General features: G+C 40.9%; 2 protein-coding genes across 2 annotated transcripts; one reads left to right on the top strand and one right to left on the bottom strand.

Annotated features, from left to right (window-relative positions):
• Nucleotides 1–6,691: 6,691 nt before the first annotated feature.
• rnf214 (ring finger protein 214) lies at nt 6,692–15,973 on the bottom strand. Its single transcript, XM_078251520.1, has 6 exons — nt 15,551–15,973; nt 13,235–13,464; nt 13,011–13,144; nt 10,876–11,104; nt 10,070–10,279; nt 6,692–9,570 (listed from the first exon to the last, which is right to left on the bottom strand). The coding sequence occupies exons 1-6, from the start codon at nt 15,726–15,728 to the stop codon at nt 8,812–8,814; spliced, it is 1,740 nt and encodes a 579-aa protein (XP_078107646.1). The 5' UTR covers nt 15,729–15,973; the 3' UTR covers nt 6,692–8,811.
• Nucleotides 15,974–17,150: 1,177 nt separating this feature from the next.
• snx2 (sorting nexin 2) lies at nt 17,151–52,558 on the top strand. The gene is made up of 15 exons (XM_078251519.1): nt 17,151–17,402; nt 27,746–27,845; nt 29,998–30,155; nt 31,923–31,989; nt 32,805–32,848; nt 33,741–33,882; nt 36,636–36,714; nt 37,866–37,941; nt 41,793–41,906; nt 42,700–42,793; nt 42,883–43,088; nt 44,788–44,931; nt 49,306–49,386; nt 49,552–49,623; nt 50,413–52,558. The coding sequence occupies exons 1-15, from the start codon at nt 17,304–17,306 to the stop codon at nt 50,461–50,463; spliced, it is 1,527 nt and encodes a 508-aa protein (XP_078107645.1). The 5' UTR covers nt 17,151–17,303; the 3' UTR covers nt 50,464–52,558.
• Nucleotides 52,559–56,808: the final 4,250 nt, after the last annotated feature.

The raw sequence follows: 56,808 nt of genomic DNA, 5'->3' as shown, positions 1-56,808 counted from the left end.
AAAGCCCAAGGTAACGGACATCCGGCCTAAGTGAGGGACTTTCAGCGGAATTTCCGGCAGCACCTGAGCCATCCCGGAAGTATAACGTTGTGTATATAGACTAGCAAAACCATTTCTGCGGCCATCTCATGACTACGAGTAATTCATCAGGATAGGGAAATCAACTCACCAGTCTCCCGCTGACTCTGCTAGCCTGGCAGTACAAAGTTTTTAAACATAAACAGTAAGGCTGCACCGAATGTTTTATTTATTTATTTATTTTTTACATTCGGAGCTTCTTTTGAGGTTTTTCGAATGAAGCTTTGAATGTCTGTCGACATGTAATACTCATTTCAGCCACCAGAGGCTGAAGTGCACCGCTACCCCATGTTCTGTTCTAAACAGCACTAAAAGCATTCATGTTTTATTCCAGGTGAGTTTTAATTTATCTTGAAAACTCACCTGAAAGAAAACATATATACTTTTAGTCATATTTAAAGGTTAAAGGGTGGTGGTGCACTTCAGCCTCTTGTGGCTGAAATGAGTATTGCAACAACAAACACTTCCACCTGCCAAACTGACAAAACCTTTTTTAACTGTTCTTAAGTCATACACACAGGCGAGACAACTATTCCGAAAAAAAAAAGATTCACCAGAATACTTTTTTCTCACTTGCCTCTCACAGCTTCCATATCAAAGAAAATAACACTAATGTATTCCATTAACAGGTTTTATTAGAGCTATTGTTTATCCTATAATGCGACAGTTCTGCTTGTTAGTGAAGTCCAGTGTTTATATTATGAAAACAGTATTATATAATTCAGCAGTAATATTGGCAGATTGTTTATCTTCAACGTGAAGGAAAAGTCCATTTATTTTCTTTCCAGAGCTTTCGGATTTCATCCTCTGCATTCATTTATAAAACATTACAACCACTCTTTATTTCAACCTCCAGCTTTCTGTTTCTGAATTTCTGTAAGTGAATCAAACAAGAACCACGTCCACTTCTCACGAAGCTTTGCTCTTTATGAATCTAAAAAAACATAAGCATATTTTTTCTTGTGGATACCTAAAAAAGAAATCATACGTTTTAATTGTGTATACTGCATAGTAGCTCATCTATTGATAATTATACTGTGTTGTACAGAGAATGGAGAATTTTTTTTTAACTTACTGTTCATTTGTACTGACATCGATGTGTTTACTTGGAAAGAATATAGGGGATATGGCCCCCCTTAAAAAATAACCGTTCACGCGGGGATCAAATCTGTACGAAAAACAAGAACTGTGTCTTCTTTGTTACATCAGGGGGTTAAAGAACAGGAACATGAAAAATAAAGATTTATGTAGATTTAAACTTTGGAGCTTCTAGCTTTAACAAGGTCTCATTCTCTAACAGATTTGTTGTGTAGATGTACATGAATCCTAAAAAAACATCCTGAAACACGTGTGATGTTTTGAATATTCAGAAAGTTTTGAACAATACAGGAGAGACATTTGTACCATAAACTGATGAAGAAAAGGTAGAAATTGTTCATTCACTCACCAGGATGCAGGAAATGAAGTGTTTTCTGGGGCACGACACGCAGACAACCCCCCCTCCTCCCGGTTATAATGTGCCCCTTCTAATGTTGAAACATAACCTATGCCCTTGCGTTAGATGACATGTTTCCGGATGGAAGTTCAGATGTATGTCTGTAGTTCCCCTGCAGGGCCAGCAGGGGGCAGCATTGTAGTTGTTAACCTGCTCCAGCAGCAACAGCAGCAGTTTTGCTCTTCAGCAGCCGTTTGGCATTTAGCTCTTCTGTCACGCAGTCGATTTGTTGATTCTGAGCATGAAAACAACAGCGGTACCTTGTTAAAGTGTTTGTTTGGCCTTCAGACTATTTGTCCCCGGAGGACTGACTCACTGAGAGCACACATCATGAATAACCTGCAATAAACTGGTGTCTTATTTCAATTTGCCTCTGTAATTGACAGTGGGCTCAGTTTCCTTGTTTGTGACCCCGGAGACGGGGATAACCGTTGATAATTTTTTCTGGAAAATGTCAGAAACACACGAGCGTTAAACTCAAAGAGATGATTGATTTTTACTCTCCCAAATGTCTTAAAAGTTGTTGTTTGTGTGGAGGCAGGAGGTCTTTAGCAGAGATGTTTTTGATAAAGTGCTGCTTCTCTCTCTCAAACAGACCTGAAATAACATCTAGTTCACATTTCTGACCTGAGACACAGAAACACTTTGAGTATGTCAAACATTGGCTTTGTATTTCTGTCAAATGTCACAGCAAAATCAGACACAAACGCACACATTTCAAAACTGTCTGTAATCCCCCCTCAGATGGATGGATACTGACTGGTGTTCTAGTTTTAAAGCTAAAATGAGACACTAATGAAGAATAGTCTATTTCATTTTAAAGGTCCCATATTGTGCTCATTTCCAGGTTCTTACTTGTATTTTGGCTTTCTACTAGAACATGTTTACATGCTTTAATGTTTAAAAAAATCTTTATTTTTCTCATACTCTCTGTCTGAATATACCTGTATTCATCCTCTGTCTGAAAAGCTCCGTTATAGCGCCTGTCTCTTTAAGGCCCTTTTCTGAAAAAGCACAGTCTGCTCTGATTGGTCAGAATTTCCGGGTCTTCCGCATCTGTGTTATTAGCGTCTTTACACAAACATTGCAGACGGGGAATGACTTGAACCCGACAGTGTAGCGGCACTTTCTGCCTATATATCGTATAGCTGTGACATCACAGCCATACAGAAGTCATGACTGCTCGTTTAAAGGCACAGTTTCTGAATACGGGATGTGTGCATTTCTCTGTGGATTGCGCGTTTTGATACTTTTACAGTATTTATATAGCACCTTAACCTGCTTTATAATTAAAAAAAAAAGACATGGAAATCTCACTTTTTGGATGGGATGAGTATAGTTTGTTTTATTTGTTGCCACTATATTAACAGAATGAGGTGTAAATATGTTTTGTTGTTAACTAAGTATCATCTATATAATTACAATAATAAAAATGTAAGTTTGCATTTGCCTTTTTTGGCTGCCAGCTGCAGCTGAATTAAATATTCTAATTTGACTTAAAACCTTTTTTTAGTTTTGTGAAAAGGAATTGCTCTAATGTCAGACATTGCCAGAAAAATCTCTGTCTTATGAAATCATTTCTGCCAAGAATCAAAACATTATTTCCTAAAACACGTTAAAAAAAATCAACTTGTATTTCTAACTTGAAACAAGAAAGAATAATGCAGGTTTGCTGTACTTTTTGTGTAATGAACATGGAGCCAATATGCCAAATCACCACCAGCTGTTTTTTGAGGGTGTTTTTTTCCTTTAAATAGACAGTAAAGCTCACAGCACGTTGCCTAAATGTTTGGGAGCAGAGAGGATTTGGTCTGTTTTGAGACTCAAACCTCTGATCGCTCATTCTGTTATCTCGTCCTGAATGAAATAATAGTCAAATAAAACCCTCTCATTTCACTGAGGGGTCCCCCGAGAGCCTCTTGAGGGGCCCTCAGGGTCCCCAGACCCCACTTTGGGAGCAGTTGGTCAGGCCCACCTTTACAGGCTGCGGTAATGATGCTTGTTTGTCCAACGGTCTGTAAATCACACCGACATTAGAGCTGTCACAGGATCCACTGGAGACACAGCAGACCATCACTAATACCCCCAAACCCTGGAGACGCTCCTCTCCGGATTAATACCACCAGCCAAACAAACAAACAAGACATTCAGTGAGGCTGCAGAGGAGATAAAAGTAGTTTTAAACCAATACAGACCATCTTTAACGGGACACTCTGGAGGTACACAGCAGATCATTTAGGGTAAAAAATGTCCAAGGAGCCTTAAATGTAATGAAAAACATTTAATTTCATTTTAAATAATTGGATCTCTCTGGCCTCTGCTGTGGGACGGAAAGATTTCCATAGCTCACATCCTGAAACAAATGAAGATGCTTACTAACAGCGTTACTAATAAGTGTAATTAGCAGGCGTACTGGACTGATTTTAGATATGACGAGCAGTGTGGAATAAAAATGTAATTGTCAGGAAGACATTTTAGCCACATTAGCAGCATACCTCTAGGGCAGTCAGTCAGTCAACTAGTTTTTTTCCAAAGATTCTCTATAAGTAAAGACACATTACACGCACTAATGGTATGAAACGGTGCACACTTCCTGTTTCCTAAATGGGCGCAAACTCATTTGAAAGTTAAATGACTACAGAGGGTTGATAAACAACTTAACTTAATAACTTAATTACTGAAAACCCTAAACTTTGTCTGGATTTGTCATGCAGAATTCATTTTTTTGCTTACTTTATTTTCTGTTCTTTTTCAATTATCAATGTTTATTCCAGTATTTTTAGTTGAATTAGTTGGTTTCTTCAGAGAGGCAACACCTCCTCTCTCTCAGGACTGAATCCTCCTCTTCTCCTCGGCAGCGTTTTGTCTTTATTCTCTGCGGCGTTCTTCACTCATTACAGCAGCTTTACTGGGAGACGAGCAGCTTTTATTGGCACTGCTGCCTGTAAAATCGGTCCTTGCCGGCCGAGAGACTAACCTTTAAACTGAGAGAGAGGGAGAGAGGGTTTGTTAGAGGAAAGATGGACGTTCAGACAGTAAACAGGAAGCAGTTCACCAATACACACACTGTCATTATTTCACACACAGGACCACGGCAGATAGACACATTTTCAGCAGTGAGTGTGTGTTATGATATTTATTGGGAAGCGACGGCTCCTTTAACCTCACCCATCGACCGCCCAGCGCTCCCATTAAGGCTGACTGGGATGTCCATGGGGAGAGAGAATGTGAGAGAGAGTGTGTGTGCGTTTGTCTTCGAAGGGGAATCTTTAAAAGGCAATAGGTTGTTTCTTGGAGTGTTTATGGGCTGATACCTCCATCTGAGTGCTTGTATGTGTGCTTTCATAGTGTGTATTTACAGTGAAGTGTGTACTGTAAGCAGCCAGGGCCTTAATTTAGCTCATCACAAGAGAAAATAAGGTCTGTTATTATTACTACGTATAATTGGTCATATTTCAGTAAGAATCCTCCTGTTTACTGTTAATACAATTTTTACCCTTGTGCATCACTAGGGACATTTTAGCTTTTTAATTTTCCATATTTTTGATAACTTTGGCTGTGTTAAACATATGGCTTAACTTTTGGCAAGGGTGTCATTTTCGTTTTCCAACTTTAGCTCCTAATAAGTCTATAATAAACTGTGTAGCCAAAGTACAGACACTAAGATCCTTAAAGGGATAGTTCCCACCAAAAATCACCAAAATTTGGTGCGAGTTGCCCAATGTTGGAGATATCGGCTGTAGAGATGTCTGCCTTCTCTTCAATATAATGGAACTAGACATCACTCGGCTTAAAGCGCCAAAAGAATATGTTTGAAAAACTCAACAGCAATGTCCGTTTCTAGAAATCATGACCCAGTTACTTAAGATAATCCACACACCTGTTGTGGGCAGTTTCATGTAAGAACTATTTTCTTTCTACTGAACTACACCCGCAAACTGTATCACCATGCAGAAGGAAGCTTGTGGACATTAGTTTATTGCTAACTGATACCGCTAGCTCACCTGAGCTAGCTAACATTACAGCTCAGCCGAGGAGGACCCCATTAATGTTTACATCTTGCGCTGTCACGAGTACGCTTTCTTCTTCTTCTTCATCTTGAGTAACCAGGTCATGATTTCTGGCAAGAGACATTGCTGTTGAGGTTTTTCATCTATTTGATTGCCGCTTTGAGCACCACAAGCTGTGTGCCATCTAGTTTCATTATATTGGAGAGAAGGCAGACATCAGCAGCCGATATCTCCAACATTGGGCAACTCACACTAAAACAATCTGGACTGATGAATAGCATTACAGGTAAGTGTGTATTTTTGACTTTTGGGGAGGAACTATCCCTTTAAATGCCTGCTCAATTAACAACAAAGCACTTCTTATTTTGACATCATTACAGAAAAGAAAATAAGACTTTCTCTGCTTAACTGAAACCTGGCAAAATCAAGAGGATTACATGACACTAAACCAAGCCACCCCACCCGGCTATGTTTACATCCAGAAGCCCCGCTCAAAGGGCCGTGGTGGTGGGCTGGCTGTAATACACCGAAAGGACTTCCTGGTCAAAGCTTTCAGTACCCAATGTCACCTCTCTGGAATGCCTTGCGTTCAGTCTAACTGGGTCGGCTCCACTTCTTATTGTCTTTATATACCGTCCCACTAAAGCCTCCACCACCTTCATGTCTAAGCTATCTGAGGTACTCACCTCTATCTGCTCCAGGTCTCCTACGACGCTCCTCCTTGGAGACTTTAATATCCATGTGGACTCCACCAGCTGCACACTAGCCACCGAACTTCTATCTCTACTGGACTGCCTCAACTTCACACAGCATGCCCAAGGTCCCAGGCACACAAAAGGTCACACATTGTACCTTGTGTGCTCCACTGGCACTACACCCCTCCATCCAAGCTCTTTCCAAAGCCAAAACAAATTATTACACCATCCTCTTTGGAAACCAGCAAAACCACTCCAGACTCAAAGCACAATACCTCTACGACCTCCTCCATCCATACACCCCAAACCGAAACCTTCGCTCCTCAGACACTGGCCTGCTCTCCATTCCCCACATCAGGCTCTGTACCTTCGGAGACAGAGCCTTTAGTGTGGCAGTCCCATCAGAATCAGAATCGGAATCACAAAGGGTTTTATTGCCGTACGTTTTTAAACACATACAAGGAATTTGTTTTGGTGTTGTTGGTGCACGTCACACATTCTCTAAATGGAATATTAAACAATATAAGTATAGGTATAAGTATATCCCTCTGGAACACCCTCCCTACAGATATCCGAATGTTACATCCCTGGACATTTTAAAAAAAACTCCTGAAACACCACCTGTTTACCACAGCCTAAAACCTCCTTCAGCTTAGCCACAGTAATTCTGTGGCTAAAAGTGTACTTGGGTTTCATGAAAGGCGCTATATAAATAAATATTATTAAAGCTATAGTGCGTAGTTTCTGTCGCCCCCATGAAGAATTCTAAGTAATGACAACAACACTGTTGGCGCGTCCACATGATACAAGCCTTCCGTGATTGCGCACCACACACACACATATACACACACACACACACACACACACACACACACACAGTTGCTAGTAGCCAAGGAGGACACAGAGGATAAAAAAACATGATGGACTCTTCAGAAGAGGTAATTATCTTCACTTGAGCTTCTGCGCGGGAAAGTTACCGGACGCCACAATCTTCTGAACATAGTCATACTGAGAAATACAGAGAGAGTTGTGTGGAGCTGATAGTCTTAGTTAGCATTGTAGCAACTCATTTGGCAATGGCTTGAATGTAACGGACATTCATTAATATCAAAAAGTTACGCACTAGAGCTTTAATTGCAGTACTTTACTTGGTTACATTCACCACTGCACATGATACATGTTTAGCATGATAACATGTTATTAGCATGTCATAATCAGCATTAGGCCTGGATATAAAACCTCAACACTTCTCTCAAAAACGGTCAAGTAGTATGTTTTTATTAGGGCTGTCAAAATAACGCGTTAATTTCGATTAATTGATCTGAGAAAAAAATATTTTTTTTTATTTTATTTTAATAATAATTTAAAAAAAATAACGCAGATTAATCCATTCCATATTGACGTTTGACCCGGAGCCGTTCTAGCCACCATTGGACTGTAAAATGAAGGAGGGAGACGAGAATGTTCTGCCTGGATCATTCATTGGAACATTTACTTGTAAAAATCTTCTTCCTGCCAACCCTGGCTACCAAAATCTGGTGCCACTGATATGTCTGCGCTTCTCTCTGATGCTCTGAAACACAAACACCGCTGCACACAACGCTAGTTAACACTATACTCAACAGCAGCTAACGTTAGCCTACCGCTAGCTAGTAGCTGGATTAACGCTAAACGGTGTAAAGTGTGACTGTGTTTTACTGTAGAGGATTCAACACCGGGATGTAACAATCTGCAGCTGCTGTCGGAGAAACAACACAGACGGTGCGTTCAATGAAACTGGTAAACTACAGCCTCGTGGTGCATTTGAAGTTATTGTAAATGTCATTTTCCCATCTGATGGTTCAACAGCAATTTACTAGTGAAATAAGTTATTGTTGTGATTTAATAATAATGTTGTTATACATTATTATTAAATCATTTAATGTTGACCATATGGCCTTAGCAATAAACAAGCCATTCTTTAATTTCACCAACTGTTGTTTAGTACCCTTTTTTTTTCTTTTCTTTTTTTACTTTCTTAAAAAGTATCGGTTCAGGCACCGTTAATTATGTATGCGATTAATTTTGATTAATTAATCACAGAGTATGTAATTAGTTAGATTACATTTTTTAATCGATTGACAGCCCTAGTTTTTATAAAAAATTTTTTATCTCATATCTTTCCCAATTTTAAACAATTTTATTTTGGCAAACCTACTGTTTGGTTGCATGTGATAAGACAAGCAACAACAACAGATGAACTGAGAAGATTGATTTTGTTAAACAAAAAGCATCATAGAAAAACATATTTCTCAACTAATAGTATTGCCTATTGCCAAACTAAGTATTACTTACTTATTATTATAAATAAGTATCACTCAGGTTATTGTTTCCCAACGATGTTAACTGCTTCGTGTTGCTGGCATGACAAATAATTATCTTTACTGTAGGTTGTATTTTAAACCAAAACAAAAACATTGAATGAAAACCCACATCTGTTGAACATATCAAAGTGATTTTTGGCACTAATTAGAGTCTGGTTGAGTTTCCTGCGTCACTTCCCTGGGCAGAAGGGGCAGGAGTTGTTCTTGCTGGACTGCAGCCAGACTCTGATGCAGTCTTTGTGGATGGTGTGGGAGCAGCTCAGTGGGTGACGGCTGTCTGGATCCACGTGGTTCTGACACATCAGGCAGAGTTTACGAGCCCCGACAGTCTGACCTCCACCTGCCGCCGCCGCTCTCTGCGCGGGAGGCGTCGGCCTCTGGATAGGGCCCGGGTGCGTGGGCCGGCTGATGGGCCCCGGGGCCGACCTCTCGTTCTGGGCCAGCTTGAAGCCGACCTGCTCGATGACTTCTTCCATGGACATGCCAGCCAGCGTGCCGCGGGAGCTCTTCACCTGCTGGAGCAGAGACGTCAACTGAGCCCTGTTGCATTGTGGGAACCGAGTCCCGAGCTTCTCCAAGACTTTGTCAAGTTTGCCGGCGGGGGCAGAGGCGGCAGCGGCGGCGGGAGGCGGAGAGGGAACTACAGGAGGGGACGGGGAGAGATTGGGAGGGGGAGTCACCCTTATTGGAGGTCTGATGTGGGGCTGGAAATGAGGCGGAGGCAGGTGGAGAGGCTGGTGCTGGGGTGGGAAAGGGGGTTGGAATTGGTGTTGGGGTGGCGGGTGGTGGTAGCGAGGCCGGTACTGGGGATGGTGAGGGGGCTGGTACTGGTAATAGTGGGGGTGTCTCTGGGGAGGGATTGGAAGAGGTGGGGGCATGAACTGGGGATGGACCAGTGACTGCATCACCTGGTTGAATCTCAGGTCAGCCTGTGGGAGGAAAGAGAAAATAAGTTAAACCCCTTGAATGCTGATATTCCTCCACCTGAGATCCCCTCAAGTAGCTTCAACATTATAATACGCATATTTTGATCATTGTTTAAGTCATTTTTTAAACAAAAGATTCCAACGGCTTTTTAAATCGGTTGTAATTCAAGTATCTTTGGACTGTGCAACATTGTCCACAATGCTCCAACATGTCCTTGTAGTTCTAACAGATGTTGAAGGAACATATCGTGAGTCACTTTGAACTAAAGGCTCTGTCGAGTTAATGTTATGTAACAATCAGAGATGTTGAAGATAAAGCTACCACGGTTTAAAAGACATGACGGTTCACAAATGTATATTGTCTCAGGGTGTATGTCATCATATTCGCCAACTGTATGTACTATATAGTACCAGAATACATGTCTGCATCTGCTCACTCCAATGATTCAGTAACGTTACATCCTGTCTGCACGGAGTGAAATATTCAGATGCTGGTGCTTACCATGGGGATCTGCGGCAGAGACGGCACGTTGATCCTGGGGAGGGACTCTAACTCTCGACCCTGCTGGAGCTGCTGCAGAACCTCCCGGAAGCGGCTCTGGAGATCGGCCTGGTTCCTCCGGACCAGAGCTTCATTCTTCTCCCACTTCTGTCTCTCCTGAGGGTACTGGTGCGGGAACTCCCCCCTGAGCATGTTCAGGTACTGACCCACCTGGGACAGGTAACCACAAAAGGTCAACGTCCTCCAAGTCGGGACAGTTATGCATGTCTACCATTTGTTTTTATACCACAGGATTTAGATCAGGGTTTTTGCAGGTTCCACCAAGTCAAATGTAAGACATTTTAAGACCTTTATGAATTAAATGTAAGACCTATATCACAACATCAACTGAGCCAGAAATTCAGTTTTTTTTTCAAGCCAAGTATCACTTAACTTGCACTTCCCCACAGCTGAAGATTAAAATCTGTTTTACGCCTGTGGTACAATCTGAAAGAGACTCGCGCCAATAACACGGGAGCTGATTGGTTGCAATAAAAGTTACATGTTGGTCTCATTTGTCGTCGTAATACAGCAAAATTATATTTGGACTAGCGAAAGAAACTACAACACCACGGAATGAAAACAAAACGAGTATAATGAGGTAGCGTTACATGGACGTAGGAAAATTAAGACCTGGTTAAAATTATTTAAGACCTACAACACAATACTTGAATTTGAGGCTTTTTAAGTCCTAACATTTTGATTTTGAAATTTTAGACTTTTTAAGACCCTGCGGAAACCCTGCGGATGGAAGTGGACGTCTGTACCTCTCTCAGCCAGGCCTCGATGCGAGCCATGGCGACGTCCCTCTGCCTCTCCACGGCAGCGATCTCGTCTTGTAGGGCCAGCAGCTCGGCCTGCTGCGCCTCCTTCCGCACTCGCTCCATGTCCTGCCTCAGCTCGTCCAGCTCCTCCTGCCACCGCCGCTGCTCTTCGCTCTGCTCCTCCGTGAGAGCCGTTAGCTTTCTCTCGCTTTCCTCCAGCTCCTTGGACAGCCTGGAGAGGAGGGGGAGGAAGAGTGGGCGAGTGAGTTCTTACTATCCTGTTTGTTTGTTCGTAAAACTACAACAGCAGTGTGACTGAAGTGAAACTTCTTATATCTTCTGAGATCCAGAACTTAGATCATTCTTTACGCACACACAAAAAAAAGTATCCTACATTTCAAATTTAAGTTTTAATCATGCTACATAAAGATTATCCCAACAAGTCTTTCAAACTAAACAACAAAATTGGTCATTTGCTATTGCTAGCATTTGAAATACGATTTCGTTATTGAAAAATGTAATTAACGATTTTAAATGGCTCTTATAATAATCACAGTATTCGTTTTATAACCTTATAGATTACATCGTGTTAAATTTTGACTGGTTTCTTACTTTTAGACTAGCCCACGTTTAAAGTTCTGTTTAAACGTCACGGAAATTAGACGTTAGGAAACATCCGTAGTATTTAGTATCTCTAATGTATTTAAAGGTCCCATGGCATGAACATTTCACTTTGAGGTTTTTTAACATTAATATGAGTTCTCCCAGCCTGCCTATGGTCCCCCCCCAGTCGCTAGAAATGGTGATAGGTGTAAACCGAGCCCTGGGTATCCTGCTCTGCCTTTGAAAAAATGAAAGCTCAGATGGGCCGATCTGGAATCTGCCCCTTATGATGTCATAAGGAGGAAGGTTACCTCCCCTTTCTCTGCTTTGCCCGCCCAGAGAATTTGGCCCACCTATGAGAGAGAGACATCATGGCTTTCAAAGGAGCAAAGTGGCAGTTGGTCAAGGCCACACCCCCACCCTCCACCTTGCCCCCCCTCTCTCCTCCTCAATAGCATTTAAAGCTACAGACACAGAAATGTCACATCCTAAGGAAAGCTCATTGTGGGACTGGCTCTAGTGGCTGTAATTTTTACCAAGGCTGAATTTCGGGAAAGAGACTTCAGATACAGTATTAGGGGACCACTAAGGTCTATATAAAAGAGACTTCAGATACAGTATTAGGAGACCACTAAAGCCTATATAAAATAGACTTCAGATACAGTATTAGGGGACCACTAAGGTCTATATAAAAGAGACTTCAGATACAGTATTAGGAGACCACTAAAGCCTATATAAAATAGACTTCAGATACAGTATTAGGGGACCACTAAGGTCTATATAAAAGAGACTTCAGATACAGTATTAGGAGACCACTAAGGTCTATATAAAAGAGACTTCAGATACAATATTATGGGACCACTAAGGTCTATATAAAAGAGACTTCAGATACAATATTATGGGACCACTAAGGCCTATATAAAAGAGACTTCAGATACAATATTATGGGACCACTAAGGCCTATATAAAAGAGACTTCAGATACAATATTATGGGACCACTAAGGTCTATATAAAAGAGACTTCAGATACAGTATTAGGGGACCACTAAGGCCTATATAAAAGAGACTTCAGATACAGTATTAGGGGACCACTAAGGCCTATATAAAAGAGACTTCAGATACAGTATTAGGGGACCACTAAGGCCTATATAAAAGAGACTTCAGATACAGTATTAGGAGACCACTAAGGCCTATATAAAAGCATCCAAAACGCAGCATGTCATGGGACCTTTAAGGGGCACAATATTTATTGCCACTTCTGGAAGGCTTTTATTGTGAAGCAGGTGCAGGCACGCAAAGTACACAGAGGTGCTATTCGGTAGTACTCCCCTATGGTTAACTTGTTGCTTGATGTAATTTTTTAATATCAGATTTTTTATATTTGGTGTAAATAAAGGCTGGTTGCAGTTCACAGTTTAGGGTTGAGTGTAGAAAAGGGTTCGAAAAGTTACATAATGAAAAGATATTACTGGAATCAAACACCGCCTTCCTTTGCGTTTTCATTCATTGATTTCCACTGTGTTCTTGGTCTGTACCTGTTCCTCTCCTCCTCTGCTCTGTTCTTCTCTGACATCATTTCCTGTTTCTTGGCTAAGAAGTTCTTCCTGGTGGCTTTAGAGTTGTTGAGCTGCAGTTTAACTCGCAGAGACTCCAGTTTGTCCAGAAGAGCCTGAAAACACAGTCACAGTGGGATTGTGGAATACACTTCTGTTAAAGGGCCACAACAACAACTCTGCAGAGTACCGTCACACGGTCCCACCTGGTGCTGGCGCGTGGCCTCCTCCTTCCTTTTCTGCACTTGTTGTTTGTGTTTCTCGTGTGCCACCCCCTCCTCGTCCTGCTGCTTCATCAGAGCGTCGTACTGCTCCTTCAGGCTGGAGCTGTACTCCAACATGGCCGCCACCTGACTTTCCCAGTCCGCATCTGTGTTGACGCCGCAGTCTTCGGTCGCGCTGTCCGTCTGCACAGCCTGCATCTTCTGCAGCAGCTCTGGGACAGGAAACAGAACCAAGGAGACAAATGTCTCAGTCAGTAAACAAAGAGGGAAACATCAGAAAACATTACAACGATTTTAAGACTGACTGGATTCTTCACACCGGAACGGCCACTGAGGCTTTCGGTTTCGGCCGCTATTCGACATGTTCACCTATCGGTAGGATTGGGCATCGAGAACTGCTTTCGAACTTGGAATCGTTTCAAAAAAATTACGATTCCAATCATTTGGATCGTTTCGAATCCGATCGGTTTCAAATTTAACACACGCAGGTTTTGGTTTGCGTAGCGACTGCCGTACTTCCAGGCACTTGTTGTGTTGCATCCATGGACGGTCTAAAGTATGGCTTTATTTTACGTTGAAAAAAGCCTGGTAACACTGTAAATCACCACTGAATCAAAATAAGAAAAAAAAAAAACTGTTTCAACTCCACCCATCAAAGAATCGGAAACGAGAATCGATAAGAACCGGAATCGAAAGGAAGAATCAGAATTGGAATCAGAATTGTTCAAATCAAAACGATGCCCAACCCTACCTATCGGCAAATAAGACGACATTCACCGATGTCTAATGTTCAGCCGTTGTGTCGCATCAATATTGCTCCGACTAAATGTTGTGTTGGTTTTTTGCGGTTGGTTGAAGAAGTCACTGGCTGGACACGACTCTGGCATGACGATGGTTTGTTTACAGATAAAATTGTGGGAGTATGACCAAAGATACTCTATACTAAAGATAGCCTATTACAAGCTGCGCCACTGGTATGAAAGTGTACGCACTTCCTGTCTCCTATAAGTGCGTGCCCTCGTCAGAAAGTTTAGCAAACGTTGTGTGGATGGTTGAAAAGTTATAAATGCATGTACATTTTCTTTTGCTAAAATTAGATATTAACAGACAATTTTCTCCTGATTTGTCCATCTGAAAATTGTCACTTTAGTGTCAGGATGTATAGAAAATATGTGGCTTTTGAAAAATGGGTCCAATATTTAATTTGGTGACTATGGGGCGACAGAATCGGTCAGAATTTGTGTTTACATTCACTATCCCTGTTGGAGTCAATAGACCCAGGACTTGCCGCTAGTCTAACAAAGAGACGTGGCCGCGGTGAAACCCACGTGACACAGATACAAGAAATGATCAGATGATTTATTATCTGTATTTTGCATTCACCTCACAGTAGGAGTATCATGACCACAATCTGATACATGTGTGACTGACTTCCTGTTTGGTTTCCGGGGAAGATGTCTGATTTAATACACTTCTCAGGCGAGTTTGTGTCACTGCTATCATTTACCTTTAATAACAAGAAAGTAATTCAAACAGTATAAGATATGAACTACTTTTACTCAAGTACTTTACAAGTACAAATTTTAGGTACTTGTACTTAGGGCTGGGCGATATGGAGAAAATCAAATATCACGATATTTTTGACCAAATACCTCGATATCGATACCGCAATGATATTGTAGTGTTTATTTACACAATGAGATTTCTGATAAATAATCATCAGTAATGTGGATATAATGACTAAGTGGTTAAAGGCAAATAATAGAACAGTTACAACAGTCTGGTAAGTTCAGAAAATGACATCACTTTACTCTAATGCGGCCTTTAAAACCAGGAAAAGACAACACTTATGCCATATAACGATATGATATCCGAAATCTAAGACAATATCTAGTCTCATATCACGATATCGATATAATATCGACATATTGCCCAGCTCTACTTGTACTTTACTTGAGTGTTTTCTTTTCATGCTACTTCTTACTTCTACTCCACTACATTCATCTGACATATTTAGTTACTTTGCATGTTCGGGTTAATAATTCAAAATAAAATCAACAAATAATTGATGGGGTATTACCAGCAGCGTAAGAAATATTCAGATATTTTACTTCAGTACAAGTAAACTAACACCACTGTGATAATGCGTATATTTTGATACTAATGGTGATGCTTTTGTACTTTTACCTAAGTAAAATTTTGAGTGCAGGACTTTTACTTGTGACAAAGTATTTTTACAGTGTGGTATTAGTACTTTAACCACTGTTACTCCTTTTATAAACACCGACATGCTGTTACCTTCCACGGTCATGTTTGCTAACGCTAGCTCCAGGTCCTCCTCCTCCAGGTCGTCGTCGTCGTCCTCCTCCTCCTCCTCCTCCTCCTCCTCCTCCTCCTCCTCCACCTGGGTTATATTTCGGACTTCATGCTTTTCTTGTTCCGATGGCATGTTAGCCGTTTCCCCGCTAGCAGCCATGCTACCATAAAGTACACAAATGAAACAGCAAGTAATCGGCTGCCTATCAGAGCCGATATAAACACCACGTGTTAGCTAAACAGCTATCTGGTGACGGAAACGGTAACTCTCAGCATCTAAAACGTTATTTAACCTAACAGTTTTAGCGGTATTAGCTGTTGTTTAACTCTACTTTACAGCTGCTGCCGCCGCCGTTGATTTGCTAACTACGCGGAAACGTAAACGTGTGTGTCGGTGAATATGATCCGGCTGAAACCACACAAAGATCATCTATAGTTTTTTTGTTTTTTCTTTGCTTCAAAACAAACTTTATTAAACATTGCAGAACAGTGGATTAAAAAAAGGAGCACACCAATTAATATATACACCCCCAAAATAAGAAGGAGGTTCTCTATGTGCTCTGACTCTGTGAAGTGCTCTATGTTTAGAACCTACATCACACCCCTGTATACTGCTCAATTGTGGTCTAACTATAAGAAAAAGAGTATGCAGAGACTCAAGGTAGCATACAATGATGCAGTGAGGCTGCTGCTCCGTGTCCCTAGGTGGCATAGTGCTAGTCATTTGTTTGTGTCCACTAGAGTGCCAACTTGTGAGGCACTTTTAAGACAACTGATGTTTAGTTTTATGTGTCGCCTGGACAAGTCAGAGAACCACATAATTGAAGCTCTAGTCAGCCCTCTGAAAAGCTGTTATAGATACACTTCTAGGTTAAGACGACATTGGTGCAATAGCTTGTATATCCTATAGGCTAATATTCAATTGTTATGTATTATTGTATATCCTACAGGCTAAAATGCAATTGTTATGTATTTTTATATCTCTTTTTTATACTATGTATATTGTATTATGTGTTATATGGACCTGTGTCTGCAATAAAGCTTTATATGAATCCATTCATTCCAATATGACTGAAATCGGTTGAATGTATTCAATCTATTGATTCATGTAGACCTACTTTAGCGTGTTTTACTTCTTGGTATAGCCTAGGTATACCAAGTTAGAGTTTTTATAAGATAAATATGTAATTCGATCCCTTCCATCTGCTACTTTCCCCCTTGAGGCCATTTTCCCAAAATAATAGGCAATTTTGTGTTGTGAATGATGAATGTAAGACTAGTGAATATTGTAAACGTGGCTGTGTTTTTATAATATTACTACTGTTTTAATCAAATTGGCCTTAAATTAATCAAATCATTTAATTATTTATAACTAAATAGTTCAATTCACATTCATATTTATCGATTTATTTAATTATTTTTGTTATTTGCTTAAAGAGTGCCCGACTCTGTGCAGTACTCTGAGTCGTCGTCAAACTCGCGGTGCCTGGAAAGCGCGGCAGAGTGAGACCTCCTCTTTTTCCCCCTCCTCTCTGGCTCCCATCAGACAACCCATCAGACGCAGCAGAACTCCTGTGGTCATATGACAAAGCTGGGAAAACCTCCTGACTCCCCCCCCTCCTCGCTCTGTCAGTCGACTGTTTTCTGTCTGTCGCTGGATGTGTGTGTGTCTATATGTGTGTCCGTTAGCTAGCTGTTAGCTATCGTCACAATCAACCGCAGTAACTACGCGACCATGGCGGACACAGCCAGGGACCCTCCACCGCAGCACACCGACTTCCATGAGCTTGAGGACGGGGAGGACCTGTTCCCGGAGCCTACTGCCACACTAGAGGTGAGGAGGAAGAGGAGGAGGTGATGAAGGGAGGCCGAGGGGAGCTCTGGCAGGCAGGGCGTGATGCTTCCATCTGACAACAGATGGAAACTTAGAGGAGAGGGTGCAGGCACGGAGGAGACCTTTAAAACGGTTATTTTTTTGAATGGGGTTTGGTGTGTGTGCGGATGCTTCTGTTTTATTCATCAGTGCACTGTCATCATTCAGCAAACATCCGTTTAAACAGCACTGGAAATGCTGTGTGTAACAACACCAACTGTGGCCTTCAGAGCCACAGTTACAGGAGCCCAGTGGGGTCATATTTGCGCAGATAAAAACGCACAGTAGGTGTGTTTGATCGCCGTCAGGTGACAGTCACACACAGGTGTGGGGGTGATGCATTCAGGGCCGACTGAAAAAAACGGACAAACACCAATAGTGCAGTTCAGCAGATTAAAGTCCTTTCTTTGTTGTTTTTTTGAATTAATTAAAGACACCGGTTGAAGTTTTGAAGTTTAATTAATCCTAAATAATACTTTTATGGTGGAAGCCACAGAAAAATAAAGGGGGTAATCCAGCAGGTAGTTGTGACCTGACAGTGTTTTAACACAGTGTTAGGATGACTCTTAAACTACTAAGTTAAGAGTTAATTAAAAGGCTCAAAAGAACAAAAGGTGGCCAAATTTCAACTGCAACTTCTAGTAAAATGCAGTGATGCACACAACTGCATACAACTACTTTAAACTAAACACAGGCAGGGTAGTTGTACTGGATTGAATTTAGAGTGGGCTGGCATTCATAATATTTTGTCCATTTTGTTTTCAGAATATGGATAGAAAACCTCAGGGACATGTTTCAGCTTCTCAGAAACAATGATGACACATTGTATAAGGAAAATACATTGAATCAAAATCAACTTTATTGGCCAATCGTGTTGACGCAAGAAATGTTACCGATAATTCTCAACATATTTCCACAGAGTGCAGAGAACACATTTACAGCATGATACCAATGTTCCAAAAAAGCTGGTACAGGGGCAACAAAAGACTGGGAAAGTTGAGGAATGCTCAAAAAACACCTGTTTGTAACATTCCACAGGTGAACAGGTTAATTGTAAACCGGTGAGTGTCGTGATTGGGTATAAAAGGAGCATCCCCATAAGGCTCAGTCGTTCACAAGCAAGGATGGGGGCGAGGTTCACCACTTTGTGAACAATTGTGTTAGCAAATAGTCCAACAGTTTAAGAACAACATTTCTCAACATACAATTGCAAGGAATTTAGGGATTTCATAATCTACAGTCCATAATATCATCAAAAGATTCAGAGAATCTGGAGACATCTCTGCACGTAAGTGACAAGGCCGAAAACCAACATTGAATGCCCGTGACCTTCGATCCCTCAGGCTGCACTGCATTAAAAACAGGCATCATTATGTAAAGGATATTACCACGTGGGCTCAGGAACACTGCGGAAAACCATTGTCAGTTAACACAGTTCGTCGCTACATCTACAAGTGCAAGTTAAAACTCTACCATGCAAAGTGAAAGCCATATATCAACAACACCCAGAAACGGCGCCAGCTTCTCTGGGCCCGAGTTCATCTGAGATGGACTGACACACAGAGGAATAAGTGTGCTGTGGTCTGACCAGTCCATATTTCAAATAGTTTTTGGAAATCATGGACGCCATGTCCTCCGGGCCAAAGAGGAAAAGGACCATCCAGATTGTTATCAGCTCAAAGTTCAAAAGCCAGCATCTGTGATGGTATGGGGGGGTGTTAGTGCCCATGGCATGGGTAACTTGCACGTCTGTGAAGGCACCATTAATGCTCAAAGGTACAGGTTTTGGAGCAACATGTGCTGCCATCCAAGCAACGTCTTTTTCAGGGACGTCCCTGCTTATTTCAGCAAGACAATGCTAAGCCACATTCTGCACGTGTTACAACAGCGTGGCTTCGTAGTAAAAGAGTGCGGGTATTAGACTGGCCTGCCTGCAGTCCAGACCTGACTGCCATTGAAAATGTGTGGCCAGTATGAAGCGCAAAATACGACAACAGAGACCCCGGACTGTTGGGCAACTGAAGTCGCCGTACATCAAGCAAGAATGGGAAAGAATTCCACCTAGCTTTAACAATTAGTGTCCTCAGTTCCCAAATGCTTATTGAGTGTTGTTATAAGGAAAGGTGATGTAACAGTGGTAAACATGCCCCTGACCCAGCTTTTTTGGAATGTGTTGCATTCAAATATTTGAATGAACATTTGCCAAAAACAAAGTTTATCTGTTTTAACATTAAATATATTGTCTTTGTAGTGTATTCAATTGAATATAGGTTGAAATAAGATTTGCAAATCATTGTATTCTGTTTTGATTTACGTTTTACACAACGTCCCAAATTCATTGGAATTGGGGTTTGTACATGTAGATTGAAGATATATAATAATGTATATGGTGCAACTAACAGAAAGCAAGATACTGACCTGTTAGTTTGGCAGAATCTACTCTCACTATTATTATATGCAGATGATAAGAAAGTTGTGGATGAAAGCGAAATCCTATTGAAATCTAAAAGTTTTGTTGTAGATCAACACCCAAATAAGTAAAGCAGCACCTGGTTTAATGTAACACAGCATGACGATAACATAGGGCTGGGCGATATGGAGGAAATCAAATATCACGATATTTTTGACCAAATACCTCAATATCGATACTGCATCGATATTGTAATGTTGACTATTGGTGCTTTCACAAAATATTGACACAATGAGATTTTTGATAAATAATCATCAGTAATGTGGATATAATGACTAAGTTGGTAAAGGCAAATAATAGAACAGTTACAACAGTCTGGTAAGTTCAGAAAATGACATCACTTTACTGTGATGTAGCCTTTAAAACCAGGAAAAGACAACATTTATGCCATATTGCGATATTACATTATCTAAAATCTAAGCTGATGTATAGTCTCATATCACGATATCGATATAATATCGATATATTGCCCAGCTTTACGATAACATCAGAATTTCCCTTGAAGAGCATCATGTATATGTTTCTCCATGAATGCAACACATACATATATAACACCTGTTTTAACTGCAGTCGTTCATTCATACTAGTTAACCAGGCTTCTTGTAGGACTGTAGTAGGGGACGAGAGCACTGCTGCATTTCCTTCTTTATATCACAGCATCTGTTCTGAACGTCAAAGTTTTCGTCAAGTTTTATTGGTTTAGGCATTTCAAAGTAAACTTTTGTTTATTACTTCCACCAACATTAAAACAAGTTTGGTTCAGCTCACCACATTACAAGGAGAAAGATGTTGGCACCTAAAACCAGAACTACATACTGCTAGTGATAAATACAAAGGTGTTTTTGGGTGAACTGACCCTTTAAGATTTGAGCTGGCAGACAGAGTGGAAGAGGAATGAGACCTCTTTTCTGTGAACAACATCTCACATTATCAGTTTCTCAGTTAAAAAGTTGCTTCTTCAGCTGTGTCGTGACTTCAGCTCAGAAACACACACACACACACACACACACACACACACACACACACACACACACGGCTGTTTTTCTGCTTTTGTCATGTCAGCACTCGGGATTTCATTCCTGGTGATGAGTGTCACAACAGCACTCTTTAATGACGTGTGTGTGTGTGTGTGTGTGTGTGTGTGTGTGTGTGTGTGTGTGTGTGTGTGTGTGGGCGTTTAACTATATTCGTGGGGTCCAAAAACTGGGAGTCCAGTATACTTGTTGGGTCCCGACAGCTTTGTGGGGCCAAAATGCTGGACCCCACAACTTTAAAGGGCTGTTTGAGGGTTAAGACTTGGTTTTAGGGTTAGAATTAGGTTAGGGTTAGGGTAAGGGTTAAGGTTAGGCATTTAGTTGTGATGGTTAAGGTTAGGGTAAGGGGCTAGGGAATGGGTTATGTCAATGACGGGTCCCCACAAAGATAGTGCCCCAAACCTGTGTGTGTGGGCTTTACAAGGACTAATAAACATATGAAGGATTATAAACACAGTCACTGACACTTTTAAGATGGACTGGGGTCAAGTGGAGTGTTAAAATATCTTTGACTCCTCCCTTTTCCTTCTTTAGTGTCTCAGTTTGCAGAATCTCTTCTGATTTCAATGTACACTCAGTGTCCAGTTTATTATGTACACCTGGCTAAAACTAAAGCAGTCTAATAATACAGTCCTGCAATAAATCCTCCTTCAGGTTATAATGTTCAGTTTGTGTTGAAACGGTTTCAGAGACCTGTTGATTCGACTTGTAGTGCTGTTGTTTATGGGTGGGGAAGAAATATTTTCCGTGGCAATACTGTATCAATCGTCAATGTATGACAATTACATTGACAAGTTGTTACAAGTGAGATGAACAAACGGAGAAATGCATCTTTTTAGATTTTTTTGGGGACATAATTTGAACTTGGGAAAAATTTGAAGTTGGAAAAAAGGTCAAACTTTGCAATATATCGCAGAATATTGCAATATGTTTAAAATAGAAATAATATCGTTTCGTGACATAAGTATCGTGATATCGTATGATGAGGCCTCTGGTGATTCCCACCCCTACTGTTGCTGCATTTTACTCTGATTATGTGGTCAAATAAGGCACCAGGGCGCCACATGTTAGTTTTGTTAGTGTCAGCATCATTCAGCTCTGACATGAACTTCCTCTTTTGTGTCCTCATGTTCCCAAAGCTATTTCCTGCAGAGAACCATGCTAGCAGCTAGCAGTTTTTTTTTAACACATTAGGGCTACATTGTTTCCTTTTCCTTTTATATTTGCTAATTTCTCTTTTGTTTGTCTTTAATGAATTGCTGTAAGACCGGTTCATAATTCTGCACTTGGGCCCGTTTGATCGATTGAACTCTTGGTTAGACGTTTACTGGGTGTTTGCAATTGAGACTTTTGTGTTAATTGATCATTGCATTGTAAGTAAAGTTGGGTAAGTAAGAGATTCATAATGCCTGGACTCGTGTGTGTGTGTTTGTAGTGTTTCCTCTGACCCCTCTCTGTGTGTTTGCTGACTAAGGAGGGGGGAAGCTCTTCTCAATCATCACTCATTTCCTCTTCTCTCTCCCTGCATCCTCTCCTTTTCCTATCCGCTCAGCTAAAATCTCTCCATCTTCCTCTTCTCTTCCTCGACTCCAGCTGTGAACGGGTCAATGAGTTTGGCTCTTCAGATGTGTTTTTGAAGCAGCAGGTGAATGTTTCATTCAGTGTTTCCTCCCCCCTTGTCACGCAGAAGCTGACCAGAGAAAACAGAAAACTCGTGTGTGTGAGGTAGAAAACTCTCTGCATTGTTGGTGGATGTCGATGCAGTTGCATCATTAAGTTTTGCTTTTTTAATTACAAATCTGTCCATTTTAGTCTCACTCTGATTACCGAACGCTCATACATGCACTGTATAGTGGGGGGATGGAGTGGGGTCACCAAAGAGGCGTTTTCTTCTGAGAGACGTTGTGATTGGTGGATAGGATATGGAGCAGGGGACTGACAGCGACATAACCAATCACACTATGACAGATGCTCCACTTAGCACCAACTGCAATGTTTATTTGTGTGTGTGTGTGTGTGTGTGTGTGTGTGTGTGTGATAAAGTTGCAACACACTCTGTACATGTGATTCAGTATCTGTTGACTGCTACATGCAGATGAGCAGCAGAGAAGGAATTTTCTGCAGTGTTTGTGTTGTTTACCAGCCAGGGGTTTGGTGCCTTGCTAAAGGGCAGCTTGGACGTTGTTGCAGGATTTTGAATATAAAGAAGTGGTTTTCAGCTGTTCTTTCACCTTTCCAGTCATGCAGTGAAAAACATTGGCACTGCATTAAAAACGTATAAGGGCTGCGTTTGGTGGCATACTCCTAAATTTACATAAAACTATGAAAAATGATCCAGGATGTCCAGTTGAAGGAGTTTGAAGATGATGAAAGACTTCAGAGGTTTATAATCCTGTGAAACAGGATTTTACTGCTTTGGAAAGTTGCAATAATTGTATCCTTCATCTTTGTGATTGTCTTGTAAACAGTAGAAATAGCAGCAATCATGTAACAAAGTGATCAACCAGGAATGTGAGCGTGCACATATTATATATAGGGCTGTCAAAATAACGCGTTAATTTCGATTAATTAATCTGAGAAAAAAATAACGCGTTAAAAAAAATAACGCAGATTAATCCATTCCATATTGACGTTTGACCCGGAGCCGTTCTAGCCACCATTGGACTGTAAAATGAAGGAGGGAGACGAGAATGTTCTGCCTGGATTATTAATTGGAACATTTACTTGTAAAAATCTTCTTCCTGCCAACCCTGGCTACTGAAATCTGGTGCCACTGATATGTCTGCGCTTCTCTCTGATGCTCTGAAACACAAACCCCGCTGCACGTGACGCTAGTTAACACTATACTCAACAGCAGCTAACGTTAGCCTACCGCTAGCTAGTAGCTGGATTAAACACGGTTAAAATACTGACAGCTAACGCTAAACGGTGTAAAGTGTGTCTGTGTTTTACTGTAGAGGATTCAACACCGGTAACAATCTGCAGCTGCCGTCGGAGAAACAACACAGACGGTGCGTTCAATGAAACTGGTAAACCACAGCTTCGTGGTGCATTTGAAGTTATTGTAAATGTCCTTTTCCCATCTGATGGTTCAACAGCAATTTACTAGTGAAATAAGTTATTGTTATACACTATTATTAAATCATTTAATTTTGACCATATGGCCTTAGCAATAAACAAGCCTTAATTTCACCAACTGTTGTTTAGTACCCTTTTTTTTTTCTTTTCTTTTTTTACTTTCTTAAAAAGTATCAGTTCAGGCACCGTTAATTATGTATGCGATTAATTTTGATTAGTTAATCACAGAGTATGTAATTAATTAGATTACATTTTTTAATCGATTGACAGCCCTAATTATATATATTATACATATATATTGTATAACGCTATGTGTTGCCAATTAAGTTGCATGGTGTTGCAGCAAAAGTTGACCCATCGTTTAACGTTTTAGTCGACAACCCTGTGGTTCTGCTATAGCTTCTGCCTCCGGACCCCCGCTGTGCAGACACACTTATTGAAATGAATAATGAGCATCAATATTTGAGAGTTACAAAAACCAATTAAATGTAGAAGAAAACCTTTCAGTGCTCTCTGAGAGGATAAAAGTCTGTTCCCACTGTGTGTGTGTGTAAATTAACCTAACGTAAGTTGTTTTCATGTGTCCATAGTGTTTTCATTTAGCAATCACAGTTGGTGTGTGCATGTTTTTTTTTTTCCCAGACATGAAGTTATTACCTCCGCTAAAGAGTTGTGTTTTTGAATCGGTTTGTCTGTCTGTCTAGGATTACAGAAACACTACTTGCTCAATTTTAATAAAACTTCATGGAAGGGTGTAGCATGGGCCAAGGAAGAACCGATTACATTTTCCAAATCACAGTGCGGATACACAAATTATTTTTCACTTTTGTTAACATTGATAAGATTGATTGATAAGGTGTCCGTGCTGCATTCATGTAGTGTCCGATTAATTGGGAAAAACAATTTTGCGACCGGGAAATTCACACTGCATTAACATTGTAAAATAGGGCATGCCTTGGAGGAGGTCTGCACTCTCTGAGTGCCCTTCTAGTTTATTCTGTTATTTTACTGCGTTAGCCTCAATTGGCCCCTAATTCCCCAGTTGGTGTTGATGGGCTCTATTCGTATTAGCTATTTGAGTTTACTATAGTGGTTAGCTTTAAATATTTGTATTGTTTGTTATGAACGGTAATGTAGAGCAATTTGCCGTTGTTTTACATTTCTATTATTATCCTCCAAAGCTAGTTATGAGAGAGCTTTCTTGTGGATTAAAGGGCTTTTGCTTTGGGAGGCACCATCCTCACTATAAATGCAGTTCAACAATCATAGATTTGCTTTAAATAAACTAAAATTCCTACTTTGAATGAGAGTTACTGTAATCTGTTAATTCTCTGCTGTACTAAAAGCTGCAACAGCCTGCCAATGCACCACCATTTCCATTCATTTTTCTGCGCTAAAGCATGAATGTGATGAGTACATTTCATGGAAATATGTCCGGTAATTTTCAAGATATCTTGTCAAAGTGTTGGACAACTGATCAGGCACAACATGCTGTGGTTTAATCCCGCAAACAGCCCTTCTGTTTCACTTCACTGGAATAAGCCCCCACAGACTCTGAAACTGCTGAAACGGAATTTTAATTACCACAATATTGTCATTATCTGGAATATTTGTGCCCCTTACTTAAACTGATTACACAGATCTCCCTCTGATGTCGGTAATGTAGAGTTAGTCATTCATTACTGATGTGCAACGAGCTGCTGCTGATCCATCAGTTTGTGGAGCAGCTGGCTGCTTCCTCGCAGCCAGACAGGAAGCTCTGTGGCCGCTGCAGAGCTTGCACTTTCCTTCTCCTTTAAGTTGAGATACTTCGCTGCTGTGACGTTGAACTGATGTTACTACGGACCTTAAAGGTGCACTATGAGTTCCTGCATGGTTTCAGCGCGATTTCAGTTTTGTCTCAAATCGTAGGCATCTCTTCTTGATCCGCTAGCTGCCTGCCCCCTGAATACACTGTGAAAAGGCCCGGTCTAGGGAGACGACACAGGGGTCGGAAACGTCAAACAAACACTAGGGGCACAGGCTGTGCACCAAAATACAACAAACCACGTTCCAGCCATCACTGACAAGATGGTTGGGGGAGGGGGTGGGGGTTAGTGACAGTTAAGGCAGCTAGACACCGGGCTGATAATCGGCCGTTGGACAGTCTGGCGAGGTCGGTGACTCGAGTCTTTTCGGTGTGTTCCGTGCCGTCGTCCGTCGGAGGGGCCGTCGGCCTTCATTTTGGCCGACCTGACTTGTTCAGTTGGAGACAGGGCAGTCGGGACTCACCTGAAAATGGCGAGCGGAATGAGCATGACTAAGAGCTGTTACACACCAACCAGACGGCCGACCGTCGGCAGAAAAGGCTGTCGGACTGATTAGTCGGGTCCCAGAGGTCCAAAAAAAAATGCCTCAAAACACACTGAGGCGATGCCGACTTGAGCGTACACTCTGCATGTGCGCGAAACGTAATACGTCTCTGTATTGTTTCCCAGAAAATGAAAACCGGCAGCTGATAGGATGAACGCGTCACGTGGGTCTTTTTTCTCCGGAAATTCACAGACAGACTGTCATGGCGGCTTGTTCAGAATAGGATCTCATATTGTACTAAAATAGTTCACCGAAACGTGTTTCTGAAAACATTTTAAGCGAGAAATAGGCCATGCAGTTGCTGAATCTGTCTTCATTTCAGATCGACAAAGGTCAGTTTAAAAGATTTTCGGCAGATTTTGAGAGGCTCATCCGCTCGCCATTTCCGGGTGAGTCCCGACTGCCCTGTCTCCCACTGAGCATGTCGGATCGGCCAAAATGAAGGCAGCTCCTCCAACGGACGACGGCACGGAACACACCGAACAGACTCGAGTCACTGACCTCGCCAGACTGTCCAACGGACGATAATCGGGTTGGTGTGTCAGGGCCCTAAGTCTCTCAAAATCTGATGAAAATCTTTTAAACTGACCTTTGTTGATCTGAAATGAAGACAGATTCAGCAACTGCACGGCCTATTTCTCGCTTAAAATGTTTTCAGAAACACGTTTCGGTGAACCATTTTAGTACAATATGAGATCGTATTCTGAACAAGCTGCCATGACAGTCTGTCTTTGAATTTCCAGAGAAAACAAACCCACGTGACGCGTTCGTCCAATCAGCTGCCGGTTTTCATTTTTTGGGTTGTTGCCCAAAAAGAGATTAGCAGATTACAGATTAGCGCCGCCTGCTGTTATGGAGACGTATTACGTCTCGTCTCTTCGGTGTGTTCTGAGGCACTTTTTTGACCAACTCAGACTCAGAGACTAATCAGTCCAATCGGTTAGCCGTCTGGTTGGTGTGTAACCGGCATTAGTCAGTTAGTCATGACCGTTACAGAAACATGGGGGGAGGAGCGAGCTCGCTCTGTTTTGTTTGGAATTTACTTGGAACGTCAACAGAAGTGACCATACAGGAACTCATAGTGCACCTTTTTAAAGGACAATGTGCATGTTCAGTTGTTGTTGAATATTTAAAGGGGGGTCTTTGCTACATGGATGCAGAATGGAGGACTTTTACTATAGCTGCATTAAGTACTATTAGTCTGTCTATGATTGATTACCCAACCAGACCTCCAAAAATGTATTCTTTCATTACTATTATTTTCCTTGTAAAAAGCTTTTTAGAAGATCTCGTCTGGTTGCCCTTTTCCTGCTTCACAGAGTGACATATAGTGTGTGTGTGTGTGTGTGCGTGCGCGTGTGCGTGTGCAGTCAGAACCAGCCAGTCTACCTGCTGAGGACATAAGCACCAACTCAAACGGACCAAAACAGGATTCACTGTTCGATGATGATCCAGAGGACCTGTTTGCAGGTACACACACATTTTTCACTCTTTTCTACTTTGTACTGCAGCTGCTACAATTTCCCTTGGGATAAATAAAGTTCCATGTTATTTTGTCTCTATATGAAGTAATACTGGAGTACTACTGCATATGTTAATAAAGTCGTCTCATAAATTTCCTCAAGTGATGTCACTTGAGTCAGCTTCGGTTGGGGCTGAAGACTACAAAAATTTTGAAGATTTTGAAAATAAATGAAATCTGGAGGTGTGGCGTTAGAAAGAAGCTATAGCTCATCTTTGCTGCAGGATGCATCAGCTGCTACTAATGCCGCGTTCTATTTACCTCGGAACTCGGATGCCGGAGCTGGGAATGACGTCATACCCGAGTTGAATGCGTTCCATTTAAAAGTCGGATTTTCATTGTTTTCATTAGCTCTAGCCCGGTTAGCTATTGTTAGCAATACCAGTTGATAACAACGCATTACGCCGTTTTTTTGTGCATGCAAACAGCGTAACAACATGTCCACAGATAGAAGTTGACCATGCCTGTGTGAACGACTGATTTAGTGACACAAATAAGACAGAAGTGCTTCTAACTTTATGTTACTACAGCTTTCACAACTGTTGATACAGGCGGCAGCCATGTTGGATTTTGAACTCTGGCTACTGCGAGGTTGTCCGAGCTCGGAAATCTGAGGTCAGGGGGCGTGTTTCCCGACTCTGACCTCGGAAAATCCGAGTTCCGAGGTAAATAGAACGCGGCATAACTTCTGACCCAACTGTCGGCGCTTGAGTTGCATTGTGGGTAATGTAGGCCCCAAGTTCTGACAAGGAAGAAGAATGCATGGAATAAAAAGAGGATATCTCTGGAAACTCATTTGTTTTTAAATGGGGATTCATCGATACCAGTGTCGGGTCCAACAGTCATAAAACTACTCCGATACAACCGAACCCGATATCACTTCATGAATCACTGCATATGCCGCTAGTTAGTATTACCCTTGGCAGCAGGTAACTTTAACTTACCGTTAGCTAGTAGCTGGCTTAAACACGGTTATAAATCTTAAAGCTAAACAGTCTTAAGCGTGGCTGTGTTTCACTGGAAAGGATTACAACACCGTGCAACAGTCTGCAGCTAAAGACATAGCTTAGCTTACCGGTAGCCTGCAGCTGCACTCTTTCAGACACCGTGGCCACTGCCGGAGTCTGAGATGACGGGGAAACAACAGTACTGGAAAATCCTCCTGCTTCCATGAAGTCACCGGTGTGGCAACATTTTGCCTTCCCTGTGAGTGAGTTATGTAAACAAACAACGAAGGTGTGTGGGCACCGGCAGGACTTGAAGTCCTCGTAAAGTCATAATGCATACAGGTGCAAATAATGCAATTATTTATTTATACAATAAAAGTAACTGTTTTTGGAACGGTATTATTACTGTAAGTACTCAAATTGGTATTTTGTATCGGCTAATACACAAACTTAAAGGTGCACTATGAGTTCCTGCATGGTCACTTCTGTTGACGTTCCAAGTAAATTTCAAACAAAACGGAGCAAGCTCGCCCCTCCCCCCATGTTTCCGTAACTGTCATCACTAACTGAATGTCACTAACCCCCACCCCCTCCCCCAACCATCTTGTCAGTGATTGGCTGGAACGTGGTTTGTTGTATTTTGGTGCACAGCCTGTGCCTCCTGTGTCGTCTCCCTAGACCGGGCCTTTTCACAGTGTGTTCAGGGAGCAGGCAGCTAGCGGATCAAGAAGAGATGCCTACGATTTGAGACAAAAATGAAATCACACTGAAACCATGCAGGAACTCATAGTGCACCTTTTTAAATACTTGTACTTGGTCTAAAGAAAGTGGTATCAGTGCATCTCTTTTTTAAAATGTCCATCATGAGTCGGACATGTTGTAGGAGTGCAATATTAAAATTAGACAAACATGGTAAAAAGTGCATTGTTGGTTTGCCGACACTTTATTATTTTATTGTTTGGCACAACACAGATGAAGAAAAAGAAACACACGAAAAGGCTCAGCATGTTTTGTAAATACTTTTTACGTTTTTTCACTTTCTGAATCTTTTTACTGAATCTATATAATCTAAGTTTATCAGATGTACATCACGGTATACACAGATATCAGCTGATATCACACTCACTCTCTGTCTCTGTTTGTCCTGTCCTAGAGGCCACAGAGGAGGTTTCGTTGGACAGTCCAGAGAGAGACGTCCTGCTGTCTGACGGCCCGTCGCCCGCCATCACCCCCATCACCCCTCCCACCTCCGTCCTCACCCCTCGCATCGGCCTTCACGACGACATGTTCACACACTCCTCCTTCGACGAGGTGAAGGCACTCAAACGCCACTGTTATTATTTTTACACAGGGCACCCCTGGTGTAATTGACATGATGTTGCACCTTTTTATTTAGTGTTTATTGCTAAAATATTAGCCCATTATTATGGTGTTTTTACTGAGATGGGCTGTGAAGCTTTTTACCATGTTGATTGTTTTAGATATTATCTCATTTGCTTTTGTGCATTTAAACACTCAAAAAAACAGATAACTCACTGATAACAGAACATTTGAAGACCTAGAATTCCCATTACTCATTTGTGGTGGCCCAGGAGGGACAATTGTTACGTTCTCACATGACGTTTTGACTTTTAAGTTTGTCTTGAAAAATGTTTAGTTGTCATTTAATGAGCTTTATATAAAATAAGATAATACTTTATTGATCCCCAGAGGGGAAATTCACAATTATAGTCTTCAGATACACATAAAGAGATAAGGAGAAAAAGTTTTCTCTGAAGCCTTCTTAAAAGGTAGAATATGATACACTTTTACATTAAAGTGTCTAAGAATCACTGGACCTATGTTATATATTTTTTCGTGTCGTTTACTTCCATTATCCCAAATGTTTCCAACAATGTTTAAACTAGAGGATGGATACCCGACCCGAGCCCGATAGGACTCGCCGGGCCGGGTTCGGACAGATATTTAGAAATGATGTTTGGGTCGGGCTCGGTCACATCAGCGCGCCTCTTGTGCGCGCCTGTGTTAACGTGCGCTTGTTGCCCCGTGTGCGTTGATGCACTCATCTGTTGACATTTTCGAATGCCTTCCTACAGTTGCTTAGTAAAAGCGGGCTTTCCGCACAAACAAACGTACATGTGTCATTAGTATAAGAATATTAATGCCTGTCGGGCTCGGGCCGGGTTCGGTTACTGCTTTGTCGGACGCGGGCCAGGCTCAGACAGAAAAATGCGGCCCGATCCGCACTCTAATTCAAACCCAGAGAAATCTGTAATTTTATTACGGGTAAAGGTCCATTACATGTGGTCGCCTGTCGACGGCATCATATCCCCTTTGTGCATGCGTCAGCGTTGTGGCTGGCTGCCAGAAGCTGTCAGAATTTTACTTTTAAGCCACATGATTTATTTTTTTAAAGATTTTTTTTGGCATTTGTAGGCCTTTATTATTGACAGGACAGCTTAGACTTGAAGGGGGGGAGAGAGGGGGAATGACATGCAGCTACGGGCCGCAGGTTGGAAGCGAACCCGCGGGCCGCTGCGGCGAGGACTGGGCCTCTATATATGGGCGCACGCTCTACCAGGTGAGCTACCCAGGAGCCCTATAAGCCACATTTTTACGATCCACTTTTTAGATCTTGGTGTTTTTTAACTATATATTTTAACCAGATAAAGGATTTTAGTCCTAGGGCGTCTGGATCTTAAGTTATCAGAGAAACAAGCTGAGCAAACGCGAGCGGTAGCTCGGCTCACAGCCAGCCCCTACTCCAAACAGCATCAGAAAAACACAGATTTTTAACATGAAGCTGCTTAATTCAGTGTGTTTACCAGTTTTAAATAACCTCCTGAACGATGAACACTGAAGGAATCCTAACAGGGAGACAAAAAAGTGACTGCAATGTTATTGGTTTGATTGAGAGACATATTGTACATTTAAATATTCCACCTTGTTAACTTTCTCATCATATACTGACAAAATCTTCCTTTTAGGAATAAATGTCTGGAAACCTGAAACATTTGGAAAAATGACAGCGACTCTTTTCATAAGTGTTTTTTTTCTTTATTTTTTTTTCTTGTGTAGATTGAAGAGGAGGAGGGCGGCGATTCATTCGACATTCACATATCAGTGTCTGACCCTGAGAAAGTGGGTGAGTACACACCGATTCCCTGTAGTCCATTATCCTGGAGTATGCTGGAGCAATGAGAGGTGTAGTTCAGGCTTTTTGTGTTTCTACAAACTAAGACTACATTTTCCATCAGCCTCGCTTTTCTTCTTGTCCCTCCTCTCCCCTCTTTGAAGATAATAAACATGTTGGAGGTAGCATTTTTCATCAGCTTTTCTCCCTTCGTGTGCTGTCAGCAGAAAGTAAAATGCAGCGTCGACACTGACAGAGGCCAACGGTCTGCTCAGTCACACTGTCATCATACTTCCAAATTATTCTACTAATGGTTCAATGATCTGCAGCCCTGCTAGTGCTCCCTGCAGGCTCTTATGTGTCACTACAGGCCAAGAAACAAAAGTGTTAGACAGAACTAACAACACATTTAGTGGTTTTGGAGCTAAAAATGTGCTCTAAGGGGCATCAGAAGACAAAATGTGGAGTGTATTGACCATTAATATGTGAGCTGACTGTGCAGAACATACATTTCATTGTCAGCAGACGGGGCGGGGCCGCTGTTAATTACTGAACACACTTGACAGTCCCTTTATGTAAACATGCACAGGGTCACAAATGGCAGTAAATTAAGCCATTAATACACTCAAGAAAAACACAGGTAACCAGTTAAACCAGTTAGATATCTGAGCAGAGTGTTTTCCTGTTTCAAGCATCAGTTACTCTGTTTATCGGTTTGGGTAGCGAGGAAACACATAAGGTAATGTTTGTGTGCATTTTTTACTGCTAAGGGTTAATACTATGACTCAATGCTGATGAGATAATGGAGTATTTTGTGTGTGTTTAAGGTGATGGGATGAATGCGTACATGGCCTACAAAGTGACGACCAAGGTGAGAAAACGGAACTGTTGAACACCTCAGCTGTTCTTCACATCTTTACCGCTACTCGGGTAAAACCTGAAACGTTTGTCCTAAGGCATGGATGGGTTACTGAACGGGCCTACCGGGCACCGACCCAAGGGGCCCTTAGGGTCAGGGGTCCTGACTCACAAAATATTGCTTAAAAACGAGACGCTAAATGACCCCCAAACATACTTAAAACCACTACAAATGACACAAAATGACTACAAAGAGACAGAAAATTACTGAAAAAAGACGCGAAACGACCAAAAACTTACACATTCTGTACTGACTACAAATGACAAAGAAATGACTATAAGGTGACACAAAATTCATAAAAATAGGCAACAAACGGATACAAAAACGCACATTTCGACTACAAACAACACAGAATGACCACAATAAGTTTCAAAACGACTAAAAATAGACATGAAACAAGTAGAAATAGACACAAAACAACCCGATGGAAAAGTAAAAGGACTAAAAAAAGATGCAAAATGACTACAAGGAGATGCAAAATGATGACAAAGACACCCAAAATTACTACAAGGAGACGCAAAATGACTAAAAAATACCCCTGGTCTCATAATCCGTCCATGTCCTGAGGGTGGTAGAAGTTAATGAGCTGGGGTAGAGGAAAAGTCAGTAGGATTGATCCTCTAAGGAACCTGAATGTCTTTACAACCACTGATGATAATAATTCCAGTATTCGTTGAGAAATTTCTGTCTGGACCAAAATAATGGACTGATGTAAAGTCTCTCACTCTAGTGCGGCTAAAAACTGTGGAGTCATGTAACAGTCTATTGTTAAATATTTGAGAACTAGAAACCTGCTGTATGATCTCAGTTTTATTTACTCTCTCTTAATTTCTCTCTTCCCCAGACCTCCATTTCTCTGTTTAAGAGTCATGAATTTTCAGTAAAAAGGCGTTTCAGTGATTTTCTGGGTCTGCACAGTAAACTGGCCTCCAAGTATCTGCACATAGGCTACATCGTCCCCCCTGCGCCGGAAAAAAGCATTGTGGGTAAGTAAATCCACCACCACACACACTCCCTGTGCTGAACTCCAGCACATCGCTACTGTTAAAAAGTTAGGAATGATTTTGAAAGTTTTCAAGTCCAGAAAAGAGTAAGTGACCCTTGATCATTATTGAAGCACAACGGTGTGATGTGGCTCCAAATATTGAGTTAATGCGTGTTTCTTTGGGCCCTCTGCAGTCTCCTCAGTGGTTGGATTAAAGAGGCTTAAACTGTGATGTGTCCGTCCATAGTATGTTCAGCTGATATTTAGGGGTGTTGAAATGTATCATTGCATCGATGCATTGCGATGCGGACCTAGACAATTCTGCATGGATGCAGTGACAGACCATAATTGATTATTGCCCACTAGTGCTGAAACGATTCCTCGAGTAACTCAAATCATTTTATTACTAAAAATCCTCGATGCAAAATTCTTTGCCTCGAAGCTTCGTTTAATCAATGTGACTAACGTACTGCTTACTGTGTTCCCGCACGGATGATTATTACTAGCGCACAACGGGCTGGCGCTTCTGTGGACACGAGACTGACGTCGCAGATTACAAATGAAGGGCGAGAGCGAAAATAGTGATGGGCTAAGAGAAGACACAGGCAAGAAAAAGCAACAGAAAGTTTGGGATCATTTAAAGCTGCAAAGAAACGAAAACTCTGTACAGTAATGTCTACTGTAAAATCAAACTAGCTTACCACAATAGCATAGCGTCAATGCTACATCACCTCAGTAGAAATCATCCAGTGTACTCATCCATTCCACGGAACCAACCCGACACAAGGTAACATAAACGCCTGCTGCTCTCGTCCACCGCGCCGTTTTACACAACTACAGCGTGCAACTCTGCAGATAGTGATGTTTTACAAACGATTTAAAACGAAAGCTGTCGGTTTGTAGTCTTAACTGTTTATTAGTTTGCTACTAATCTTGAAATTTTGACTTTTTTTTCTTCTTCTTCTTTATGGTTTATTGGCGGTGGGAAAACCAACTTAAAGGTGCATTACCGCCACCAACTGGACTGGAGTGTGAACGAGAGATAAATGCCGGATTTAAAAAAAATAAAAATAAATAAAACCTTTTTTCTTTCTTTTTTGGTAAACTTAGCTGCTGCCGGAGACAAACCAGCCCCTCCCTCCTGGAGCGTTTAACCTCATGGCTACTTAATATGCATGTGAATGACGTCATCGGACCATGCCGGTGATGTCTGCATTCTTTATTCTTTCTCCTCACTCAGTATTAGGCTTCTGAAAATGTGGCCCCCAGAGCAGTATAGTTGAATGGACCTGCTGTAAGCTTTGTACCGTCACATTTACCCTCGGGTTAGTGAACAGCTCTTTTGCATATCCAGTGCAAAGAGCCAGAGGCATGAAGGGGAAGGATGTGAAAAAGATTAACATTTGGGCCACCAAAAATGTACTTTGGCCAACAGATTAAGGGGCTTTGTGGTCCATGCGGCCGGTGCTTAAAAATATTAGCATCTATCCCTGTTATTGTGTGCAATTTGGCAATAAAAAATGTTGCTTTTTCTAAAAAGGAAACCTCTCTTTTGTATATTTACTATTGCTGTTTACTATAAAGCAAAAGTATTATCCGATTACTCGATTAATCAATGAAATAATCGGTAGAATACTCGATTACTAAACTAATTGGTCGCTGCAGCCCTATTGCCTACTGATGGTACTTTTTTTTCCTGATCACTCTGATCTGCTGTGGTCAAACTCCGCTATATTCAGGAAGTGTCTTTTTTAAAAGCAGATACAATAAAAAGGGGAGTTCATATATGTCTGACTGCTTGAATTTGTTGATGAAAACCCTGTGTAGCAATAATAATATTGACGAGGTTACGCATCGTGATATCGGTTCGATTTGAATCGTTGACGGGATAATCAAATCGTGGGACCAGTGAAGATTCACACCCCTACTGATGTTCCAACAGTGCTAACGCTAGACTAACCGTCTGTTTCGGTTGTGAAGTTTGAAGAAGAGCTTCGCTAAAGCAACACGTTGCCTGTTAATTCCAGCTTGGTATAGAATGCAGTATCGTTCCTATTTAAATCTGCACACCCGTTGACGCTACGCTTCCAGTTTATTTTACCGTTGACTGCTGATTTCTTCTCTTCTTATTCAACTGTTGCTCAGAGGGATCTTTGTCTCTTTCTGCCCTGTCTGTCGTCAGCCTCGTTGGACCATTGTGCAGCGTTTTTGTTCTCCATGTTACAAAACCAAATAACATCTATTTGTAAAGAGGACTTTCTACAACCTAAAAGCATGAAATGTGAACATGATTCAAATGTAGCTCTGTAAGCTGTCAGTGATGACAGATCGTACGTATGCATGTGTGTTATGTTCAGGGAGGGGGGGTGGTTTTTGATCATGCACAACAATACAAAACATGCAGGAATTAAATCCCCCCCCCCCCCTCCCTTTCAATACCGTGGATATAGTGCCACTCGACCAGGCATGCCAAAAACACTTATTTATGAACGTCAATATCCAATGAGAATAATCTCAAAATGAAATAGCACAAGGTGGTGTCAACATAAAACACAGCGCTGAAGAGCAGAGTTCAAAACCAAAATATTTTCACCCATGAAACGCTCATTCTTTCCTCGGGAGTGAGTCAAAATTAGCTCTGTAAGCTGTCAGTGATGACAGATCGTATGCATGTGCGTTATGTTAATTAGTCCTGACTGACCCGGTCCCAGTTGTTAATTGGTTACGTTAATGAGCGTCTCCTGGTCTGCACAGGGATGACCAAGGTGAAGGTGGGGAAGGAGGACCAGTCGTCCAACGAGTTTGTTGAGAAGAGGAGGTCGGCACTCGAGAGGTACGATGACAAGAAAATGATAAATACGTTTAAAAAAAGCTGCTTGCTAGCCACGCTGTTTGATTTTATATGTTTTGGGTTGCAAGATGGTCAGCAGCACAAACGAGACGTACTGTGCGAGATGTGTATCTAATAAATCGACAATCAGTTTTAAGATGGATCTCCTTACTTTCAGGCAGGCGTAATCCAGCACAGTCAACATTTAGTTCCATCAGTTACACTATCACCATGTGGTGATGCAGTCATAAGCAGGAACAGTTTTCAAATGCATCCTCTGTGGTGCATTCAGGGACACTCTGACATCTGAAAATCTAGCTGTTTTCTTTTTTAAATTGTTGTTTGAAAATGAAACCCACAAGACAAACAGTGAATACAATAGGCACTTTGTAACGTGGAGTTTGAAAACTGCTCTATAAATAAAGATTATTATTATTATTATTATGGCAAAATATTGATTCATTTTGTTTTATGAAACGAAATATTGAGATTTAGATTGTGGTAATATAGTGATTAATTTGAGATTAGAGAGTTATTAGAGACTTTTTTAAAAAAATCTGAGTCCTTACTGTTTTCCTTAAACATTATATACATTCTTAAAGGTTAAATAAAGGAAAGTTAGAACCGGGGAATACAAACAGACACACAAAAGTGTGGGTGTGGTAAAGATCAACCTGGTCAGAAAGGTTAAACCACAAATATTATATACATCATTATGACAACACACATGTTAACGTGTGTGTGTGTGTGTGTGTGTGTGTGTGTGTGTGTGTGTGTGTGTGTGTGTGTGTGTTGAATACTGAGGAGCAGGGAGGAGGGCGGGGCTGACATTCTGCTGCCCTTTACTGAGGTGTTTGATTGACAGGAAGGTCAGCCAATGACAGCTGATGGAGCTCAGAGCTGCAGAACTCCACACTGATGGACACACACACACACACACACACACACACACACACACAGGAAGCGGTGTTCTTTAATTACAGCCTTTCACACACAGCGGAGAATCTCTAAATATTAAGGAAGGTTAGTTTTTTTACACCAACCAGTCATATCAAAGAAGAAGCCGGTTTCCCAAACCAACAACCAACAAGGAGAATAACAAATCACTGGATTAGAAACCGGTCATCATAATCAATATCTTTCTTCCGTTCCAGGTATTTGATGAGAACAGTGAAGCTCCCCGTCCTGCTGAAGGATCCTGACGTCCTGCAGTTTCTGGAGAGCTCAGAGGTAAAACAAAGAATGATGCTTTCTCGTTTCCTCACGGGGCGTGATTTAGTTTCAGCAGCAGCTCTCACAGCCTGATGCCTTTTTAATGTAACTGGCAATTTAAAACTTTAAAAAGTCCAGTCAGCCTTAAACAGCGGACTACAGTCTGCATTGTTAGTCAGAAACTTGTTCTTCATCAGACCACACATGCCTGCTTTTTTTCTGAAGTCCTTTTTCTATTTGGAGTTTTTTTGCTTTTAACGCTGGGGGAAACTAATTTAGTTATGAGATCAGTGTTGGATCAGGTGAGAGTCAGCTGATCATTCTCTGTGGGTTCATCATTACCAGTGACACCCAAACACATTGTCATTTATACATTGTTATTATAAAGACTTTGGTTATTCTAAGGGGCTTACTTGATTGATTGATTGATTGATTGATTGATTGATTTATATTATTATTGTCATGCATAAATAATATTTGCAGCCCAAACAGGCTTACAAGACACCATTATTTAGAAAAAGAGCAACATAAGAGTAGTCACATAAATTACAAATAATACTAAATAAATAAACCACCCTGGCATTTTTTCCAAGTTTTAGAAACAAACTGCATTAAAATTAAACAATCATTCCATTCTCTCATTGTCAGTGCACCAAAACATTTCTGGTTTTTAAGCAGAAATGTCATTAAATATAGATATTCTTAACTCTTCATAATAAGGGCAATACAAAAGAAGATGTTTTCAACCTGCCTACCTAAAGGGCCAGAGGAAGGATTCCTGTTCTCAACTCTGCAACTAAAGACCTCTGACTCTTTGATAAGTTTGCTATGGATCGAATCACCATGACGTCACGCCAGAGACGGTTTAGAACCGAGAGGCCCTAACTCAGAGTAGTTTCCTGTATCTGTGTCACGTGGGCTCTGCCGTGGCCACGCCTCTTTAGGATACTAGCGGCATGTCCTGAGTGCATTAATTCCAACGGGAGAACCGAACGTGAACGCAGATTATGAGCGATTCTTTTGCCCCATAGTCACCAAAGTAGATATTGGACCCATTTACACAAGCCCCATATCTCCAGGACATTCTGACACTAAAATGGCATTTTTCAGATGGACAAATCAGGAGAAAATGAACTTTGTTCTAGACCTATTTCTGTCTCAGGACCAAACTCTCGCGAGATCTGGCAACACAGAGAAGCCAACGTCAGCTAACGTTCGTGAACGCCCTAAAAACTAATCTCCATGATGCTAAATATGTCTTTTAGCCGTGTAAATATCTAACGTTAGCAAAAGAACATATTAATACATTATTTAAATATAACTTTTCATCCATCCACACAACGTTCACTACACGTTCAAATGAGGGCACGCCCCTTTAGGAGACAGGAAGTGTGTACAGTTGCATACCATTGACGCTGCTTTAAATGCGCTGTCTTTAGAATAAAGGATCTTTGTTCACGCTAACAGAACCAACAGAAACACCTCACTGCCGGTCGGACTGACTTCTAGTTTGGGTGGTGTCATTTTCTTTCTTTCAGGTAAATTAGCTCTCCAAGCTAACGTTAGTGAAAGTGGTAAAATATGAAAGCACCAGCGTGCAGTTTAGATGAATAAGATGAGAGTATATCCAGTTGTTCCATGTCCCTGTTTGATCAGCGCTTTTATGTCCGGGACACAGGAGTTTTCTACACGAAAGTTAATGTGAACTAACATTATGATTCGGTCTGTAACAGGAGGTTCAGTGCCATAATTGTGCTTGATTTGAATATATGTTCTCTTTTAACCGGTTTTCTTCAAATCTAGCAAATCATTTTCTTCTCATTGTGTTGCATTCTGCATGATAAATTATTACTACACATAAATCAGGTTCCTCAAAAACTCTCTGAGGTCGGTGCAAATTATTCCAAAGAAAAACCTTCTATGGACCCTGTATTCTGACTTATTAAGCAGTCTTATGATCTGAAGTGGAGCTACAGGTTGACACCGGCAGAAAGGTCAGGGGTCATGCATGAAACACACGAAAAAAAAAGGCCAAACACTCGGTCTGAGTTTTCCTCACTTCTTTTTCCCAACAAGCAGCAAAACGTCCCAACAAGGTCAAACCAACAAGCCTCTAAAAACTGCCTCAGGGTTTAAGGGCCTGCGGCGTTCCCTGTTTCCTCGCTTTACTGTCCACTCCGACTAAATCCTCTGTAACATTTCGTCCCCACCCCCCACCCCCTCTCTGCCACCCACCTAACTGTTTGTGGGATTGCGTTGGGAAGGAGCCGGCAGTTGTTGGGTCCAGAATAAATGGCCTCATGTCACAGATTTAACAGATGAATCACTCGGACGCTTGACCGAGCGTGTCGGTTCGTCCAGCCCGCTTAATGAAACACAACCAGAGGAGGGTGGGGTGGGAAGGGGGGGGAGTGAGGGAGGGAGGGAGGGATGGGACAGGGCTGCAATTGAAAGCAATTTTTACCTCCCCGCCTCCACTCATTTACCCTCGTCCTCCTTCAGCGAGGGCCCCGGGGACCGAGCCGCCCCCCTGGCTGCTGCTGCTCCCGTTAAGTGAGATTGGAGGAGGGAGGGGGGCAAATGTGCTCCAGCGTCAGAGTAAAACCCTATATTTGTCCGGGGGAAAAGTTAACTTTTCCAAAATGAAGAAAAATGAGCCTACTTTCAGATGGACGTCCGGGTGTTTTCAGAGTGACGTGATGGGTTCTGAGTCGGTTTTTGCAGCTCTTAAAGTTGCTCAGCACATACAGTGGCCGCATTAAATCTGATTGGAGCTAAAACGTGGGAGACATTACAATCGGGGGGAAGCACAGCTTTGATAGAGTTAGAGAGAGGAGAGAGAAAGAAACGAGAAACTGCGAGCGAACAGCAAGCAAAAGAAGGTAAAATTCAACAGCGAGGGCAACGGTACAAAAATAAAATGAATGAGATTTGAAATGAGAGAAACGGAGAGAAAGAAAAAGAGGAGAAAAGAACCAAAGAAAGTGAAACAAATTTAACTTCCTACCTCATACAACCCCACTTCAAAATATCCAAACTATCCCCTTCAGTGGCTGGAAGACTTTTAAGACTTTTAAACATCAGTGCAGGAAGTGTTTTTGATGGTTACTAAACAGTAATTTCTAAAGCAGCCAAATGTGAAGCAACTTGGAATAATAGTTAAATGAAAACAGTATCAGTGTGAAATCAATCAAGTTTTATTTGTGATGTTAAATTGTACGAGGTATAATTCCAGTGAAATGTGAAATTTCAGCTGATGGAATTAGCGTGGAAATGGACTTTATTCTGAATTTAGACAACCGGTAAACATGGAGGACGTTTGCATCAAGTTAAACAGGGAGGTTTATAAATACCTAGTCTCGCTTTGCCAGACCGTCTGGCTAGTCCACACAGCATTCTGGAATGGGAGAAACGTGCTCTTTTTTTTGGGCATGTCTTTAAACCAATCGCAATCGTCTTGGGTGGCGCTAAGCGCCGGACGGAGCCACGGTGCCGCTGCAAAATAGCCTCGGGAAGGAACTTGTTTTGGTGGAACGTGTACGTTCAGAAGTTGTTTTAGTCGTGTAACAGAGAACTCAGATTGGACAGATAGTCTAGCTAGCTGTCTGGATTTACCCTGCAGAGATCTGAGGAGCAGTTAACCACAGTCTTTGCCAACACAAAGAAAGCGGAAGGTAACGGACATCCGGCCGAAAAGAAGGACATAGGGAGGAATTTCCGTTGGCACCGGAGCAATCTCAGAAGTTGAACGTTGTGGATATAAACTAATATATACCCAAAGAAATTAATGGAAAATAAGTGAGAAATAACAGGCTGTTCCTCAGTTGAACTGCTCATCCTGTTTATTTGTTTGTTTGTTTGTTGTCCAGTTGCCGCGGGCGGTCAGCACTCAGGCTCTGAGCAGCGCCGGACTTCTCCGGATGGTCAACAAGGCCGCCGAAGCCGTCAACAAGATGACCATCAAGATGAACGAGTCAGACGCTGTGAGTGAAGGAGGAGGAGGAGAGGATTGTGGGATTAAGCAAAGGAAATAAAAAGAGGGAAGATGAGAGAAGGAAGGCTCAGTAAGGCTAAAGGAAAGACAAGAATGAGGGGAGCTGGGGAGGAAGGAAGAAAGACAAGGTGAATTAACAAAGTAGCGAAGTGTTGCTATAGCAAATAATGGCCCTTGGTCAGGAAGGAAGAAAGGAGAAAGGAAAAATAAGGATGTAGAGCAAATGGGATGTAAAGAAGAAAGGAAATATGAACTAAGGAAGTAGGGATGGGGGGGAGATAGGGAAAAGAAGGATGAAGTAAGTTATTAGTGAGAGGGTAAAGAAGGGAAGAGAAGAAAGGAAACAAAAATAAGGAACTAGGGAGGAAGAAGAAAGAGAGGATGTAAAAGGGAAGTATGGAGGGGAAAATGGAATAAGGAGAGGGTTAAATAAGGATGTAGTAAGGGAGGAAGAAAAAGAGGGAATATGAACTAAGGAAGTGGGGACAGGAAGGTAGGGAAGGATGACATAAGGAATTAGGGTGAAATAAAGTGAGCATGGAAATAAGGAACTAGGTAGGAAGAAAGAAAGGATGGAAATATGGAAGGAGAAAGGGGAAAGAGGGAAATAATGAAGTAGTAAGGAAGGAAGAAAGCAAAGGTAAAATAAAAAAGAAAATGGGAGGAAAGAAATAAAGAAGAAGTGAGAGTCTGATGTAACAGAGGATTTCTGAAAAATTAGATTATTTTAGTCCAAAAAACTAAAGTGTGTGTGTGTGTGTGTGTGTGTGTGTGTGTCTCAGTGGTTTGAGGAGAAGCAGCAGCATTTTGAGAATCTGGATGTTCAGCTGAGGAAACTTCATGCCAGCATGGAGTCCCTGGTCCTTCACAGGAAAGGTACGATCTGAAAACCAGATATTTTGAGACGTACTGCTCACACGTTCTGGCACCAGCCTCTTGAGTTTCTCCCGTCGTCTCATCTTCAGAGCTGTCGGTGAACACGGCGCAGTTCGCCAAGTCGGCGGCCATGTTGGGGAACAGCGAGGACCACACGGCTCTGTCCCGAGCTCTGTCCCAGTTGGCCGAGGTGGAGGAGAAGATCGACCAGCTGCACCAGGACCAGGCCAACGCAGACTTCTACCTCTTCTCCGAGTTACTGGGCGACTACGTCCGCCTCATCACCGCCGTCAAGGTACGAGCGGGTCTGCTGGTAGTGGGAGAACACAAACTCCATGATAACACACCGACTGAACCTTTAACTGGAGTTCTCTATCAAACCCTCTGCAGAGTAAATAGGTTTGTTATTTAAAAACAGTAATACTAACTAAAACTAGGGCTGCACGATATGAGGAAAATGTCTAATTGCGATTATTTTGACCGATATTGCGATATGATTCACGATATTGCAGGGAATGATCATTTTTGTATCCTTATTCTCATTTTCATTGAAAATGATTAACATTGAATGAAATTAAATTGATTATAGTGTGATTTTTGCGAGGATCTGTACCAAACAAAGATGTTTTTCTTTAGTCTGTAGGATACGATTTGTAGGCCGGGATGTCTCTGCAGCGCCACAATACTTTATTTTAGAATGGTTTGACACATATTTTGCCATAAACAAATATTGCGCCTCCCTGCGATTTGGATATTGCACTGGTCCATATTGCGATTTCAATACAATTGCGATTCATTGTGCAGCCCTAACTAAAACTCTGTTCTGCTGAATTACTGAGCTGCTGGACACCAAACACCTGAGTCCAGGTAGGAACCAGACACGAAGTGGGAAAGTAGAGTAAAATTACAGGGTAACACTTTACTTGAAGGTATTGACATAATCGTGACATGACACTGTCATAACTATGACATGACACTGTCATGAACGTGTCATAAACATTATAAACAAGTCATAAACGTTTATGACTTCTGTCATTAAGTATCATTTGGTTTTTGTCATGACAAGATGACATTGTTTGGGTTGTCTTCATAATGACAACTTGACATTAATCAAAGTGACATTACCAGAAGTTGTCTTGGTCACGACAAGTTGACATTAAATTTCTTTGGAGTGTCCTTATTAAGACAACTTGACATTAAACCGGATGACATTATGTCAAGTTGTCATGACAAAGACGTCCTCTGGTAATGTCATCCTCGTTAATGTCAAGTTGTCATAATCAAGACAACCCAAACAATGTCAACTTGTCATGACAAAAACCAAATGACACTTAATGGCAGAAGTCATAAACGTTTATGAGTTGTTTTGTAACGTTTATGACACGTTCATGACAGTGTCATGTCATAGTTATGTCGATACGTTCAAGTAAAGTGTTACCAATTACAGTAGAGTAGAACTACAATGGAGTAGATGGAACTACAGATAAGAGAACTTCAGTAGCGTAGTCTAAAGTTGTGGCTCTTATGCTGTATTTCATTGTGTTGTGACTGCAGCTGTTGAACCTTATTTGAACCCACCCAACCATTTAAAAAAAAAAAAAAAAAAAGATTCATAAGATCGAACACATAAAGCATTGTAGTTAGACTTTATATAAATATATATCTACATTTATTTTGATTCATTGTTTATGTGTCAAACCGTCCTACTGCTCAGTTAAGTTTTGTCATCCTTCACATTTTTGTGGCTGATTTAATGTAAATTTGTACACAGATTTGTACAATTACAGAATGCATTTAATAATGAAACTGGCCGTGAACATTTTGGGGTATATTTGTGCAGATGAGATCTTGTCAAATTTAAATAAAGGCATTGGGTTAGTTCAGTTTATCTCTATGATAAAATCAGTAATGGGTCTTGAAATTGAAGTTATGGTTAAAAGTGTTTTTCATGGTCTTTGGAGTAAACAGTCATTTATCTGTGTGTGCGTGTGCAGGGTGTGTTTGACCACCGTATGAAGACGTGGCAGAAGTGGCAGGACACTCAGATGCTCCTGCAGAAGAAACGAGAAGCTGAAGCCAAACTGCAGTTCAACAACAAACCGGACAAACTGCAGCAGGCCAAAGACGAGATCAAAGAGGTGGGACGAGACGGACAGACACACACAAACGGATAACGTGTAGTCAAATAAATGCTTATTTTGGATATCTTCTAATAATAATCTCAAAACTGACCAGTGCAGGAAAAACACGTCCGGTCTCTGAAGAAATGGTGGCGTTGCAGGTTTTGGCTCTGACGCCTGATGATCGTTTTCATTAAAGCTGTAGTCCTGATGCCTTCATTTAAAATAATTAGTACACTAGTCGAGTCTAGTCGAAGATACCATATTATTAGTATGATAATAACTGGGGCTGTGACTAACGATTCATTTTGTTGTTGATTAATCTGTAGATCATTTTCTCGATTAATCAATCAGTTGTTTGGTCTCTAAAATGTCAGAAAATGGTGAAAAATGTGGATCAGTCTTTCCCAAAAGCCCAAGATGACATCCTTAAAGATATTCAGTTTACTATCACAGAGGAGAGAAGAAACTAGAAAATATTCATATTTAAGAAACTGGAATCAGAGAATTTTCTATTTATTTTTTCATAAAAAATGATTCAAACCGATTAACAAAATAGTTGGCGATTAATTAATGAGTTGGCGATTAATTAATGAGTTGACAACTAATCGATTCATCTTTGCAACTCTAATAACAATACATGTTTATACACAGTATGGTTCAAACTCTAGTTGTATTTTATCAAGTGAACCTCTCTCGGAGGCTGTTGGTGTGTCCAGTCAGGTAAAGCAGGCGCACCTTCACGGTTCAGTCATGTGAAAACTTTCTCTTTTCTATTCTTTATATATATAAATCTTGTTTTCTTTCAGTCTGCAGCCTTCACATGGACTCAGTACTGTACGACAAACAAGAGCAGGAGAGAGTAGAAAAGTACTTTATTAGAGCGTCTGTTGAAGCTGTCACCGCACAAATTCATCCTCTCTGTCAGGAAACAACACACACACGCGCGCGCACACACACACACACACACACACACACACACACACACACACAGCTGGCGTGGACGGGGGGTCTGGTATTAGAGCGGAGGAGCTGTCAGATGTGGGGTTTTAGGAGGAGGCTGGGGGGAGTTTTGGGGGAAGCTGTTAGAAGCCGCAGACGAGGACAGATCGCAGTAGAGTTACAACCAACATTTATTTGGAGCCGACAAGAGTTTTGCCGCCTGTCAGGAGTCGGGTTTTGGTTCACGCCTTGACAACAGAAAACACACAGAGGCTTTTTCTGTAACCAGAAAAAGAGTTTTACTTCACGCTGCTGCTGCTGCTGCTGCTGTTGTTGGTGCTGGAAACCTGGTGAGCAGCTGCTACACACAACACAGTAACACTACAGATAAGACCGCTTTACAGTGTGAATGCATGCAGAGTCCATAATCTGAAGGGAAAGAGCCATTTTGTGCACTGGGACCCACACATGGCACAGTTGACATCCACATCCTTACTTCCTATGGTTGCCATAACTCTGAACACACAGACATGATACCCATATCTTAAGTTTTGTTAAAATGAAATATCATTACCTCCGATGTTCATCACAGCATCAAAGCCCCTAAATTACGTATGCCACGTCCTGAATATTTTTTTTTTGTGTGGAAAAGATTGTCAGCAGAGGGAGTAAAAGCTGTAAAGAAACTCTTCTTCTTTTTTCCTGCTGCAACAATATGATTTAATAGTTATCATTTCTAAAACAAAATACATTTAAAAAAAGATATTTACGTGCATACATGCCTTTTTCCCCAGGTATAATTTGTCAGTTGATCAAAATGTATAGTGTAAAAGGAGTCATTAAGTATAACTGTAGTTCTAATGTGCAGAACAACCTTCAGTCTGTCATCTTTTTCTGCCTCACACAGATATGCAACATGTTTAAAACACAATCCGCATTTCAAGTTTTCACTGCACAGGTAGAAATTATAGCTTGAACAGCAACAGAGATGTGAACAGAGGTTTTGAATGTAACTTTACTGTAATAAAACGCAGTTAAACACATCGTTTAAGGGCCACACTGACAAATACACTTGAGAACTCAATGCAATCCATTTAACAGACTCTATACTACAAGGAAAGATCAGGACTCACAGTTTGATATAAAATGCAAGATATCATGTTTTGTGCACATTAGTTGTGTGTTGTTATATTGAGGTATATTTAATGTCAGTGTAAGTTAAGTTCTGCACTTAATCATGTCAAGCGTTTATACAGTCAGTGATATAAACGTCAGTGGTGCGTTCAGAGTCTCTGCGGTCAGATGATTAACCCACACTGCCCCCTGTGGGCACCAAACAGGAACAACAGCCAGAGTTAGAAACACTGCTGCTGTATATCTGCTGCAAGGACACCGTTTTGTTCTGAGAAAATAGTTTTCCTCCAATCTTTTTCAAAGTTTCTGCTCAGAAGGTGCAACAGAAAGGCTTTGTTCTCAGCTCTTGTGGCTTTACAGATCAAAGTGCTGCAGGTCTCCAGGTTTGAAGCTGTAAACAGCAGCTTGTTTGCAGTATTACAGAGCCACAGGGAGGACTTTGATTTTGGTTAGTGGTTTGGTTTTTCCTCAGTGCTTTGCTCATGTCTCTTGATCTTCCTCTATGATTTTGGAAGCTCTGAACATTTTTTTTCCTGCCTCATTAAATTTTGTTGCATTTTCCCTGCCATGCCTTCCTTCAACCAGGAGATTGAGGAGGTAGGACCTGCCCCGTCTGTCTGTCTGTCTGTCTGTCTGTCTGTCTGTCTGTCTGTCGGTCGGTCTGCAGCTCTGTGTCCACCTGCCTGCATGCTTCACACCTTTTAGTTGCCTCATTTCCTTTTCATATTTATCACCGTTTGGTTGAAGATTTTCATGATAACATTCCTGTTGAGTTTTTGGTGTTCACAGAGTCACATGAAGTAGTTTGTCAGCGTCGGTCACATCAACTCAAATTTTCCTTTTTGGAATAACTTTATGGAAGTGTCTTTCTGAACGTTAGGGTTCAAAATGTTCATTTGTGGGTCAACATTTGAACCCGAAACTTCAAATCAAATACCAGACAAACCCTTTCATGTGACCGAAGAGATCATGTAGTCAAACAAAGTGTTGACTTGCATCCACGTGGCTCACAGAGCATTGTTATGTAGTCCGATCCATCAGAACTTCATATACTGTAACCAGCTAATTATATTCCATCATTATTTTAGCCTTTTAAAGACATATTTAACAGCCGGTTGTTGTGTTAGTTCAGTAATTATTCATAACTTAAATTAATAAACTTCATCTAAATTACAAGTATCACCACTGACCTGCCAGTTGATTACAGGGATGGAAATACATGCAAGACTAGTTATTTGATCAGTTCAAAGTTAGTGCTGGTCAGAGTCACCAGAATAAAAGCACATAATAACGATCATGTTTATTATTTTACAAATCTTGTGAACTTGCTGCATAAAAAGTTTATTCTTTTCAGCAAAAATAATTAAAAGGACATAGTCACCAGACCAACATCCTAATGGGAAAAAATGGAAAAATATTGCAGCTGTTTGCTGGGGGAATCTTTGTTTGTACAGTACTGTATGTGAAGACATTTTGAAAGCTTTAGGCTTTATTCAATGTTAAAATAATTGTGTACCTTTTAAACTTTATTTACTGCGGTTGTAAAAGATACAGAATTACAATATTTTTGAATACATGGATTCAGAATTTAAATTTGTAATGCATGATTTAGAAAACTACTTTAACTAATTTAAACTGAACTTTTCCACAGATTTAAAAGTACTTCTTTAAAAGCTAGATTTTACTTTGCCCTTCAAAGTCAGTCTCCTTAATTGATTGAGCTCTTGGAGGAAAACATTTTGGACATATTCTTTTTTTAAAATTGGCAGTACAACTATTAAAATATAAATCGGCCGATATTAGCTAGGTTTGGTTTAATTTAGAAACCGTGTCAATATAAAGCTTGTCTACCAGAAACCATCAACATCAACAAGTAGATCTTCAAACCGTAAAATGTCCTGCTTCCTCACAATTACGAAAGAAAACAAACTAATCCAAGAAATCCATATCAAGACTGTTTGGCGGATTTTTACAACATAAACAATCTATTGTTATCTGATTATTGCAAAACTCTCAAATATCGATATTAGTATCAGCCCTGAAAGTCCAGTAATCAGTGGAGTCATACAGTGTGGACAGTTGGTTGTTTTATTGTTGTTGCAGTTTGGTTAAACTGACACCATCTGTACCAATTTTCACCGTTAAGTTTCGGTATAAAGCTGCAGGTATCCTGATACTCTGAAGGTTTACAGAAGGGTTTAGAGACTCCACAGCTACGAATTTATTCGTCAAACTATTCTATTCTGGCCAACAAGGTTCCCTGTCTGAAATGGGGACGCAAACATTACAAATGTTGTCTTCCTTTGTGTGTTTCAGCTGGAGGGGAAGGTCGAGCAGGGAGAGAGAGAATTTGAACAAATCTCAAAAACTATACGCAAAGAAGTCAGCAGGTTTGAGGTGAGGAGATCTGATGGATGGATGAATAAAGAGGGGGAATGACTCTAATGAATGGTTTGGTGAATAAAGGAATGAATGTTCATCTGTTGATGTGAGCTACATCCTGAAGTTATCTGTATAATAAAAAATTAAAATGTGTGAATTTCTTTTCCTTTTTTTCAACAGAGAGAGAGAGTGAAGGACTTTAAAACGATCATTATAAAATACCTGGAGTCACTGGTTCAAACACAACAGCAGGTAAAGACATAGACATTTTTATTATTATTAATATTATTATAGTCAAAATACTGTTGTGTATAATTTGCATAACGGTTCAATATAAAATGATGTAAAATACAATAACTCACACAGATGACTCAAATTGTACGGAAGTCTGCGGCTGCCAATATTAAAATCAAATTAATTTAAATGAAATTTGATTTTGCCTAAATCAAATTTCTAAAGACAGATGTAATAATTACAATTCAATGAACATTTAAAAAATCCTGATGGCAGGATTCTTTAGGCCAGTTTTTAGATGAAATTATCTTGCTGGACATAATTCATAGTAGATTCAAAATAGTACATGTTACACATGCTTTTTTTTTTATTTGTGAGCCTTGTCAAAGACACATTTCTAGTGCCTTGTTATGGAAAATGGACAATAAATTAGAAATTATTCAAATGTTGAATTTAAATTTAAATACAAAAGCCCATATTTGCATGCAATTTCATTTTTATTAGGAGTGCTATTATGCTTAGTACACTGAAAATGATTGTTTTAATTTTGATTTTGCCAGTAATTCTGCATTAAGACATACCATTTTTTTTTAAATTTGAAAGATCTCATCATCATGTGCTCACAAAGTTCAATTTGATATTTTATGTTAGTAGGCAGTCACAGACTTCCATAAACATGTTAAATACAAAATATAATGTATTTTACAGATACATTTTTAAACACTACAACTTTTTACCTTAAGATAGAACCAGAAAACATTTATGAAACATTAACGAAAATTGAATCATTTGATTTTTCTCTCACAGCTGATAAAATACTGGGATGCCTTCTTACCCGAAGCCAAGGCCATCTCATAGAGTTCACACAAACACAACAGACAGTCCTGACTGGCTCCAAACTACACTACCCATAATGCACCGGTCCTTCTCCTCCTGTTTATCCCCAGAGTGAAGAAGAGAAGTGAAGGCAGCGAATCAGCTCCAAGTGACTTTTCTGCAGTTAAAAAAAAATCGACATCAAACCTCTCTTGAATTTACACTTCTTCATCTTTTATTCCTCTTTTTTTTTTTTCCTCTGCTGAACTCAGTGTTACGTTCACGTCCTGTCAGAGTAATTGTTCTCTTGATTGATGCTTTTACAATAATACTTCCAGTCTTGCACTTCTCATACTATCTCCTTCTAAGTGTTATCGGAATTCAGCAACATTCAAAATCTGAGTTCCTGTATGGGATTTTGTTTATATAAACATTAAACCTGCGATGTTATTTTTAAGCCTGAAGCTCATATTCCCGTACGACATGAACGCAGCATGAGTTGTGACCCTGGTGATGGCTTTCCTCTCCAAACAGATTCGAACATGGTGTCTGTTTTTACAACTTGGAGGCACTTTGTTCATTTGTTTTCTTTTTCACCAGACACGAATGGAATGGGTGAATGGAGACGTGGGTGGAGGACTCTCACTTTGTACTTTATTTTTAATGATTAACCTTTATGTTCCTCAACAAAGACATCCACATTCTAAGGTAAAGAAATTGTATTTCTCTCCTAACGAGGACTTGAACCTTTGACTTTTTAGTTCAACGGAGCAGATTTTATTTCAGCTTAGTGTCTCTGTGTTTGAAACTAGGAATGTGAAAATGTTTACCCATATTTTATCCGTAAATAACATTTTAACATTATGGCATTTTCATCCAGCCTTATCAGTTGTAATGCTACTATCAGCAGGTAAACATGGGGACCACTAACACTCCCAAAACGAAACTTTAAGTTCGACTATCTGTGTTTGGAACGCGAGCTGTTAAACTGATCCGGAGTCAGTGATGAAGGACGACTGACTGCATCCCCTTTGTTATTTTGTGTCTTGTACTTCCTGTCACCTCACTCACTTCCCCCTCACTTGCATTTCAAAACCAGACTCCCTGTTTTTGTTGCTGTATGATCGCAAGTGAAGGCAACGTTTTTCTCGTTTTCTGCCCTCTTTGAGCCAGTGAGAGCAGAGGAGGAAGAATCTCGCTTCTTGGTTCAGTTCCCTGCTGCTGTCTCCTAAACATTGGCAAACTCAGAAAAGTCATTTCTTTGTTGTTTTTTTTAGATTTGTCTTGTACCTTGAAAAGCTTAATTATTACCCATAGTTAATGTGAGTTATGCAGTTTTTAATGTATCAAAGGATGGAGAGTTTCCCTTAAAAGCACTGACCTCCTTTCCACTTTAATTCATATTTTCCTGTGTTTGGAAAGTATAACACCAAACCAAATCCAATCTAGGTCTAAGCACCCAAACCAGTGCTGTAGATGCATTTCATGATTTTATTAGCCTTTGCAGGACAAATGATGTGCTTGTTAGCATCTCTAGCGTTTCCACTGCAGATGAAGGAGACTGAACTGGAGCCAGAAGTGAGAGTGTCGGAGTATTTTCAGGTGTGGAGGAAGTGAGTGATTGTCGGGTGACAGAGTGTGTGTCCGTCCAGAGAGCAGCCTCAGACGGTTTCTCTTCCTATTGATCAGTGTGATGGCTGCAGTTAGAAATATTGAACTGCTAAATTGTTTGTTGATTTTTATTTTGTTGGATTTAAAGCGCACTTCATTATCAGAATAAAATCGGACATCCTGACTCTATCAGAGAAGCTACAAATCTCTTATTAAAGTTGAAATCAAAACTGGAATTTTCGTTCATCCTCATCCCCCACTACTCCTTAATCGTAAATCATAAAACACTGTAATGATTGCAAAATTTTTGTATTTTATTCCATGTTTTATTCCACATTTTTTTGCCGCCTAAATGATGTGCAGTGCTTGAGAACGTTTAGTTGATTTTATTTTTTTGTTTTCACAAATGATGAAATTCTTTAATGAGCAGATTTTTTTTTTTAAAGTATTTTGGTTTTGACATTGCATTCCTGCAGCGCAGAGCAGATGTTTCAGAAGTTTAATTACAATAAAGGAATGTATCGCATCTGTGGTTGGACTAGGTTTTTATCATTCAACATATTCAATCCTTATTTTTAATGCAGATCGCTTTAACCCCCAATTTCCACCAGCTGCAGAACGTCTGCAGATCCGCTCCGGAACGGCGGCGGAGTCATTACGTTTCCATTAAAGTCAATGTGTGTATTTTCACTGGCTGCGTAACGGCTGCGTTCCGACTCCGTCCCAGCTCCGGCGATCCGCAGCCCTCCGGAGCAGATACGCAGAGCTTCTATTTTTGCCGGACGCCGGAGAGCTCCGCAGCAATTCAGCACACGGCAGATAGTACGGGACAGGAAGTAGAGCACAGAAACAAAATAAAACATCCGGTTAATTTTCTAAATATAATACACATACACTCATATTTCCCTGCACTACACCTTGAAAACGACATAATGGGCGGAGATGGATGGAAACAAACTGTTGTTGGTTTTGTGGTTCTGTTTATAGAAACTACATCCTGTTATATCGCGCGATCATACGTGAATTCGCGAGATCTCGTGGGTCCTCGTGACTTGAGCTGTCAGTCATGGCCGCAGCCGTTGAGCAACAAATCCGGACCTGGTGGGTATTGAACAAGGGGGTAAGCTTCTCCTCGGACCGCAAACCTCTTATGGCGCCATTTTGATGCTAATAAGCCATCACCTTCCGTTAGCATTCCATTGACTGCCATTCATTTTGGCGTCACTTTGACAGCGAATAACTACATCTGAAGCGTTTAAAGACTTTATTTGTCCATTGTTTATTTCTAAAGAAACACGACAATGTATAAAAGGCTCCATTACCTTGTACCTCACGTTTTGGCTCCATAGCAGACGTTTTTGTAAAAATAGGCTGACGATTGTGTCATAACCACGCGACTTACTGTCGCATAGTAGAGGAATTACCGTATAGTACAGGAGAAGCTCGCAGGCAGTTTCGTCTCACATTAGCTGTTTAAGTTTAATTACTAATGTTAACTAGCATTTTAGTTAGCAATAATTAGCCTGTGTCCATGTTATCACCATATACCTATGCTCTCTGTCTCTGCAAGATTGGGAATGATTGAGATTTCTCTTTGCACAGCTACCAGAAGACTTACAACTTTCAGACAGGTTGCTCACGGCACATTTACGTCGTCTCTCTCAGTTGGAGGCTGCGCAGTAACGCTCAGCCATCACTGGAAAAGTGCTTCTAATGGCCTTCACTGGTCTCCGTCCAGAGCAACGGGATCTGTTGGTCCATTCTTATATACTGTCTATGGTATTGAAGGACGGCAGAGCACAGAGCCAACACACAGCAGAGCCGATCCACAGACACGCAGTTGGTGGAAATCAGGGGTCACTCTCTTCTGTTGTTAGATGTTATTTCCTTGAGGCTTAAAATGAAAACTCATGACACCAAATGTTATTCACTTACTTTTAAAGGTTACATACAGCGGGGAAAATAAGTATCTTTTAACATCTTGTGAGGACATGATAATAACTTCAGTTTTGGGGACTTCAGTTGCTCCATTGCAGATTATTTATAATTTATCTTGTACAGCGGGAGAAATAAGTATTGAACGTGTCAACATTTTCCCTAGTAAATATATTTCCGATGGGGCTATTGGAATGAAATTTTCACCAGATGTCAGTAACAGCCCAAGTAATCCACACATACAAAGATATCAAAACAAATACGTCCATAAATTGAGTTGTGTGTAATAAAGTGAAATGACACAGGGAAAAAGTATTGAGCACACTTGCTGAAATTTATTTAATACTTAGTAGAAAAGCCTTTGACAGCTTCAAGACGACTCCGAAGATGAAGAGTATGAAGAAACTAGTCGCACACATTGCTCAGCTGTGATTTTTGCCCATTCTTCCACACAAACTGTCTTCAAATCTTGAAGGTTCCGGGGGCATCTTCTATGAACTCTGATCTTCAGTTCTTTCCAGAGGTTTTTTAATTGGATTCAAATCGGGTGATTGACTGGGCCATTCTAACAGCTTGATTTTCTTTCTCTGAAACCAATAGAGAGTTTTCTTGGCTGTGTGTATGTCTTGCTGAAATTTCCACCCTCGTTTCATCTTCAGCATCCTGGTGGATGGCAGCAGATTCTTATCAAGAATGTCACGGTACATTTCTCCATTCATCCTTTCTTCAATTATATGATTGACTGCCAGTGCCAGATGCTGAAAAACAGCCCCACACCATGGTGCTCCCACCTCCAAACTTCACTTTTAGTATGGTGTTTTTAGGGTGATGTGCAGTGCCATTTCTCCTCCAAACATAGTGTATGCTATGACAGCCAAAGAGTTCAATTTTGGTCTCATCTGACCAGATTATATTTTCTCAGTATGTCATTGGCTTGTCCAGATGTTGTACATCAAACTTTAAGCGAGCTTCCACATGCCTTTTCTTGAGCAGTGGTGTTTTGCGTGGTGTGCGTGCATAGAGGCCATGGTGGTTGAGTGCATTACTAATTGTTTTCTTTGAAACAACTGTACCTGCTTCTTCCAGGTCTTTCTGAAGATCTCCGTGAGTGGTCCTTGGTTCTTCGACAACTCTTCTAAATATTCTATGGACTCCTCTGTCAGAAATCTTGCGACGAACGCCTGGTCGTGGCCGGTTAATGGTAAAATGATGTTCTTTCCACTTCCGGATAATGGCCCCCAACAGTGCTCACTGGAACTTTCAGAAGTTTAGATATTCGTCTGTAACCAATGCCATCCGTATGTTTCTCTTCAATAAGCTTGCGAAGGTCTTGGGACAGCTCTTTGCTTTTACCCATCATGAAATGCTTCTTGAGTGACACCTTGGTAATGAGAAATCTTTTTGTAGGCCATCAATTAGGACTAATCCAGTTGATATTAATTTGCACTAATAGGGGGTAGGATTGCTTCCTAAATACTGACAGATTTCAGCTGGTTTATTGGCTTCCCATGCCTTTTTACACCCCCTTCATGTGTTCAATATTTATTCCCATTATCATTCCACTTTATTACACATAACTTTTGTCACGGACATACATGTTTTGATTTCTTTGTATGTGTGGATTGGGTTGTTACTGACATCTGGTGACAATTTCATTCCAATAGCCCCATCGGAAATATATTTACTAGGAAAAATGTTGACTGTACAAGATTAGTTATAAATAATCTGCAACTGAAGTCCCCAAAACTGAAGTTTTTATCATGTGTTAACAAGATGTTAAATGATAATTTAATAATTTGTGCACACAAATCTTCATCCTGTGCACAAGATAAAAAGTTTTTCTTCAGGATAAAATACTCATCTGTATTTCTTTTGGCTCATTTGTGCTAAAAGAAAATGTTGCTCTCTTTAATGCTCAGTGCTGATGTACAGAGGTGTTCAAGGAGCATAGTTACCCTCATGATATGCACAACTTTGCCTAGAGCGCTGTCAGAAAATGGGCTGTACGTTACTTTGCATTGTGGCTGTCACAGGATCAACTAGCTGTCATAATCACGCTGCAGGTTTCTGTGAAAGACGGAACAAAATCACATCTGATTTTATGAAGACGCTCCAGAGCAATATTTAGTCCGAGAGAGAGAGAGAGAGAATTATCCCCAATTGAAGCCCTGAACAAACTGCTCTTCGTCATCTTTTTTCATGTTTTCTGTCACTTGTTTGTTTTGTCTTTCACATAGCTGCATCACCAGTTGAGACGTTGCCATTTGAGGTAAGTGTTATCTTTTAAAAAAAATTATTGTATTTTCATGTGTTTAAAGCGTAACTCTCGCCAAAATGCAACCTAGGGTCTTTTTGTGAATGTACCCGAGTCAAACTTTCGTTTAAAAGCACATTTAGGACGGAAGCGCCACTTTTCAGATGTACCGTATTTTTGTTTTTCGGTCAAATGGTCTTTTGAATGGGAGTGCTAGGGGCACTTTTATGCTAGCCTCAAACTAGCTATTTTTAAAACACTAAGAGGGCTCGACACACCATGAAACTTTGCTCCAAGTATCACCAGGGGCTCTGTCACCTTAACTACACCGGTGCACAACGGATATACTAAATCTGTGGCTACTTGTTTTGATATCGACTCATTTTGACTGCCGAGGTGGTAGCAGCCGGAAACAACAAGAGCTATGGTGAGTTGTTCTTTTTTTTTAGTAAACTCTGGGTACACAAACAATGTTCTCAATGCTCGAGTTCATGTGTAGAGACCCTGGTGATACTTGGAGAAAAGTTTCATGTTGTGTCGAGCCTTCTTAGTGTTTTAAAAATAGCTATTTTGAGGCTAGCATAAAA

The sequence above is a fragment of the Sander vitreus genome, chromosome 5 (assembly GCF_031162955.1).
Source record: "Sander vitreus isolate 19-12246 chromosome 5, sanVit1, whole genome shotgun sequence".
Taxonomy (NCBI): Eukaryota; Metazoa; Chordata; class Actinopteri; order Perciformes; family Percidae; genus Sander; species Sander vitreus.
The sequence above is the reverse complement of the archived record's forward strand: the minus strand, read 5'-3'. Positions and strand labels throughout refer to the sequence as shown.

What these genes read in the sequence shown, in the direction of transcription:
- rnf214 (XM_078251520.1), bottom strand. Translation starts at nt 15,728, where the DNA reads ATGGCTGCTAGCGGGGAAACGGCTAACATGCCATCGGAACAAGAAAAG. An exon ending in AGCAAACATGACCGTGGAAG is followed by an intron (nt 13,465 to 15,550) that starts GTAACAGCATGT and finishes TTCCTGTCCCAG; the next exon opens with AGCTGCTGCAGAAGATGCAG. An exon ending in AGGCCACGCGCCAGCACCAG is followed by an intron (nt 13,145 to 13,234) that starts GTGGGACCGTGT and finishes CTGTGTTTTCAG; the next exon opens with GCTCTTCTGGACAAACTGGA.
- snx2 (XM_078251519.1), top strand. Translation starts at nt 17,304, where the DNA reads ATGGCGGACACAGCCAGGGACCCTCCACCGCAGCACACCGACTTCCAT. An exon ending in CACACTCCTCCTTCGACGAG is followed by an intron (nt 30,156 to 31,922) that starts GTGAAGGCACTC and finishes TTTCTTGTGTAG; the next exon opens with ATTGAAGAGGAGGAGGGCGG. An exon ending in AGGAGGTCGGCACTCGAGAG is followed by an intron (nt 36,715 to 37,865) that starts GTACGATGACAA and finishes CTTCCGTTCCAG; the next exon opens with GTATTTGATGAGAACAGTGA.